General features: G+C 31.7%; 2 protein-coding genes and 1 long non-coding RNA gene across 5 annotated transcripts; 1 reads left to right on the plus strand and 2 right to left on the minus strand.

Annotated features, from left to right (window-relative positions):
- Positions 1 to 12,843: 12,843 nt before the first annotated feature.
- On the plus strand, positions 12,844 to 27,095 carry LOC114258066 (uncharacterized). Of its 2 annotated transcripts, XM_028197919.2 has the most exons (7): positions 12,889 to 13,083; positions 21,575 to 21,727; positions 22,717 to 22,779; positions 24,776 to 24,978; positions 25,188 to 25,428; positions 26,438 to 26,574; positions 26,658 to 27,095. In XM_028197919.2, the coding sequence occupies exons 2-7, from the start codon at positions 21,604 to 21,606 to the stop codon at positions 26,883 to 26,885; spliced, it is 996 nt and encodes a 331-aa protein (XP_028053720.2). In that variant the 5' UTR covers positions 12,889 to 13,083; positions 21,575 to 21,603; the 3' UTR covers positions 26,886 to 27,095. The 2 variants fall into 2 exon arrangements, with proteins under 2 accessions (XP_028053721.2, XP_028053720.2); XM_028197920.2 differs by lacking the exon at positions 22,717 to 22,779 and having other exon boundaries at positions 12,844 to 13,083.
- Positions 27,096 to 36,377: 9,282 nt separating this feature from the next.
- LOC114258065 (aquaporin PIP2-7) lies at positions 36,378 to 39,830 on the minus strand. The gene is made up of 4 exons (XM_082868209.1): positions 39,424 to 39,830; positions 37,683 to 37,978; positions 37,415 to 37,555; positions 36,378 to 36,707 (listed from the first exon to the last, which is right to left on the minus strand). The coding sequence occupies exons 1-4, from the start codon at positions 39,707 to 39,709 to the stop codon at positions 36,588 to 36,590; spliced, it is 843 nt and encodes a 280-aa protein (XP_082724335.1). The 5' UTR covers positions 39,710 to 39,830; the 3' UTR covers positions 36,378 to 36,587.
- Positions 39,831 to 47,108: 7,278 nt separating this feature from the next.
- LOC145790427 (uncharacterized) lies at positions 47,109 to 53,191 on the minus strand. Of its 2 annotated transcripts, XR_014329103.1 has the most exons (4): positions 52,983 to 53,191; positions 52,563 to 52,797; positions 51,267 to 51,353; positions 47,109 to 47,607 (listed from the first exon to the last, which is right to left on the minus strand). It is a non-coding gene; the product is annotated as an uncharacterized LOC145790427 (long non-coding RNA). The 2 variants fall into 2 exon arrangements; XR_014329102.1 differs by having other exon boundaries at positions 52,563 to 53,191.
- Positions 53,192 to 72,089: the final 18,898 nt, after the last annotated feature.

Here is a 72,089-nt window from a genome sequence, read left to right on the forward strand (position 1 = left end):
GTGTTACACACACGTATAAACTAATTTGCAAAAATTAGAACATTTGATTTCAAGTTTATTTTTGAAAATTGTTTCGAATATGTACCATTTGAAAAAGTGATCTCATATGCACATTATTCAAATTATTCCAATTCAAGCAATTAGCCTTCATCCACAGGCATTCAAGAGTTATATCATTTAAGCATTTAGGTTCATGGAAAACATGCTTGATATGGTAACATAGACATACAATGCGATATGCTAAAACACAAAATGCTCACTTAGTACTCCAAGCCAAAACAAAGCAAAATATTTAGAAAGCATGCATATCTCTAACTAATGCAAAATAACTAATGCGACACATACAAGATGCAATTAATGGGCTCGGCTACTAACATGGTATCTGAATCAATTTGATAGCATGCGGTCTAAGCAAGTATTCAAAGAATTTAAGCAACGATGAACCGAGCTTTTATGTATGCAAGACGAGTGGATGCTTTGGACATGGAAAATACTAAGGAAACATGACGCTCTATTCTACCATCATAAGTGGAGAAATAAAATGGAGAAAGAAATGGGGTTGAAAGACATACAAACTTATTACAATTTTGCCCTCATTCAAGAGGGTCCAAATAAATGTCTGAATTTAAGCTAGCTATTATAACACTAAATGAATAATGAATAACTAACTATTACAACAATGATTTTATAATAATTACAATAATTACAAGAATTCATAATTCACAAAGATCGCATGCGCACTGATAAAGACAATGTTCAGAAACTGCTCTGTCTGCCCAGACTACTCTATTCCACCCTCAGCCACTGCTCCTTGTTTCTGCCAAAAATGCATTGTTTACCAAACATTGGAGGCCGGCTGGCCTCTAATGAAGCCCGGTCGAGCCTAAATAGAGCCGGCCATGCCCTAATTTCATGTAAAACTTTGTTTTTGTGCTCTGAGGTGAAAATAGTGCTGACAGAATTTTCTGAGCTTTGTTTGTCCCTTCTGCTCTTCTCTGTCATAGAGAGGCTCAAGAGAAGAACGAAGTTGGTTCCAAAACCATCAATTAGCAAGTTGATCGCTTGATGATTTCAGAGACAATTGGACAAAAATCAATAAATAATGAACAACCACTACTCCTTCCTATCATGAAGTGAGGTCAAAGAAGTAGATAGAGACGTTTCAAGTTTCATCAACACATGAATTGGTACGTGACGACTCTTGACACTATGGATTTGGCATAACGTTCGGTCGAATCCAAGCAATCTTACTCATTTTCTTTATGTTGGTTGAGTTTCTTTTAAACCAATTTTATTAATCATTTTTTGACTTACCTTTCCATTACTTAATCATTTTGTCCAAATTGATAGTTACGTCCATTAAATGAGAAAAAATGCCAAACGAGAAATGATCCTTAACATGAAAGGGAGGCTATGCCTTGATGATGAACCTCCAAAGAGATTAAGCCATTGAGTATAAAGTGTCTTTCTCATGCCTCGAATAACAATCAATCGCTTGAAACAACTCTCAGACAAAGAAAAACAAGAAAGAGGGGAGGGCGCATAAATGATTATGCGAAGTTGATTATTAAAATGAAACTTTTCGCATGAAAACTAAATAATAAAGCTATCAACTCAAATGACTCAGTGTCTAAGGCCTAAACAACCGAAGCCATGAGGACTTACAACATAACAAGTATGGCATTCAAATCATAAACTATTTAAATGAATTAAACTGCCCATAACAACTCCTAAAATGTAAAAAATAGTAGCTAAAAGCAAGAGAAAGTAAGTAAAAAGGGTAAAGAAAAAGCTATGGAACAAAGCCTAAGGAGGGGTGGCTAACCCCTCCACTTTTTCCAATTTTAAATCACATGTTTCAGCCCCCAAAACAGTCCAAGAACAGTTCCAAAACAACCCAAAAACAGTGGCTAAAAGTGTGTTTAAAGAGCACAAAATGGTAGACAAAAGCAAAAGATATAAAGCTAGTAAGCAAAATCAAGGAGAGGTGGCTAACCCCTCCACTTTTAAGACTTTTAAACCATGTTTTTCAGCCTTTTTCAACTCTGAAAATCAGTGTAAAAATCAAAGAAAAAAGTGCAAAAACAAAGTGTATAAGCTATGGGATAAGGTGCAAGAAAGGGTGTTAAGCCTCTCTACTTTTGGTAGCTCTTCAACTCCAAGTTCCAACACTTGGAATGGATCCAAAACAGTAGGAAAAGACCAGAAAAAGATTAACATACCTCAGACAAAACTTCCGATCTTGCTTATCTCGGCCTTGGCTTAACACTTGAAAACATTGTAAAAAATATTTTCACAAGTGCTATATAAAGCCTGCCACTTTACTTTTACTTAGTAAGACTTCTATCTTCAAGTATCTTCCAAGTCTTGGCAATATGGTAATCTCAACAAGTACGTAGATACTTCTTTCAACATAATCTTAGCTTAACCTTAACTTGTAAATTTTTTCTTAAATTTTCAACAAGTATTAAACCATCCTTCCTTTACCATGGCCTCGGCTTAATTTCAACTTGTAAATTTTTTCTTAAAATTTCAACAAGTGTTAAACCAGTTTTTTGCTTGTAAATTCCAACTCCCAAGCATCATTCTTCCAGCCCTCTGCCCCCCTAATGTGAACTTAAGTTCCACTTGGGTTCTCATTAAGCATGTAGCTTTGACCTCGTCGCTGAGGTGAGATTCAAACAAAGACTGGCCGAGGTTACCAACCTTGGTCTCTCTGTTAATCTATATACTTAGTTTCAATCTGTGTTTGACTTTGCCGATATGGCAAGTCCAGGTTAATTTCAACTTAGTTCAACTCTATTATATGCAAGTAGAAAAACTCTGCCATATAATAAGTCTAAGTTATTCGCCATGTTTCAATCAGAAACATTGTCAACTTAGTTCAACTCTATTATATGCAAGTATAATTCAACTCTGCCATATAATAAATCTAAGTTATTCGTCATGTTTCAATCAGAAACATCGCCAACTTAGTTCAACTCTATTATATGCAAGTATAATTCAACTCTGCCATATAATAAGTCTAAGTTATTCATTATGTTTCAATCAGAAATATCACCAACTTAGTTCAATTCTATTATATGCAAGTATAATTCAACTCTGTCATATAACAAGTCTAAGTTATTCGTCATGTTTCAATCAGAAACATCGCCAACTTAGTTCAACTCTATTATATGCAAGTAGAAAAACTCGGCCATATATAATAAACCTAAGTTATTCGTCATGTTTCAATCAGAAACATCGCCAAGTGACTGCTCAGTCATACTACACAAGTTCAAAAATCAAGCTAAAACTTTATTATTACTTCGGCTAATAACAAGAAACTTAAAAAACAAAAAATCTAATGATAGAAAAACTTTAGATTGCAAGTATTCTAGGGCCTTGGCAACTCTTTGCCTTAACTGTCTTCAAACCGATATGCACCATTGCCCAGGACCAAATAATTTTATAAGGTCCTTTCCAATTTGGGCCAAGCTTGCTCTCTCTGGGATCCTTCTTGTTGCCGACGACCTTTCTTAGGACGAGGTCCCCAACTTGGAACTCTCGTGGGTTAACCTTCTTATTATAAGCCCTGGCAAGCTGCTGCTGGTATGCCCCCAACTGAAGTGTTGCTTGCTCTCTTCTTTCTTCTAGCAGATCCAGATCTCGGGCCAAGAATGCCTCATTGGTCCCATTTTCTACTCCCTGGGTTCTGATCCTAGGGATGCCGACCTCCAGTGGGATTACTGCCTCTGAACCAAAAGCCACGGCAAATGAGGATTCCCCAGTTGATCTTCTCGACGTAGTCCGATATGCCTAGAGTACATTGGGCAACTCTTTCACCCACATTCCCTTTGTTGCTTCCAACATCTTCTTGATCCCATCCAAGATAACCTTATTAGAGGCTTCTACTTGACCATTACTCTAAGGAAAGCTTGGAGTAGAGTAATAATTCTTGATTTTGTACTTTGCATAGAAGCTCTTGATTAGTTTACTGTCAAACTGTGAACCATTGTCTGCTATTATTGCTCTTGGGATTCTAAACCTGGTGATGATGTTCTTCCATATAAAGTTCTACACATCAACATCCCAAATTTTTGCAAGGGGTTCAGCTTCTACCCATTTGGTGAAGTAATCTGTTGCCACTAGCAGGAACTTCCTTTGTTCAGTTGCTTGAGGCAATTGTCCAACAAGATCCATGCCCCATTGGGCAAATGGCCAAGGGCTGGACACTGGGCCAAGGGCTGGACACTGGGTTCAAGTCTGCTGCTGGTTGATGTATCAAAGGTGCAAACCTCTGGCACTTCTCACACTTCTTGACATAAGCTTCAGCATCTTTCTGCATGTAAGGCCACCAGTACCCCTGAGTAATGGCCCTATGAGCAAGTGACCTGCCCCCAGCGTGGCTTCCACATACTTCTTCGTGTATTTCATACAGAAAGTCTTCAACTTGTAAAGGATGCACACATCTCAAAAGAGGTCTAATAAAAGATCTTTTGTAGAGGTGTCCCTCTGCTGTTCGACTGAACCTTGTTGACTTCAGCCTGATCTTGTGTGCCTCTTTGTGATCATCTGGCAGTTTCTCATCTCTAAGGAATACTATTATCGCATCCATCCAACTTGGTCTCATCTCTACACACATTGCTTCATGCTCTGTGTTCAGTGGTTCTATGCTTGGACTTGACAAGTAGTCAACCATTATCGTCCTTGCATCTCCAGCTTTCATTGCACTAGCCAGGTTGGCCAGAGCATCAGCATGACTGCTGTTATCTCGGCTAACCTACTGTAGTCGGCAATTCTGGAATAAGGCTACCAGTCTGCCCACCTCCTTTACATAGGCCGACATCCTTTCATCTCGGGCTGCGTATTCGCCTGTTGCTTGGTTGACGATAAACTGGGAGTCACAGAAGATTATTACCTCGTCAGCTTTCATTGCCACTGCCAGCTTTAATCCTATGATCAGTGCTTCATACTCTGCTTCATTGTTTGAGGCTTTAAACCCCAAACGAATGGATTGTTCCAGTATCTGCCCATCTGGCGATACTAGCACTACTCCTGCCCTTGCTCCTTGTCGGTTTGAACTCCTATCAACAAACAGCCGGAAGGAGTCGTCGATGTAAATACTGCATGGCCTGATTTTCTCTTCCTTCCTTTGTTCTGTTATCCCTAGCTGGGTTTCTCCTTGTTCACTTGGACATCGTATACTTCGGCTCAACGGAGCCCGATGTAGATGGCGCCTAGTGTGAACTCGGCCACGAAGTCGGCCAAAAGTTGGCCTTTGATTATTGTCCTAGGTCTGAATTCCAGGTCATATTGGCCCAACACCACTGCCCATCTGGCTATTCTGCCTGTCAAATCTCCTTGCTACAACAAGGACTTTAAGGGATGCTCAGTTTACACCACAATTTTGTGGGCTTGAAAGTAATGATTCACCTTCTTAGAAGCCATTACTAAAGCCAGTGTTAGCTTTTCCAAGGGTAGATATTTGGTCTCTATATCAGCTAGGGTTTTACTCACGTAGTAAACTGCCCTTTGCTCTCCATTTTCTTCTCTGATTACTACTGCACTCACCGCATGCTCTAAAACTGCTAAGTATAAGAACAACTCCTCTCTACATATTGGATTTGAGAGGACTAGAGCTGTGGTCAAATACTTCTTCAAGTCGGCCAAGGCGACTTCGCATTCTTCTGTCCATAGGAAGTCTGTGACTTTCTTCACTAAGTTGAAGAAAGGTTTACATTTGTCAAAGCTTTTGTTTATGAATCTATTCAGGGCTGCAGCCCTTCCAGTCAACATCTGCACTTGCTTTGCCGATATTGGGCTCTTTAATTCTAAGATGGCCTTGATCTGATCCGGACTAGCCTCAATGCCCCTTCTGGTAACCAAGTATCCTAAGAACTTACCAGACCCAACTCCAAATGCGCACTTCGATGCATTGAGTCGGAGCCGATATCTTCTAAGGATGTCAAAAACTGCCTTTAAGTCTTCCAGATGATCCTCAGGTTCCTTGGTCTTCACGACCATGTCATCTATGTATACCTCCACTATTCTACCTATTAGATGCCTAAACATCTTGGTCACTAGTCTCTAGTAAGTTGTTTCTACTTTTTTCAACCCGAAAGGCATCACTCTATAGCAATACAACCTTTTTGGGGTAATAAATGCAGTATTCTCCTCATCTGTGGGATACATAGCTATCTGATGGTACCCCCTGTAAGCATTCAGGAAGCTCATCATTCCATATCCTAAGGTGGCATCCACCAATTGGTCAATTTTGGGGAGTGGGAAACTGTCTTTGAGATAAGCCTTGTTCAGGCTGGTGAAGTCCACACAGATCCTTCACTTCCCATTCTTTTTCTTCACGACGACTGTGTTTGACAGCCATGTTGGGTAGTTCACCTCTCAAATGGCCCTGGCCTCTAGAAGTTTATCCACTTCCTCTTCTACTGCCTCAACATGTATCAACGTTGGCCTTCTTGCTCGCTGGATGATAGGTTTGGCCGACCTGTCCACATTCAGTCTATGGCAAGTGACCTCAGGGTCAATGCCAGACATCTCGTACGGCATCCAGGAAAACACCTCAACGTTTACTCTCAAGAACGCCTCTAGCTCTTTTTCTTCTTCCTCAGCCAAGCCCGAACCGAGAGGGAAGAAGCGCTCTTCATCCCCTTACTAGACAAGGATTTTCTTCAGGGCTTCCTCATTCTTCTCGGCTGGCTCTTTGCCAACGTCCTCTAAGACTTCCATGTCCTCATCTTCGAACTCTGCTGCTTTTGCTTCTCATATGTTGTAGGTGGATTTCATTGCTGCCATGGAGCAATTCTTCGCGTGCACCTAATCCTCTCTGACTTCCTCAATTCCCTGTTCTGTTGGGAATCGCAACAACTGGTGCAATGTTGAGGGAACAGCCTCCCATTGCATGCAGTTATGGCCTTCCTAGAATAGCACTGTACGGGGAGGGGGTGTCAATTATTGCGAATTTTGTTTTCACCTTTTTGGTGCCAGTCTGCACTTCTAAACTTATTGCTCCCACGGGCCATGTTAGCGTTCCGTTGAACCCAACCATTGGGCCATTGGACTGCTCCAGATCGTCTTGGTGAAGGCCAAGCTCCTTGTAACACCTGACATACATGATGTTACAAGAGCTGCCCTGGTCAATTAAGATGCGCTTCACTTGGCATTCTTCAATCTGGAGGGATATTACCAAGGCATCGTTGTCTGGATGCTGCACCATCTCTAGGTCATCTTCAGTAAAGGACACTACTGGTCCCTGGCACTCATCTGCCCTAGGTCTTTTCTGCCGGACTTGGTACACATGATGCAAGTGTTTTATCTTCTGAGTCTCCCCACGTATTTCGTTCTTATTGACCTTTGAGTGAATCACGTTAATCACTCGAGGTCCGCCTTTCTGCAGTGGTGGTGCTAGAGGAGGCGGTACTGCCGGTGCCTGAAGCAGTCTTGCTTGCTCTTCCCTTGTCTTGGCCTTATCTATAAGGTCCCTTAAATGACCTTGTCTTTCCAAGTTTTCCAGATATGCCTTCAGGGCTCTGCACCCCTGAGTTAAATGCCCATCTTTATTGTGGTAAACACAGTGCTTGCCAAGGCTTCTTCCCATAAATTTGCCCGGAACCCTTACTGGTGCTCTGTAATAGGGCTGGTTTCGGATTTTCTCCAAGACTCTGTAAACTGGGATTCAGAATACGGTTGTGACTGTCTACGTAGCCCTTAATCTTGTCTCTTGCTTGTTGTACCCAGTGTTACCTCGGCCTCGCTTCGGCGAGCCGTTTCCCTTCTCTTGTTTCGACGCCCTTATCCCTGGCGTGTTCTCCTCGGCCCTAGCATACTTTTCTATCCTGGCCATAAGTTCCTCCATACTTTTTTGTAGTGTCTTTGTCAATGATTTTCAAAGCAGGCAATCATCTTTTAGTCCGTTCTTAAAAGATACGACCGCCACCTCTTGGTTGCATTCTGGTATTCAGTTGAACACCTCATAATACCTTTTGGCATAGGCCCTAAGGCTTTCATCCTTGCCAATTCTCAGAGCCATCAGGGAGTCCACCCTCAATGGTTGTAGTTTGTTCATCACAAACCTAGCCACGAACATCTCGGCCAGGCCTTCTGAGGTTTTCACAGTTCCTTTCGACAACTTGTGAAACCAGTCCGATGCAATTTCACCGAAGGACAAGGGGAAAGCAACGACTCGTTCCCAGTGTATAGTGTCATCGAGTTTAGGTACAAGCCAATGTGAAAGTTGGAGTCCGACTTACCGTCGTATATCTGGAATCTCGGCATATAGAACCTTTTTGGGGCTTCGAATTTATCTAATTTTACCGAAAACGGCGTTGTCGGTTTGACCGGAGAAGTCACCTCGGCATCTTGTTGCTTCCTCTGGAGGTAATCCCTCAGATCCTTCTTGGTCCGTCCAGGAGCTCAACTATCTTCGGATTTCAGGCTTTCTGGTGCACTATTTCCAGTGTCGTTATGAGTCCTGTTGGACCTCCCTCCATTCGTCATGTCGAAACAGAGTTCCTTCCCTTGAACATCCCGATGTTCTTTGGTGCAGGCTTCTTTGGGTCGACGTGTCTTCTGTGATTCTCCTTTCATTGACTCTTCTCGCCTAATCTCCCTTGAAGGCCGGTGAGAGTGTTCCTTGGTCCTGGTGTGTTGGGAGACTGTAGGGACTGTTTTCTGCCCTCCTTTCTGGGCATTTTTTTTGACCGCTGGAATCGACGTGTTTTGTAACGAGAACGGTGGCTGCATGACGTTGTTCTGCATCATGAAATTGACGACCGATTGCAGGTCCGCCAATTTGTCCATCATTCTCTTCATCTCTCCGTCCCTCCGTAGACATCTATCTTTCCATACCTGGAGGTCGTTCTCGTTATAATACCCGCATCGGTCTGATTTCTTTGGTACGTCGCCCCCCTGGCCAATGTCTTTCTCTCCGGAATTCTGATCCCGAGTTTTCTCGTTGCAATTATCTTCCTCGACGTCAAGGTTAACATGTTTGCCACTTCCAGTAGAGATGTCGTTCCCAACCTTCTCTTTCTGTCCGTCGTTGGCCATCTATTCTATTTTCTTTCCCACAGACGGCGCCAAATTGTGCGTGTCAATTTCCGACCACACTGCCAAACAGGTACTCAACTAGAGAGCACCGACAAAATAGATTAAGCTCGAACAATCTGTCACAGAAAGATAAGATTCCGGCGGTGGTTCGTCCACCCGGGGACACTCCGACGTTTAAGTCAGTTATCTCTCAAAGATAGCAAAAATGCTTAAATCACTATTCATAATACAAAAAGCGTACCTTAGACCCACGAGGGTGCCTTTCTTTTATAGCCAACACTGATATAATCCCAATAGAAGCCTAGCTTTAAAGGACTCTAGCTCAATGCTAATCCTGGACTCCTAGTTAGATTAGGATAAACTCTCTAAAAATCTTATATTTATCCAAAGAAGCCTAGCTTTAATGGACTCTAGCTCAATTCTAATCCTGGACTCCCAGTTAGATTGGGATAAACTCTCTAAGAATCTTATATTTATCCGAACTGAAGTCATCTCTCATTCTAGGACTCTTGTCCCTTATCCGCTTATCCCGGATTCTGGTATCTTCGCAGATAACCGCAGCCTAGTCGAGATTTTCTCGATGTCATAATCAGGACACGTGGCACCTCGGCTGGCACTTCGATGCCACCTTGGCCACGTGTTGTTCATTCAAAATTTATGCCCCCACAATTTCATTTTTGTTTTTTAAATTATCACTATTTTTTATTGGGTAAATTATACTCATCTTTCTTGAATTTTGAAAAAATATATAATTAGTTCTATATTTTTGACATAATAACATTAATGTCGTTTAAGATTTTAATTTACATAACAGTTAGGTAATTTTTCATCAATTTAATCTTACAAAAGGGAGATTAGTATTATTATATCAAAAGTATGGAATTAATTGTATTTTTTTCAAATTTAGGGAGGTGATGTAATTTACCCTTTTTATTTTACCCCTAAAATTTATGATTTTTGTTCATACGGCCAATTATAGACAAATTGTGAAAATTTGTAACCGTTGAAACTTAATTTGATGAGCAAACAAATAATTTTATAATTTGGACAACTTAAATCATAGGGTGTAGTTTATTCAAGGGTAAATTACCAATAGATCATAATAATTAATTTAATTCTCATCAAATCCTATTAAAAATAAATTTTAGTAAAATCATCGCTAAAAATAAATTTTTATGGCTTTTTTTTTGGCATATAATTAGTGACTTTTTTTTTTGGTTATGATTTTTATAAATTATCGCTAAAACTTACAATTAGTGATTTTTTTTGTGACAAAATTTTGAAACTATCCTAAAAATTAAAAATTAGTGACTTTTTTGTGACATTTTTTTTTTAAATGTTGCCAAAATTTATAATTAGTGACGTTTTTTATGATAAAATTTTCAAACTGTCGTCAAAAATTAACAATTAGTGACTTTTTTAATAGTGTTTGATGAAAAATATCATTAATTATCATAAGACTTATTGGGCAATAAGTCTACTTATTAAGATCTACACGTAAGTCTCTATTTATTCAAAATAATTATGGTTCCGTTCAATCCGCCCAACCTGACCAAACCAACCTAACTCGATTGATTTCGGGCGGATATGTCTTTCGGTAGATGGATGCGGATAAAATATTTCAAAATTCATAGATACAATTTGAAAGGCGGATCAACTATCTTGCACCTGCATGCCCGTAGATGAAGTTCAAAAAAAAAAATTTGTTAACAAGTAACAACATAGAGTAAAAATAATAAAATATATATTTTTGTGAAAATGGAAATAATACTTTAAAAATATGCATGGGTGGTGCTATGACCTATTTTAGACGAATAATATATATTTTTTCAGATTACTAGTTATTGGAGATTGTAAAAGTTATGAATTATAATTTTAAAAAACTATTCAAAATTTGTAAAGTCCAAACTGTCAAATCGACCGCATCCATCCGTCAACTCACACGATTTGTTCAATTTGTATCTGCTAAACCGATGGACGGATGCGAACTAATTTTTTCTAATTCACCTAATTTTGGATGGATGGCGGATGGAATGCCACTCGACCCAACCTGATTTGCAATCATTCCTACAAAATAGTAAAAAAATGAGTGTTTTATTATATGATTTAACTTATTCAAATTCTGAACTAACATTTTTTTTAACTAAATTAGGCTTAGCAACTATTGATTCGTATAATTGTCTTTAATTGAATTACATACACAAATTTAAAACTATAGAGATTAATAGATAAAATTAATAATTTAAGCATTGAACAAAAACATGATGATAATTTAAGAGATAAAAGTAAAGGTTATTTACTTGAAGACTTTCTAAATTATTAGAAAGTATTATTTTGGTCTTAAATTATAAAAATGTATAAATGAATCCCTTAAACTATTAAGAAATATTATTTTGTCTCTTAAACTATAAAAGTGTAAAAATAGACCCAATAAACGATTGGCTTGTTTTATTTGGACCCATTCTGTTAGGGGATCCAATTTATATATTTTTTATAGTTTAAGGAGTTCATTTGTATAATTTTATAATTTTATAATTTAGGGAGCAAAATGATACTTTTCAATAGTTTAAGGGGTTCATTTTATATTTTTATAGTTTAGGGAATCAAAATAATACTCGGTGTGTTTGGTTTCAATTTTCTGGAAATTGAATTTTCTATTTTTTGTTTTCGTTTTTTTTTTGTTTTTAGTGAATATTTTTTTAATTTTAAGCATTTTTTTAACATTTTTAGATGTACCTTACTTAGATATATCTAAAAATTAAAATATTTGTAAAAAATTAATAAATACACAAAAATACGAAAGATATATTAAATTCTCATATTTTTTACTTATATTTTTGATATTTAGTAAATTTTCTAAAGATTTGTTTTTACAAACATTCTACTTTTTAAGTGTATTTATTTTAGATTATCTAAAAATTAAAAAATATATTTAAAATATTAAAAAAAAGGTAAAACACACAAAAAAAAAAAAAACACAGAAAATAAAAAATAATAATAATTTTATGAAAAGTGAATCCTAAAAATCCTAACCAAAATGTAGGGGTCTTTGTGTAAGGGATCAACTTATGTCCAATTAAGAAATCCAACTAGACCTTTCTGTTGGGCTTCTATGAGCCCATTATGGAACCCACATCGATAATATGAACCGTTTAATATGAAGAACTTGTCAAATATTTTGTTTTGTAAAAAATCATGTTGATCGAATATCGACAGCCACTTGATCAGACTACATTTGTGTTAACAGTAACTATGATTTTAAAAATAAATTGTTAATGTGATCTGATATGATCAAGTAACTATCGAGATCCGATCAACATGAATACTCAACAAATTTTATACATTGAACAATTTAAATTATCACTATAAATTTCATAATAAATTCATAAAATTTAACAATACATTCCAATTCGATTTCAAACCAGGAGCTTCTGGGTAAATAACCCTAAAAGTAAAATTTGGCGGCTAAACCTTTTGGCCCTGATTGTTTTGGGGTGTAGAGAGTGGGATGAGATTAAGATGGAGGTGGGGCTATTTAGTGTTGTGTTTGTTTGTAGAGTTAGGAAATAATAAGGACAGAATAGGGGATTAAGATGGAGGTTGAAAAAGAAATTAAAATGGAGGAGGTGGAGGAGATGGTGGAGGTGGTATTAAAAAAATAGTGAAAGGATTAGAAATTTTTTTATTTTTTATATATTAAGCATTTTTTTTTGAATATTAATATTTAATTTTTTTTTTTATTATTTTATATAAAAATAATTTAACAATTCTCGTCAACTCTAACAAAAAAAGCATATGGATCCTGTTAGCTATTTTAACTAATATTATCGTAATATTCTTACACCAATGGGCTAGTTAAAGGGCTTCCTATTTTTCCTCATCCTTTCTGCGCTGGCTACAATTGGAGAGTGATTGAAGGCTCTCCAAACTCTGCAGTGAAGTCTCTCCCGCGAAATCGATCCTCTACTTCAGCGCGAAATCGATCTTCGCCTTCAGCGTCGTCTGCAACTCCCTCCATCTGACATCTTCCTCAAGGTATGGATCCTTCTATCTCTTCGTCTTCCCCTTCTATGCAACTCATAAACCCTCTCTCTCTCTCTCTCTCTCTCTCTCTCTCTCAACTCTTCCCCTCCCATATCTGCAAACCCCTATCTGTGAATCCTTGTTTCCCTTTTGATTTTTAGTTCCCCTTCTATGAACCCCATTTTTACCCATCTTTGCGAAAGCCCCTTCCCAAACCTATCTTCGAACCCCCCATCCATTCTTGTTCGTCTATTATCTGTATGTTATTTTCTTTGTTTTTCACATGTATGTATCTAAGATTGGTAGTCTTGTATGCTGTTGCTACAGTTGTTTAGATTCATGTATGTGAAAATATTGCTGATTTTAATTGGTTGAAATCTTATTTTTTTTCTACATTCAATTATCGTAAGACGCCAATTTGATGGGTTTTGGGAAAGATCAAATTGGGTTTGTTTTACTTTTATCTAGTTCTTTGATTTGCAGGTTATGCTTTTGTGTTTTAATTGAGTTTTGAGTTTAATTTCTGTGAAATTTTGAGGTGGTGTTACCCTATTTCCTTCAATATAGATGATGTTTAGTTTGGTGGGGAGTGTGTAATAGATAGTTAGACAATTGTTATCTCTAATTGAAGAGTCTGTCCTAATTGGTGTGTTTTACTTTTAATGATCAATGTTAGTTTTTGATGTGTCCTTGATAACCGTGGAGAATATAGCCAGTCCTATGCAAATCTCTGCATAGTTTTTTGGCCTCCAAATCAGAGAGAGCAATGCCCTAGTAGGGAAGGTTGGACGACACATTGAACTGTTGGAGAATAAGGGCTCAGCCAGCACACGAATGTGCAGCCCCAATACAGTTTAAGCATTGACCTGTTCTTGATATTCTTGATAATCACTTCAGCATCCGACTCAATAATTACTTGTCAAAATTTCCATTCGAGGACAGAATGAAAACTGCAATCCTTGATGACTAGGAATAGCAAATATGGAGATCATTAAAATGCAGGGAAAGAATATGGACAATGCCTCACTCTCACTCCCTCTGTATGTGCAAAATAGGTTTCTCTCTATCAAAGTGGTGGAAAATAATCGCCCTAATATTACCTTTGGTTTTACTTTAAGCATGTTACGGTGCACCTCCGAAACATATGATTTGAGTAGTTTCTTGCTCTAATCAAATATCCTTCTCTTCTTTCTTTACAACAAGGATACTCTCTGTATCCTGGTAAGAGAGTAATGATTCTGAACTTTGATCTTATTGGTTATACCCCCTTGTAAAGATTGTTATATTATTAGATTATCATCAAGTAGGTCTACAACACCTTCAATTTTGTAACTTTGCATGATGTTGCCGTGCTTTTAATGACATAATATGTGTAGTGAATGAAATTTGAATAATTAGGGCTTTGACTCTTGCATATCTGTGTAGTGATTTGGTTTTGTTTCTGCATGGTTCTCAAATGCAGGAAAATTATTCTCTTATGAAACAATATTATTTTATTTTGCATAAAGCAATTAGAAATTGGTGTATCAGCTGAATTGGTCTATATTAATTTCACAAACCATACATTTTATAAATTAAAAAAAAAAATTAAATAACCAAACCAAACCAAACGAAGCCTTAAGTCCCATCAAATGGGGTCGGCTACATGAATCCTTCTTCTCCACGCGGCCCTATCAAAGGTCATTTCATTAGTCAAATTAAGTAGATTCATATCTCTATTTATAACGCTAGTCAACGTTAATCTAGGCCTACCCCGTCCCCTAACACTTCTATCTACCGTTACAGCATCGCATCTCTTCACTACTGCCTCTGTTGGTCTCCGTTGAATATGACCAAACCATCTCAAACGATTCTCTCTCAACTTATCTTCTATCGGTGCTACTCCTACCCATTCCCGAATACACTCATTCCTAATCCTGTCCTGTCTAGTCTTACCACACATCCACCTTAGCATCCTCATCTCAGCCACACTCATCTTATCTACATGTTGTTTCTTAGTTGCCCAACACTCCGTCCCATACAACATAGCTGGTCTAATAGCCGTTCTATAAAACTTACCTTTTAGTCTAGTGGGTATTCGTTTATCGCACAATACCCCAGACGCACTTCTCCACTTACACCATCCCGCCTTAATCCTATGGGCCACATCTGCATCAATCTCTCCCGCTGTTGTGATAATCGACCCTAAATAACGAAAATGTTCACTCTTAGGCAGTTCTTGGTTCTCAATCTTCACTTCTCCTCTGCTTTCATTGTTACTGTTACTAAATTTACACTCCATGTACTCTGTCTTAGTTCTGCTTATTCGAAACCCTTTAGATTCAAGAGCTTTTCTCCAGATCTCCAACTTTGTGTTAACTCCTTCTCTAGTCTCATCCACTAACACAATATCGTCTGCAAAAAGCATACACCATGGCACGTCATCCTGAATATTTATCGTCAACTCGTCCATAACTAAAGCAAAAAGATAAGGACTTAAGGTAGATCCTTGGTGTAACCCTACAGTGATAGGAAATTCATTTGTTTCTCCAGCTGGCGATCTAATAGTGGTCACCACCCCTTCATACATGTCCCTAATCACGTCAATGTAGCCTTTTGTCACCCCTTTCTTCTCTAACGCCCACCATATTATATCTCGGGGCACTCTGTCATATGCTTTCTCAAGGTCGATAAACACCATATGAATGTCTCTTTTCTTTTCTTTATACTTTTCTATTACTCTCCTCAAAAGATAGATCGCTTCCATTGTTGACCTACCAGGCATAAACCCAAATTGATTCTCTGACACCTCTGTTATGTCTCGCAATCGATGTTCCATCACCCTCTCCCACACTTTCATTATATGACACATTAGCTTAATTCCTCTATAGTTGTTACAATTCTGGACATCACCTTTATTCTTATAGATTGGTACTAAAATACTCTTCCTCCACTCATCTGGCATGTTCCTAGTCAACAAAATTTTGCTAAACAACCTAGTCAACCAAGCAACTCCCTTTTTACCCAAACACTTCCAAGCTTCAATAGGGATATCATCAGGTCCTAAAGCCTTATTTGATTTCATCTTCTTAAGTGCAATCTCCACTTCAAAATTTCTAATCCTGCGATAGAACCTATAGTCTTGGTTTATCGTATTACTGATTATTTCTTCCCCTATTGTCGTACTTCCATGTTCCTCATTTAACAGTTTCTCAAAATAATTCTTCCATCTTTCCTTAATCTCATCGTCCTTCACCAATACCTTAGAATCCTCACTCTTGATGCACTTTACTTGATTAAAATCTCTTGTTTTCCTCTCCCGTATCTTAGCAAGTTGGTATACCCTCTTCTCTCCCTCCTTACTATCTAGTCTAGTGTATAGGTCATCATAAACTTTCAACTTAATCTCTCTCACTACTTTCTTGACCTCCTTATTAGCCAATCTATAGCTCTTAAGGTTTTCCTCAGTTCTATCCTTCTGCCACTTTTTAAAGCACTCTTTTTTTGCCTTAACTACCGCTTGGACCTCTTCCCTCCACCACCAAGTTTCCCTAGAGCTGGGTCCCGTTCCTTTCGACTCTCCAAGCACTTCCCTTGAGATTCTCCTCATACAATTGGCCATCGAATTCCACATAGTGTTAGCATCACCTTCTAAATCCCAAGTACCTTCCTTATCCATTCGATTCTTAAATATTTCTAGTTTATCCCCTTTTAAGTCCCACCATCTCGTCCTACGACGCCCACCATCCTTCCTAGCTTGGTATTGCCCTCTAAAACATAAATCTAGTATCAAAATCCTATGTTGAGAGACCAGACTCTCTCCAGGAATCACCTTACAATCATTGCATTTTAGGCAGTCTACTTTTCTCACTAAGAAATAATCTATTTGGCTCTTAACTAATCCACTCTTAAAGGTTATCAAATGCTCCTCCCTCTTCTTATACATAGTATTGGCCACCACCAGGTTAGAAGCCAACGCAAAATCTAAGATTCTCTCTCCAGCCTCATTTTTGTCACCAAAACCGTATCCACCATGCACCATTTCATAACCTACTTTATCTATGCCCACATGGCCATTAAAATCTCCACCTATAACCAGGTTCTCTCCTATGGGTATCTCCTGTAAGATCTCATCCATGTGCTCCCAAAAATCCCTCTTAGTCTGATCATCTAACCCTACTTGAGGGGCATAAGCGCTAATAATGTTCACTATATTCCCTCCAATAACTAATTTAACTAGCATAATCCTATCTCCTTTCCTAATGACCGCCACCACACTTTCCACAAGACCCTTGGCAATTATGATTCCTACCCCATTCCTGCGTCTATCCTTACCACTATAATAAAGTTTAAAACCAGTATCCTCAATTTCCCTAGCTTTCTCTCCCGTCCACTTAGTTTCTTGTATGCAAGCTATACTAACTCTCCTCCTAATCATAACATCTACCAATTCCATCGTCTTACCAGTTAAGGTTCCTATGTTCCAAGTGGCTATCCTAAACCTATAGTCTTGGACTAGCTTCTTTACCCGCGCTCGTCCAGATAAACGCGGAAACCTTTGCCCATTTTTCACCGCACCCAGGCGTCGATGCGGCGCCCCTTGCTCACTTTTCGAAACACCCGGAGGCAGGCGCAACGCGTCACTTGAGGGGAACGACCTAGCATTTAAACGATTCAAAGTAGGATTCATTTTCATAAGGGATCCGAGCGGCTTTTTTTACGTGTTGGCTGTCGGCTACCTAACACACAACCCTCCTCCTTAACCCGGGCTTGGGACCGGCGGAGTTGTTAACAACCCCGGCGGAGTTAAAAAAAAAAAAAAAAAAAAAAAAAAAAATTAAATATTAGTTAAAAATTAATTTTTATAATATTTTTAAAACTAATATTAAAAAATATTATTTTTAAAAATATTATCGCAAATGTCACATTGACAACCATATTAGCATTTGGTGCTTATGTGGCATTTTATGAAAAATACAGTATATATATAGCATTTTTTATTCTGAAAATTGGTTAAGTTAGTTTGAATGACTCTTTAAAATAAAGAGTATGGTTGGAACACACAATAGTTAAACTAATTAGGTAAAATAAAGAGTGTGCTTTTTTTATACTTTAGCTAGTGAAAAATAAAGAGTGTGGTTGGAGTTGCTTTAACAACTATCATCAAAATAAATATAATTTTATTTAATTTCCTCACTATCAATCTCTTCACCAACAATCCTTTCACTATGAATCCTTTTTATTCTACCTCTGAAAAGAAACGGGACCTTTGGATCACGAAAAGAAAAATCTCCTTGAACCGTTTCGGTTTGAAAATTTGGCCGGTAAACTTTTTGGACCGTCAAAAAAAAAATTTATTGAACCGGAGTTCGGCGGGACCCAGTGGCAGTAGTAGTATTAGCGGCGTAACATTTCCGGATTGAACTGGACTACTTTATGTATGGAAATCGGTGGTGTTTCCTGCTAGGGTTGGGATTGGCGTTCAATCGTCTTCTCACTTATTTGAAGATCATGAACTTCTGATTTCGGAATAACTCTTCACTCTTCCTTCTTCCTTCTCCAGGTTTCTCTCTCACTCTCTCTCTCTCTCTCTTCAATTTGCGGGATGGGTTTAGGTTTAGTAAAATTTGTTATGTTTAAGAATTAGCCTTTGTTGCTTCCTTGTGATTTGTAGCTTGAGAAATACTGGAGGAGAAACTAGTTTGGTTATTTATGAACAAATTTAAGTATCCGGAGATGTGCTTGTTCTGTTTTTTTTTATGGATCTTGTACTTTTTTGTTTCTTTTTTGGTTATTTATGAACAATTTAAGAACTTTAGTGGGCTGATCAAAGATAAGTTTTAAGGAAAGGAAAGAAAGCAAGCAGGGATTAAAAAAACAAACAAAAAAAAACTCTTGGTTATGTTTTATTTATATAATTTTTTATAATTATATTCATGATATGGTTGTAAGCTTATGATGTTAGGTTATGAAGCATGGTTATTTTGACAAACACATCGTACCCATACCACCGTATACATTTCGTATGGTGTTTCTGTATACTGTATGCACCTGATACATAAAACAGTATTCAAATTTTTTCTTCTTAATTTTTGAGATAGTAGACGTATTAGTATATATACTCAAGCCGTACTGTACCTCAGTCGAAATAATATTTTCTTCTATTAGAGAGATAAAATTCCTTTTCACTAGCTTCTTTTTTATTTTTTAGTTTTATGCTTAGTATGATTTTAGAATTAAGCTATCGTTTCTAAGTTATTTAATATAATGACATTTAGGCTAAGAAGCATGGACACGGACACGTGACACGACACGAGTACGACACGGACACGCCGACACGTTAATTTTCAAAAAATGCAGGACACGACACGAGGAGGACACGCATGAAATATATAATTTTATATATTTATTATATGTTATATATATATGAATATATCATTCAAAGATAATAAAAAATGCAATATGACACTAATTCTTATAAATTTATATGGTTTTTATTTTATTATTGTATCTTAAGTTATTTTGTTCAAACTTATAATTAGTTTTACGTATGTCTAATCGTTAGACACGTGTGTTTAAACGATTGACACGTGTGTCCTTCAAGTGTCTAAAGAGTGTCCAAGTCTTTAAACAATAGGACACGTTTTGAAGAGTGTCGGACACGTGTCCTGAGAGTGTCCAAAGAGTGTCGGTGTCCGACACGTACCCGACACGGATACGGCATCTTCTTAGAAGTGTCCGTGCTTCTTAGCATTTAGGCCTCGTTTGGGAACAGGCTAATTTAGTAACTTTTTGGCTATTTAGCTAAAATATGAGCTAAAAAAAACTAGTATGTTTGGGATGACTTTTTGGCTTTTTACGAAAAGATGTGCAAAAAGTAGAGAGAAAAGAGAATTTTTGACTTTTTGGCATGGGTTGTTGGCTTTTGGCTAATTTAGTACTCCCTCCGCCCCAAAATATTAGTCCCTTATTCCATTTTTCATTGTCCCAAAATATTAGTCCCTCTTCAAAAATCAAGTACAAAAATAATGTAAATTTCCTATTTTGCCCTTCTTTTAAATTAATAAACAATATAAAAAGTACAATTATGACATTGATATTCCCAAAAAATGTACTATCAAAAGGATAATTTTGGAAAATTAACTTTTTTCAAATACAATAATTGTACTACCAAAAAAAGTTGGATTCCCCAAAAGGGACCATTATTTTGGGACGGAGGGAGTAACTTTTTGGCTTTTTGGCTGAAAAGGAGGGTTCCCAAACGATGCCTTAATTTTGGTTTATACTTTTACTTTTGGCATAAAATGTTAATTTTAGGTTGAATTTTAACAAATTAAACCATTTAGGCTTCGTTTGGGAAGTGGTTGACTTTTTGATTTTTTGGTTTTTTTTGGCTATTTTAGCCTAGGCTAAAAAGCTTGGTTTGGGAAGGGCTTTTTGGCTTTTTTTTTGTGAGAGAAGAGTGTAATAATTATGGGTTGGATGTGATGTTTTGTTTTTTGTGGCTAAAATAGCCTATTTTGTCTTTTGTGGCTAAAATAGTCAAAAAAGCCCCAAATCCATCTTCCCAAACGGAGCTTTAATCAATTTTTATATTACTTCAAATTAAAAATAAATATTTTGTAACAAACGTACCAAGTCATACCTGTACCATACTTTTTTTCAGATTTTACTGTATCGACGTATCCCGTATCTTACCAGTATCCATACCTGTAACTGTGCTTCATAGATGTTAGGATTTAATTTTTTTCTTATTAGACAGTTCAACCAGTGAGTGACCCTTAGTCAAGTTTCTTCTTTAATTTATATAATGGATGGTATTCTAAAACATCACTTGAAATAAATCATAGATCTTGAGAAACTGACCTTTAGATACTTGTAAGCTTCCGTGTGATATTGTTTTAACGAAACAAAAAATGGGCATGTCTAGACAAAATTTAAAGACTTTCTGGAGTTAATGATTTGGGATGGGATTGAATTGTTACTGTCATGATAATGCATCATCATAAATTCAAAATTTGATAAAAATTTGTCATTAGGATTAGTTGAATTGATAATAATTGTTATTAGGTGCATTTAATCTTCATTTGTAGCATTCTTTCATTGCTATGGACGCTACTGTTATCATTATTTATTTTAGAAGGGTAATTGTGTCCTAAATGTTTTACATCTCCAGAGACATGTTTTATAGAATGCATATAAATATGTAGAGATATAGATTATGGCTTTTAACTTGAGTAAATTTCAGATTGATTCTAGTAATTCTATCATTGAATTTGAAGTACAATGCTTTTTTTCAATTGATTTTTGTTTGCATATATACTTGTACAAAAGAACAAAAAATAAAAATAAATGATTTATATCAGATTAGCAAGCAAGTGCTTGTGCTGTTTGGAGCTTATAAGTACATATGAACATTTTCAATTATTTTCTAAAAAATAATCAATTGAACAAGTGGAAGACTTGACTAAGGAGTTCAAATCACAGTCTAAGCATATGCTCATATTTGAGTTACTTTCTTCAGGCAATCAAAGCAGTATAGGGGCATCGAATATGACTGAAGAAGGAAGAGTGCACCCTGATTGCAGAAATGCATCAAACCCTTATCATGAATGTAGTGATTATTGCTTTAGAATAATTGCTGAAACAAAGGCACAGATGGATAAAAATGATCAAGGTAAGCTTATTTTTTATTTTTTCTATTTTCTTTTATGCGTGTGTGTGTGGTTTTTTGTTTGTTGGATTCCTTGAAGCAATTTTCCAAGCAATAGAATTCAAAGCTACATAACTCTATTTGATATATATAATATTTATCAAAGTTTTATGTTCTGTCATTTATTTGTTCAAAGTGATTTCATATTGCATGTACTGTGGAGATGAATAACTCTTTCTATCTGTATTATAATTTATATGCACCCACCTTCTTTATCTTAACCCATACTCAACAGTCTGTGATCTCTGTTTTATTTAGGTTTAGGTGTTTCACAGTTTCTGGTGTTGGCTGAGGGAAAGATAACTCTCTACAGTATTACTCAAAAAAAGAAGTCATTCTAGGTTCCCTTAACTGAATTCAGCACTAACGCACTAGTGACTGTGACCTCCTCCTTGTTGGGAAAACAATACACTCATAGAGCCATTATCTAAGCAATAAAGATTGGTAGCTACCATACTTGTCCAAAAACATAAAGAAACTTTTAAAGACAATTATAAGACCCTTACTTTCCTACCCCCCCCCCCCCCCCCCCCCCCCCCAAAAAAAAAAAAAAAAAAAAAAAATTATAAGCCCCTTTCATGTCAATGTGGCATATTGAGTCACAACTTCCTTTAATTTTCTCCCATGAAAAATCAACATGGGTCATTGACAAGTACTTTGTGCACAACACTGGGTTAATTTAGTAGCCTCCAACACAATCATGAATTTTGACTGATATTATGTGGATAATACCAAATGAAAACTTGGATCTTTACAAGTTAGCTCTAGTTGTTGGGGGAAGGCTTTCTTTTGTGATACTCACCAAGCTATTGTAGGCTTTCTTGTATGATACTAACCAAGCTAATGCATTCTTAAGGTTTGCATACTTCGTTTCTGAACTTGGCAACTAATTTAGTGGAAGAGTTAATGCTCTGGAGTGGCTCTGTCTAATTTTTTTATCAATTTTTCTCTAGATGGTCATAGAGGTGGGTTTGGTCCATTGGAGGGGGACATGCTATCAAGGCTGGCTTCTCATGGTTTGGTCAATTGATGCACTTCTCTGAATTAATGTTAACTTTTTTCTTTGCTGTTTGTAATGCAAGCTAATAACTAGCGCTTTTGTTTCTCTTGTCTTCAGCCTTATTTTGCTTCCGTCTTCAACATGATTTTTCTTAGTTTAATTATGTTAAACTAATTTGGAAATATTTACATAGGATTAGGAGGAGATTGATAGATAATAATATAAAGTATCTTTCTTGCTATGTTGCAAAGATGCAACTTGTGAAATTTCAACTAAAATCCATAATAGAAAAAACCTTACTGCTATTTATGCCCCAATTTCAAGTACTTATATTTCACCTCAAAGCTGCAATAGTGATATAGCTTTATCTTTTACTATGAGCGGCATCAACATAATTTCTATTAATGCCCTCCAGGTGAACTGCGTTATGGTTTTTTCCCCAAAGTGCTACAAGTAGTGATATATGAGATATATTTGGCTACTTGAAAGGCTGCTTTCATGATCATAACTTGGAGACGAGAGTGTCCATTGGGTTTGCACTTGTATGATTCCTTTGTAGATGGGCAGCGCCTTGTTGTTATAATGACAAAGCACATTTTGATTTTGAAAGAAAATATATGTGAAGAGTATTTAATGTGATGTAGACAATGCAAAGCAGAAATGAGGAAAATTTGGGCTGTGTTTGGTTATGCTTTTGAAATGTGATTCTACATGCTAGTTTCAGCTCCATGTTTGGTAAGAGTTTTGGAATTAATTTTCCAAAACTCTGTCGAAAGCTCTGTCCATTCTGCGCGTTTCTTGTATTTTTTTTGGCCAGGGGAAGACCGCCCAGTCGTCCGTGGGGACTACCACCCGGACGTCCTTGGGGACATCCACCCGGATGTCCTCTGTTGTACAGAATTTTTTTTTTTTTTTTTGTTTCTTTTGCAATTGATTTATATAATTGGGAAAAATATTTTCTGAATTTTTTTTAAATTTTTAATGTGCTTTAAAATAATTTTGAGTTGTATGTTTAGTTAGGAGTTGTAAATTTTTGTATCACATATCAAATATCACATCAACAATTCCCCACTCAAATCAAACCTCTTTTCCAAAACTATTTTCAAAACTCTTTACCAAACAAATTTTCTACACTCAAATCATAATTCTACAACACACAAACTCAAAATACAACTCATACTCTCAAATCACATTTACAAAACACAACCAAACGCAACCTTGGAAATTTAGGGGGAGCTTGATAAGGGCATTGTATAATGAAATTTATCGTTAATTTGAGCTTGTATGTTTTACAGGTTTGGGCTGCTTTGTGTCTTTAGGTTTTAAGAGAGGGTTATTTCAGTATTTTTCAGATTTTCTGGACAAGGCTTGTATGGGTTACCCATGAGTTGTATTATGAGTCAAGTAAAGTTGTTTGAGTCTTATATGTGGTCTTTGTTAGGTTTACAATACTATAATTGATACGATGAGTCATAGCCTTAGTATATTAAGAGAAATCTTACAGCCTAGAAGTCTGCAATGTGATCCTACTTTGCAGCGGAGTTGGATAGCCTTACCTTATGGTGTAATTCATAAAAAGCTCTAGTATCATTCCTTGTGTCGTTCCCTTCTATTTTTTCTTCCTCTTCTTCAATTTCACAGAACAGTATTCTTGGATACTGTTCAGAGGCCCCAAACAATATGCCCTTTTAGCCCCAAAGCTCTAGCCAATTGACCACATTTTCCACGTCTATTTGGCCTTCAAATTAATACCAATATACCCTATATATCCAAAAATTGCTACTGTTCCAGACCCTCCAGCTGCCACAGTAGCCCTTTCTAATAGTTTTTAAATATCCTGTTCCGTGCTATATTTCTACAGTGACCAAATATGGGTAGCAAAATTTGGATGCCATCTGATGTGTTACGAATACATTGGGATTTAATCCCCCCACCTTAATCTGTCATTTAGTTGCCCATATCTTTGTTGTAATTTTTCATTGAATTACCTGACTTATTTTTTACACTGTCAGGAGTAATTCAAGCTATTGGTGGCAATGTTCAGCCCAGTTCAGTTGCTGTTCCTAATCAGGCTGAAGATGTGCATGATGAAATAGATGACCTTGAAGATCATCCGCATGGGGACAGTGACAATCTTGTTGAGGAGAATTTGGAGGTTGACTTCACAAAACTCACAGGGAGGCAGAAAAAATTGTTCGAGTTAAGGCTAAAGATGGTAAGGGTGAATCAAATAGTTGAAACAGAATTGTCTTAATCTATCCAAGTTTTGATGGCAAAAGCTAAGTTGTATGGCCATTAATTTATCAAAAAAAAAATTTGTATGGCCATTAAACTAATTTCTATCTCATTTGTAACATTATTTGCGTCTATCTTTTCCTTTCCATTTTCTAATCCCTAGTGGGGCTTATGGCTCTCTGCATGTAGAATGAGGCAAGAAAAGCTAATCAAACTGCCATGGTGACGGAGAAGAAACGAATGGAAGCTCCACCAGAGTCAAGGGGTGTTTCTAAAGAAAAGTGGATTGAGGAAAGGAAGAAAAAAATTGGCAAGCTTCTGGATGCAAATGGTTTGGATATGACCAAGGCATATATGCTAGATACCGAAGAGATGGCAGAGACAAAGTATAAGAAATGGGAAAAAGAGCCTGCTCCATTTGGTTGGGATGGTATGATTAGGTCATTTTGTTTATTAAACTAAATATTTTACTTTATGAGGCGTGCTTGATTCACTAACTTGAATATTTATGTGCATGTGTGTGTAGTTTTTGAATGCTATATCCTATCTGTTTGCATCTGGGAAAGAATATTCTTCATCCCAGAACTACATGAGCTTTGATTAACACATCATCTACTTGTGCAACCGCTATGGTGAACCATAACCTTTTGAAGAGAACTTTTCTATTGGGCATACAAAATGCAACAATATTTGTTGTTACACAGTCAAATAACAGCATATGGTGTTGAATTGTTGGCATATTATATAACACAGCCAATTATTGTATATCTGCACTCTTATGCACATGCATAATTCCAGAGCTTTCCCATATAATGTGCTTGGACTGCTGGAAAATATGTATGTTATTGAAATCAATTTTTTATATTCTTCATTATAAAGATAAGCTTTATTTACTTCTTCCCCCCCCTCCTTCTGGTTTTATTTGCTTGTGTGCATACACTCTTTCTTTTATCTTTGTCATTTTGTGCCCCTCCTTTCTAATACCATTTTATGCTAAGAAGCATGAACATGGATATGACATGGATACTCCGGCATGAAAATTTTCAAAAAATATAGGACAGGACGTGCGGGGACACATGCAAAATATATAATTTTGCAATGTGTGAGGATAAATAATTATTATGTTATATATATGAATATTTAAGTAAAAGATAATTTTTAAAATCTAAAGGAGAATATGTATAAATTACATTGATTTTGCGGATTCTAAGTTATTTTATTCACATTTGTAATGTGTTTCATGTGTGTCTTAAGTGTTGGGAAATGTTCAGTGAGTGTCGTGTCATGTTGGTGTCTGAGTTGGTGTTAGACACGACACGTCCATGCTTCTCAGATTTTATGATTATATGCCTATGAATTGATATTCAGGGTTTCAGAAATGACACGACGGAAGGTATAGTCTGATGGTAAAACTGATATAAGGTGTCTTTCTTCAACAGTTTTTAATCAGAAATCATTATACAATGCATACAAGAAACGGACGAAGAACATCGATGTTGACATTGAAGAGTACAATAAAATGAAAGAAGCTGATCCAGAATTCTATAGAGAAGCTTCAAGCCTCCAATATGGCAAGGTAAGCATTTTCATTGAGGAAATACGTCTTTCTGGATCCAGGGAAACTTGAGCAAAACTCACAAGTATACTTGTATTTGACAGGCACCAAAAGTTTCAGATGACAAGGTTGAAAGGATGGTGAAGGAGCTGAAGGATAGAGACGAGAAGCGCAAGTCATTCAGCAGGAGGAGGAGGTTCCATGATGAGAAAGATATTGACTCAATCAATGACCGTAATGAGCATTTCAATAAGAAGATTGAGCGAGCCTTTGGTAAATATACACTGGAGATCAAGAATAATCTTGAGAGAGGAACTGCTTTACCTGACTAAGGTACTTGAGGATTATATTACCCAGCATTTAACTCTGTTCTTTTAAAGCATGTTAGTCATCTGTTGTATTGGTGGCATGCTCGTTTGTTGTCTCTGCGATTCTACATATGTTTGTTGTGTGGGAGAGATGATATGTGGATCTTTCCTTAATTTGCAGTGTAATGAATTTATTGCCAGTGTTGATCGATAATGATTAGATTTTTGTGTATAGCTCATGAGATGCATTTAATTTTTGAGGATTTGTGCCTGAACCTGGAATTAAGTTTTATTGCCTGTGTCGATCGATAATGACTTGATCCTTGATTTCCTCTTAAATTGAATGCATTTCAAGAACCTGGATTTGTGGATTTTTGTGGATTTGTGTCTGAACCTGCATCCAGATGAAACTTCCATTTAATATATATGTGCAAATCTTGCTAGGGATTCATTTGTGATGTGGTTTGGATTGTCATGGTTACTAATGGAAGTTGTAAACTACTGATCCTAGTTTAAAGATTTGAATAATTTATCAGCCTTTATTACAGGTTTTTACTTCTTTAAGTGATGATTATATGTATTCAACAATGTTTAGGAGTTCTAATTTGAGAGCTCTAATAGGAGCTTTAATGATGGGGAGAGTGCCCATGTGATATGGGAGCCCACACTCCTCTCTCTGCAGCAATGATACATCCCCTTAATTTTAGAGTTCTATTTGAGTTCTAATGATGTGGAAAGTTTTAAAAAAAAAAAAAAAAATTAAGGCCAAAACATTACATCATTGGGTGTGGCTCACCCCCTAGAGCTTCCAAACATTTTTCCCTCCCCCTCTCTCTCTCTCTCTCTCTCTCTCTTCTCCCTTATTAGTACTCATATTAGAGTTATGTATCACTACTCTATATATATTCTATAATTTTGGGGTAAAAGCCACTTCTCTTTGGTCATGCATTAGAGTGGGGAAACCAATCGCTGGTATGTTAATTTGTAACCCAACTACATAGTTTGTGTCACTCGAAAGGGGTTGGGTTTGCATGACCTCATAGGACTGAGCTATAAACATTCATGACCTTTTGTAAGCTGTGACATTTTAAATGGTGAGAGCTCAAACCTGATGGAATACCTTCAGTTTCTGTGGCATATATGTTCTTTGAATTACTATCTCTTTGGCTTTAGCTGGATAAGCTGGGGCGTTACCCGGCCCTCACCCCCTTCCTCACACAATCATCATCTATTTAACACTGATCCTCTTTCCTAATACATTTCTAACCAAATCGTGTATCAAAATTCTCGTGTTTTAGAATTAAATAGGTTTTGAATACATTGATCCTTACTGTAGTATCGTTTAATTTAAGAGGAAATCAAGGATCAAGTCACTTCCTATATACAATTTGGACCAATGCCAACTATAAAAATCTTGAAATCAAACTAGTGAAATGTGGTTTGGTTTGGTTCGGATTGGAAATAGGGTAAAACCTGCCATCATTTGTTAACATGTTTATAAAATATTATTCACTAACTTATTCCAAAAAAAAAGACACTTAAAACGTTAGTATGCTATCATTTTTTCAAACAATTAAATGATTTTATTTAATTTTAAATTAAAATCATAATTATAAAATAATAGATTGAATCGGAACTACAATTCACTTATTTTGATAACTAGAATCAAATCATACACTGACATCTTGATTTCTGAAGAGTGGTATTCTGATCCACTATTTGGGTTTTTGGTGTAGATTATAGGGTGAGTATAGTTTATTTTAATTTGAGAATCTATATCAGAGTGTTTGGTACAATTTCTTTTTAGACAGAAATAGTTTAAATAAATTGAAAAAAATTGATTATTTAAAAATTGAAAAATATGTGCTTTTGATTTTTACTTTTTGATTATTAAATTTTAACTTGTAATAAATTATACCAAATCACACTTATCTTTCCTACTCTTTTTTTTTTATATTTATTTTAGTTTTTGCGGTCGTGCTTTTATTTTGAGGTCAAGTCCTATCACTGGGTTGTATTCTATCTGCTTGGTTCTATTTTTTTAAAAATATTTTTTAAAAAATTTACTTTTTTACTTTTTGTGTTTTTTTTGTTTTTATTGAATTTTTTTAATATTTTAAACATTTTTTTTACTTTTTAGACATACCTAATATAAATACACCTAAAAAGTAAAAAAATTGTAAAAAAAAAAACTTTTAAAAATTCACTAAATATCAAAATACAAAAAAAATACAAGAATTCAGTATATTTTTTGTATTTCTATGTGTTTATTAACTTTTTAAAATATTTTTTCACAAATTTTTTACTTTTTAGATGTATCTAAGTAAGATGCATCTAAAATAGTAAAAAAAAAATGTTTAAAAATTTAAAAATATTCACTAAAAACAAAAAAATACAAAAACCAAAAAATTCAATTTTTAAAAAACTTAATTCAAAAAATTCAAACCAAACACACTGCTTATAGTCCAAAAAGTGAACAGTCATTTGAAACAAAAAAAAAATGTAATCCAAAAAGTGGACAGTCATTTGAAAAAAAAAAAAAAAAAAAAAAAAAAAAGTGGACAGTCACACCTTCCAAAGGCCTTCTTTGTTGGAGTTTTTTTTAAGCTAAAAAGTTAATAATCATAAATAATGAAAGATTTAGGACTTATAAGTTAATAAGTTTATAAAGTTTTCTTATGTTACCTTTAGGTCAAGTTTGATAATTTTAAAAAAATTTAAAAAGTTAAAAAGTTATTCAAAAAGTTATTACTATTCATCAAAAAAAAATTAAAAAATTAATATATAAATATGAATACAAATCAAACATGCAGCCCAAATGATGATTGACGTGATGTTGTCCGTCGCTGACAGCATAAAAAAAAATTGTAGTAGAATATTAACTAAATTAGATGGTAAAGTTGGGCTCGTGGGGGCTCACCACGGATCCCGTTTTGATAATCTGAACCGTTCAATATATAGAACTCGTCCAATACTATATGGCTATAAAACATTACTTCTATCGGATATCGCTAACTACATGATCAAATCAGTTTTATATAAAAATAGATAGTGTTACTTAGGGCAGTTAACAAGAAAAACTAACACGATCAGATAACTATTGATATCCAATCAATGTGATTTTTTAGAAGCACATAGTATCCGACGAGTTCTATACATTGAACGGTTCCGATTAGAAAAATGGGACCCGTGGTGGGCCCTCACAAGCCAAACAACACCATCCAATCAAATACCACAAATTAGACAATATTTTCTCATCTACTCCCCCAGCCTGTCCACTGTCAATCCGTACCATCTCTTTATCCTATCTTCTCTTACACACTTATTAATATAATTTTTAAATACGCATTTTTTTCATAAAAAGTCAAAAAATTAATCCAAACATCTATATTTTTTCCCTCAACTTTTTAGTCCAAAAAGACAAAAAGTACACTTATTTAGGACACTCCAAACAACTTCTTAGTCCCATATATTTAGACTTATATTTTAAGTTTTTTTTTTAAAATTCCAAAAAATAATAATTTAGAGAATTGACTCACTTTTCAAACTATTTAGGAAACTAACATGCATTTTGAAATCACATTTTGAAAATGTGATTTTGAAATTAAAATTATATTTTCAACATGCCATTTCACCTTGAAATCAAATGTTGAAAATGCAATATATCTTAATGAAGTCCATGTCATCATAAATTGCATTTTCAACATGCGATTTCAAGGTGAAATTGCATGTTAAAAATGTAATTTCAATTTAAAAATGCATTGTCAAAATGCAATTTTTAAAAGTAGGTTAGTTTCTCAAATAGTTTGAAAATGATCAATTCTCTAATTTTTTTTTAAGAATATTTTTTAAAAAAAACTCCCCGTATCCCATGAGATCATTGTTTCTTTATTTATAATATTTTTAGGACTAATATACCATTTGTTCTATTTTTGATAATAAGTATTACACATAATTGTAATCTTCTTATTTCTTTTTTCTGTTTTGACTGTTTTGAAATTAGTGGAATGGGTTTCTTTAAAAACTAAATATATATTATTAAATTATAATATTGACAAGAAAACACGGTTAAAAAAGAATCTTGCAGCACAAAGAAACTTCCACTGATAGTCTCTCTCTCTCTCTCTCATGCTTGCTCTCATTCGCTCTCTTTTTAATTTGCCCGTTTGAGAATTGAAGAAAATCACAAAACAACAAAAACTCAGACAGATGAATTGGGTGATGATCATCAAAGAAAGAAGCAAAATATAAGAAACCCAGAAAGAAGCTCATCATCATCATTATCATCATCATCATCATCATTCTTCTATTGTTGCAGTTCGACACTCTGTGTTCTTCCATTGTTACAGTTCAAAACTTTGTGTTTTTCCATTGTTGCAATTCGAAACTCTATTTTCTTCCATTCATATATCATAGGGGCAAGGTTAGCACCGTTTTTGTTTTGTAATTACATATAGGTATGTGTTGGTAAAAATGTATGTTCAGAATTATTTAATAATTTATTAAAGTTAGATTTGACTTTTTGTTTTAAGATGGATTGATATGGTATTATATATCCGTGTATATGTATGCATATTAATTAGGTATTTTTGTGAATATGAACGTGCACATCCACTAAAGTCATTGTTATCGTAGATTATTAGATTTTAATGTTTTAAATTTGATAATGTGAACTTTAACATTAGAAACATGTGATGATTACATGATGTGCAATGTAAACTGATGATTGCAGATTGTTGCATAATGTGAATACATTCACATATTACTGATCATTGTATGAGTTTTCATGATTTTTACCTGATTATTATATGGTGTGAAAGTTTGCATTGGTGTTGTGATTATTATATCTTTAATCAATGTTAATATTTGCATTTAAAAATAGTCATATAAGATATTTTGGTCAGAACATATTGTGCATCTTAGTAATATAACATAGAGTTGTGAATGTTCATATCAACATTCCTGAATGGTTATATGCACACAATAACAAACAATTACCAATAATGTGAATGTCCATAGTGTCTCTATAATATCAAAATAACATGACAACATTAATCATGTATTACTCACAACAAATCACAATTAATATTAATATTTACATTAAAAAATAGTCCTACACTAGCATAAACAATGTGAATGTTCACAGTGTATGGTTCTATGAGAAAATATTATTTATCAGCATGCATTTATAATGTGAAAGTTTACATTAACATTTAGTGAGAGATTTTCAAAGAGTAATGATAGAGACCCCAAAAATTCTACCAAAAGTTTTACCAAATATCTCCCATGGGTGTGGGACCCACCCATGCGAGATATTTGGTAAAACTTTTGGTAGAATTTTTGAAGCCTCTAGCATTTTTGATTTTCAAAAGGTAGAAGATTTATGATTTTAGGAATGTGAGATTTTTTTGATGGAATAAATGAGATTTTCTCCACAGGAAATATTTTCTTTATGAAATAAGCGAAATATTTTATTCTTGAAATGTAAAGATTCTTCCTAGAATAAGGAGAGATTTTCTTCATGGAATGAGGGACGGTTGTAATTTTTTTTATTTTGTATTAATTTTAAAATAGAAACATGCACAAAAAGTTGGAAGGGTGATTTGATCATATTATTCTAAACAAGACCTAATGGAATATAAAAAAGATGGATTAAATGGAATATAACAATTAGGAAGAAGACAGTATTAATTTCAAAATAGAAACATGCACAAAAAATTGGAAGGGTGATTTGATCATATTATTCTAAACAGGACCTGATGGAATATTAAAAAAGAAGATGGATTAAATGGAATATAACAATTAAGAATAAGACTTTATGAAAAATCACCCTAAAATAAAAGTTAAAAGTATTTTTTTAATTTTTAAATAATTGTTTTTAAAATTAATTTAAGTTATTTCTATCTAATAAATTATAAATAAAAATTACATTAAACTATTTAATATAAAATTTTAAATTAAAGGGAAAATTATCAGAAAGTCTCATATGGGAATTAGTTACTCCAAATAGTCCCATGAATTTTCTCATACACTGCTAGGTCCTCTTTGTTTTGACAATCTTACCATAAGATCCTATTTTAAATTTTGGTATGATTTAGTGGACGTTTCTACCATTTCTCATTGAGGGACGCCATCTTAGGAAAGTTAGATCCAATTTTTGGATCACGTTTTCCATCACTCTAATGTAAGAGTGTCACACACTAAAAAACTCAGTGTACTTTTAAACAACGTAACACTACTTCAACGTTACACTAAAAGACTCCTCCAACACTATAACGTAACACATTAAAAGATCCCCTTAGTATATTTTTTTTTCCCCCTAAATGTTACACCCCAATAACGTAACACTTCAACACTCCAACGTAACAAACTAAAAAGCTCCTTAGTGTACTTTTCACAAACGTAACACTCCTCCAACATAATACACTGAAAAACTCTTCCAACGTAACACACTACACTAAAAAACTCCTTGTGTATTTTTTTTTCAAATGTAACACTCCTCCAACGTATCAGACTAAAAAACTTCGTAGTATACTTTTTCCAAGCATAACATTAGTGTACTTTCATAAAACGTAACACTCTAATATAATACTAATATACCAAAAAACTCCTTAATATATTTTTCACAAACGTAACACTCCTCCAACGTAACACATTGAAAAACTCCTCAAATGTAACACTATAACATTACACACTACACTAAAAAACTCCTTAGTGTATTTTTTTACAAACCTAAGACTCCTCCATCCTAACATACTAAAAAAATCCCCCAAACGTAACACTTTGATGTAACACACTAAAATAGTCCTTAGTGGTGTAACACACTAAACATACGTTTCGTAGTCATTTTGCTAATCTTCAATTGGCTACGCTGATGCCCCACGCCTCCGCCCACTTACGTTCACAACAAATTTACCTTCTTTGCTCAAACTAGGGTTTCACACAACCAAAAATCCATAAAAATCGAAACAATCTTTTCATAACCAATCCAATAGACATTCCTAAAATTTTCCCCCAATCTCGATTGTGGGACGCAATCACATGAATTTGAAATTTGAATTACGGGAAAACACAACCAATATGACCCAAGGATCCATCACTTCTGGAATGTTCCTTGTTCCCAAATTGAAGTTCACATGTTCCCAATTGTTGGATTAAACCCCACCTTAATATATTGTTATGTGGATCAGGTTGAAGCGCCTAATTTTTTGAAATGGGTTTAATTGAATGTGTTGGTTCCATATGTATATGGGCAAACGGGTCGATGTGGACCCATTACATGACTTCACACTTCACATATGGAACAAATCACATTGACCTGTCATGTTCACACACACCCATCTATTTCGTCCATAATTCGAAACACTAAAACAGTATTAGTATGCTTTTTTCGAAAACGTGAAACAGACGCACCCTAAAATAAAAGTTAAAAAGTATTTTTTAATATTTAAAAAATTATTTTTAAAATAAATTTAAATTATTTTTATCTAACAAATTATAAATAAAAATTACATTAAAATAAGTTGTAATCCTCTATAAAACCAGCGGCTACAAAGTGGCAGAAAAAATTTAGCGGCTTTGGGTTTTCCGGGCCTGGACGAGAGAGAGGTCAGAATTTTGAGGGGCCCAATAGAATTTGAAGGGCAGAGAGACATTTTGACCTGATCTGGTGGATTATCGGGCGTGGCATGGGCCCCACCCATGTTAGGTTCACATCAAACTCTCGTTTATTTACCAACGTGTCTCGTTTGTTTACCAACGTGTCTCCATAACGTTTAGGTATGGCCCCTTTGTTGTCTTTCACGTTTGGCGATTGGTTTGCGCCGGGTGGTGACTCTTATTTATTATTTATTTGAAATTAAGTAAATTGAGAAAAATTAATACTTATCTATTCATTTAGTTAATGGATGTAAATTAAACGGATTGTGCAAGTTAGCGAGTTAATACATATTAGTTTGGCGGTTTAAGATGTGTTTTGAGTCTTTTTTCAAATTATTTTTTAGTAATTCTTTATTATTTTGGATCCAAATTTTTTTATTGTTTATTTTTTATAATAAAAATAAATGTCCAATTTTCATATTTCATAAATCACAAATATAATTATTAAATAAAATGTCATTTTTTTAACACACAAATCATAAAAGCATAGCTTAATATTTTTAAGAGTGTTAGTGGATCAAATTGGATGGTCTTTTATCCGCCATTTATCCAAACTTAGGCGGATTAAGAAAAATATATCCACGTCCATCCACTCCGACTATTGAAATCATCTATTTTATGGCAGATTGATTCGAACCATTTGTTTTTGATGAATGAGGTGGATGCTTGCCCACTTCTACATAGATAGAGACACAAGCACTCTGATAAATATAGTAATTGTAAGTAAGGATGTGTGCGGTGCGATTTGGATGGTTTGAGAGTAAAATTAGAAACCAAATGGTGGATTGACAGATAATCAAATTGCGGTTTCGGGCGGATTAGCTTGAAGAATATTCTTAACCGATTATCAAGTATCTACATAATATATAATATTAATTTGCATAATATTTTTCATATATATAACACAAACTAATTTTGCATAATATTTTTCATATATATAACTATAATTTGTAATAAATTTCACATCTTAAATATTTCTCACACTCATTTTTACTTGGATATTACATTAAAGATTAAAAATAAATATATGTATTAACTATAGCAGACCGGAGTGATTTCAAAAGTATATTATAAATTTTAAAATTTGCGGATCGATAAAGTTTTAACCAATTTGACAGTATTTTACACAATTCTAATTGTAAGTCTTTATAATTTGAAAAATTAAAGTTGCGTAATTTAAACTAATTTAGCAAAGTGACATGATGGTAATATTTGTATTATATATAAATAAATATAAAATGTTTAAGACTCTTCAAATATCTTTTTCTAAATTTATTCTTAATGACTCGGATTCTTGACCAAGGCCTCATGTCTTATTGTTGTGAATACAGTTTTCAATCCCCCTATCTCTTTCATTCTCCCAAAAAAAAAAAAAAAAAAAAAGAAGAAGAAGACATTTGCATATCATTTGTTGATTAAATTAAAAATCTCATAGTTGTGAATACAGCATATCAACCAACTTAAAACCTAACTGTGCTATGAGTCAGTGAATGTGGATTAATAGAATGTTTTAATAGTCTCTAGCATCAACTCTTTTTTTGCAATTAAAATGTCATATTGTATTGAATACTTTATTTTAAAAAATGATAACTGTCAATACAATTATATTATATTCTATACAATTTTGTTTACTTTTTTTACTCTATTAAAAATATTATCACCACATTATTTTAATATAAAATTTTGTATAGTATTTTGTTTGGCAATAAGTTTCCGCCAAAAAAAACCAAAAGGTCTTTACTTGAAGAAGTAGGGGAAAGCAAGGAAGTGGATTAGAAAGGGGGAAGAGGAATTTTTAAGTGCACACAGACTAAACACTACTCTCAAGTCACAACAAATAAATACACAAATCAAAGCTAATAAGAAAAGATTAAAAATTATATGAAAAGATACAAAAGAAAAAAGACAGTTCTCATCACATCCTCTCATACACAGACAAAAACAAAAACAAATAGATAGAGCTGAGAGATGAAGAGATCAGGCAACTCTTTTTTTCTTTTTCTTTGGGGTTATTCTCTCTCTCTCTCTCTCTCTCTCTGGTTCTCTTTCTTTTGGGTTCTTCTCTTTTTAGTTGGTGGGGTTGCTGCGGAAAGATCCCAAAGCTTTAATGGCAGCAGCTCTCAAGATGTACTGATGGTATGCTGCAGCTGCCATGGCTCCCACAAATGGTCCAACCCAGAAGATCCACTGTCCTCACAACGACACAACCAACCAAAACACAAATTACAGCAGCTTATTTGTCTCTGTATAGATCTTCATGTGTATGTGTCACATTTAGATATAATAAAGATGAAAAAGACAAAGCAGAGAAACCGTTTCTGGCAGAGAAAACTATGGGGAGCCTAAGCGGTTTGCTTCGATTAGACTATGTTTGGATTCTTAGTAGAGAAAAGAAAGGAAAAGAAAAGAAATGATTTGTGAAGTTACAAACAAGTGACTAAGATTTAAGAGAGAGAGATTTCTTTTCTTTTCTTTCCAAGTCACTCATTTTCTCTCCAAATCACTCAATCCAAACGAGGTGTTAGGTTGACAGAAAATTTCCCCAACTCTAATATTCATTGGTCAATTGTAGTTTGTTTGAATTGAGTGATTTTGATGAAAATTTGATAAGAGATGATGTTGAAAAATGAGGAGAAAAAGGATTCTTATGCCATTTCTCACCAAGTGAGATTTGGTGCGAAACTAATTGATTGACTACGTATATCTCTAATAATATTAAAATTACCCATATCAAAATAAAAATAAAAAAGAAAAACACATTCCTATTTTCACATGTTTTGCATTCCTAACTATCTAAACAAGACATTCATTTCATTTATTTTGTTGCATAATAATTCAAAAAAAAAAGAAAAAAAAAAAAAAAGAGAGAGTGAGGATTCAGAAAATGAACTTACATGCTGACCCCAGACTTTTTTATTGTTGTAGATAACAGCAGCACCAAAGCTCCTAGCAGGGTTGATCCCAGTCCCAGTAATAGGAATAGTAGCCAAGTGAACCATAAACACTGCAAACCCAATTGGCAGAGGTGCCAAAACCTACACACACACACACACACACACACAAAAAAAACCAACACAAACCCATTCATCTTCAGATTTAGAACCCCCAAAACCTCACTATCTATATATAAGCATCAAAACACAGAAAAGGTGGTGTACTTACAGGGACATGAGAGTCGCGAGCACTCCTCTTGGGATCAGTGGCTGAGAAAACAGTGTAAACGAGCACGAAAGTGCCGATGATCTCAGCACCAAGAGCAGTGCCCTTGTTGTAGCCAGGAGCAATTAAGTTAGCACCACCACCCAGTGAATTGTAGTTGTGTTTCATGAATGCCTTTACTAACCCAACTCCACAAATTGCTCCCAAGCATTGCGCAATCATGTACGACACCGCTCTTATCAGCGACACCTTTCTCGCCAAGAACAGCCCGAACGTCACTGCCGGGTTTATGTGACCCCCTGTTCCATTGATTTACCAAAACAATAAGCCCAAAACAAGTGAGCAGATTGCGATTTTTTTACTTCAGTTTGAGAGAAAATTGATTACCAAACCACTAGTTACTATTTCATAAAATTTAGTAGTTACTATCTAATCATGAAAATTTTGAAACCACAGTTAGATTCCACTTGAAATCACAGTTTTTAGAAATATGCCATTATTCACAGCATGCTTAGGTAATTGTAATGTTTGGTACACAATTTATCTAAAGTGCTTATAATTTTGTTATTAAACAAAAACAACTTAAAATGCTATCCAAAAATTAAATTTACTTTTCAAACTCAACCATATATATTCTCTAATCATCAACCAATATACATCACTAAGCCTGAAAATGAAACTTATATATAGAATTTTCCTAATTTAAATAAATTGAAAAAAAAAAATTATTATTTACAACTTTGACCAATTTTTAACTTTCACTAAATTACACTAAATAAATCTAATCACCTTGTTTCGTTATCTCTGTTTCTTCCAAAAATCAAGCTTTTTTTCCGTCTTTTTTTTTTAAGTTAAAAAAATTTAACATTTTATACAAAATTTTTATTTTTTAAACATACCTAATCTAATATAGATCCACTTAAAAATATAATATTTGCAAAGAAAAAAAAAAACTTCAAAAAATTCATCAAATAAAAAAACGAAAATATTGTATTCAATGAGTTTTTTTTTAAAAAAAAAAATTGTATAAGTTTTATATTTTTTGAATATATCAAAATAAAAAAATACTAAAAATATAAATTAAAAACCTAGAAATTATTTGGGAAAATTTACTCATAAGTCCTAGTTTCTGAAAAGTTAAACCATTTAGTCCTAAAAGTTTTCTTATGCTCCATTTAGTCTCATTTGCACATCAATCTAATGTTTGAAACATTAATCTGATGTTCGAAATCTAATGTTCGAAACATTAATCTGATGTTTGAAATATAATGTTTGAAACATTAATCTGATGTTTGAAACATTGTAATGAGACCTTTCAGTCTATAAGAAAACTTTTAGGACTAAACAGTGTATAAATTATTAATTTGGAATTTATTGGTGCATCCCCCAATTATTTGACATAGTACACTTTTTATTTTTTATATATTTTTTATATCACATCACATTTAAATTTTTCTATAAAAGTTAAACGGAGACTTTTATTTAGATCATTCTAACAAGCTCTTAAAAAACTGTTTTTAAAAACTCGAAACTAACAAACAGATTACTCACAAATTTACTCAATCATCCAGTAATATGTCGCTTTTTTTAAATAAAACTTTTAGAACTAATTTGACTACTATATGCATCATCAACATACTTGCACACCCATTTTTCTTCAATTGAAATAATTTAAAAAAAGTCATACTCCTACGATTAAATGGTTGGATCGGAGGAGTAGATTATGGAGGGTATAACGGATTACCGGAGATGCCAGCGGTGCAGTAGACGAGGACGAAGATCATGCCGCCGAAGGACCATGCGATGCCGAGGATTCCGACGCCGTCGCATGGTCCGGTTTGCTTCTTGTGACCGATGACTGTGGCGACAGTGACGTAGAGGAAGAGGAGTGTGGCTATGAACTCTGCGATCACTGCTCTGTAGAATGACCACAGCTTCAGCTCCGCCATGTCCATCAGCGGTGCTGGTGGTGGATCCACGTAGTCCTTTCCATGCTGTGTTTGTCCTTCTTCGCTCACTTCTTTCGACATCTTCTCTCTCTCTCTATGCGCCTATCGTATGTGACTGGCTAAGCTGGGAATGGAATGAGGAGTGGGGGTCTGGTTTTAAGAAGCGGAGAGGAGGGGTTGGAAAATGGAGCATTTATGGATAAAGTTAAGGGCTTTTTTGGGAATTACTATTATATGGGTTTTATTTTTTTTTCTTCAAACAGGCATATTAGGAAGAATTGGGATCCTCCCCTTGAGCCCCCTCCTTCATTCTCTCCTTGCATGGGCCTTCGGGTCTACTTTGAGGCCCAGTTTTGATAATCCGAACCGTTCATATTTTTAGATTTATTCAGTATATCATACCTGTAAAAAATCAAGTTGATCGAATATCATAAAGTATGTGTTCGGAAAACTGTTTATTAAAAAATAGTTTGTAGTCCCAATTTTCTGAACGCATACTTTCTGATATCCGATCAACTTGATTTTTTACAGGTATACTATACTGAATAAATCTAAAAATATGAACGGTTCAGATTATCAAAACTGGGCCTCAAAGTGGACCCGAAGGCCCCTGCAAGGAGGGAATGAAGGAGGGGGCTCAAGGAGGGGATCTGGACTCTATTAGGAATCTCAAATAATTTATCAAACTTTTTATATAGGCGTGGGATCCACACATATGTGGGCTTGTGTGGGTCCTATACTTGTGACAAGTTTGGTAAAAAATTTAAAACATTATTGGGAATTCATAATATTTCTTTTTTCAAATTTTCATCTTAACAATAACTTATCAGTAGTGCTACATGCACCAATTAATGTACAAATTAGTATACCAACACTGGTTATAACATTTTTAGAGTAATGCTAGAGACACCAAATATTCTACTAAAAGTTTTACCAAATGTCTCATATGGGTGTGGGACCTACACAATGTGGGTCTCATGTGGGTCCCACACCCATGTGAGACATTTGGTAAAACTTTTGATAGAATTTTTGAGACCTCTAGCATTTTTGGATTAGAAAACTTGAAAGGGTATGATGAATTGTATTTATTAAGAGACATGATTACGTAGCAATTCTAGACCAACCAATCACTTTGTTTGGTTTTAGTTTTTAGAATTCTCTAATATATATATATATATATATATTTGTTTTCACGGATATTTTAAAAATATTTTAAGCAAGTTTTTTAAAAAATTTTAAACACATATAACATAAACACACTTAAAAAATATAATATTTATGAAAAAAATCTTTAAAAAAACTCATTAAATATCAAAAATACAAAAAAATATATATGAAAATTTTGTACTTTTTTTTCGTATTTTGGTGTATTTATTAATTCTTTAAAATATTTTTTCACAAATATTTTACTATTTAGATACATCTAAATAATGTGTATCTAAAAAAAAAAAAAATTGCTTAAAATTTTGAAAATTTCACTAAAAACAAAAAAATACGAAAAATAAAAAACTCAATTTGCAGAAAATTGAATTCAAAAAATAGAAACCAAACACACTGAATAATTTTTCCATCTCAAGTTGAGAAGAAATTTTGGACTTAGTAGACTCATTTTGGAATTAATTTTGGTGATCTGAATCGTTCATTTTTTAAAACTAGTTGAATACAATATATATGTAAAAAATTAATATAATTAGATTTTAGTAGATATATAGTTAAATTATATTTATATTTTAAAAAATGACGATAAATATAGGGCATTTTGGCAAACTAGTAAAAAGCCAACTTTTTGATTTTTTGACTTTTTTGGATCACATCATCTTTCTATTTTTTTATACAAAAAATCAAAATAGTCAAAAAAAAATCAAAAAGTCAACTTTTTATCATCTTCTTAAAACATCGCATAATTTTAAGAATAGTCATTCATTTTTTGTAATACAAATATTATTCAAATATATAGCCATCAATATCCAGTCATCTTAATTTTTTTGCATCAATATTCTACTCAACGAATCCTAAAAAATGAATAGTTTATATCATCAAAATCGATCCCAAAATGAGTTTATAAAGTCCAAATGACCAACTTGATAGAAATCCAAACCCTTATAATATAATGTAATCTATATATAGATTAGAGAGTATTGTTTGAGCTTGTGAGGCTTATTATATGTTTTATTTCGATAATTTGAACGGTTTATTTTATCAAATTCTTCATATACTTCTTTCACACAAAAAATTAGATTAATCTGATAGTCAATATTTAATTCATTATGTTTGTTGCAAAAAAAAAAAAAAAATCTTTTTTATAAGAAATATAATTATCAACTTTTTTTTAACAAACTTAATAAATTAAATAAATTATGATAATTATATATATAGAATTTTTTTATATAAATAAAATATACAAAATAACTTGTCGAAATAAAAAATAATGATTGAGACCTCCACCCCTATAAGACCCTCATAAGACCACTACAAATCTGAATCACTAATAATGTGAACCTCATACATATATGAATAGGCACCACATATACATAGAGGGTTAGAATTATTTGGGAATATGGGAACATCTCCAAAAAAATCCCAAACATTTTCCTAAAATAAATAATTCAAATCATTCAAACCAAACCTATAAAATGTTCTAGGGGTCCAACATCACGTTTCAACATAGATTTTGGAATTTAGCAATATCATAAATATAAAAAATAAATATAAAATGGGACACAACTCTTATAAGCAGCGATTATTGTGAATCTCACCCGCTCTAAAACGATTGTATCTCACTTTATGATTAATTTTATTTGTACATAAACTTACTCTTTGGACTGCACATAGAGAGGTCTTGTTTAGAAAATTGACTATTTTAATTAATTATTTAATTATTTTAACCTAACAAAAATGGTTATGTTTGAAAAATTCGTTAACTTTTTTTAAAAATGATTTGATAATTATAAAAAAAAAATTATGAATTAAATATCATATTTTATTTTATTTTATTTTTTAATAAGTTATTTTGAGGGAGGGGTGGTTTGTTTTAGAGAGAGAATGGTGAGTGGGACACGAGAGATACACAGAGACCATGTGATGGCTAATCATGTGTGTGTGTTTTTTTGGGGTGGGGGATACTTTTGATGTTAGTTAGGCCTGAGCCTGAATCGTCAGCCTGGCATCCAACCAACCAAAACCCACCCCCTACAACGGTTACTTTTATTTTACTTTCTCTCTCTCTCTCATTAGGAGCATCTATTAGAGTTGATCACATAATATAAAACAATTAAGGAGCAAAACAATTATTAATCTCATTAGTTATGGTGAATTAAATAAACCCCAAATATTATACTCAATTTTTAAATCTAATTATGTGAGAGTCTATTAACTCTCTAATATATTATTTAATTATTAATTAATCATCTTACTTATAAGCGGATATAAAAAACAGGCTTATATATCATTTTTCTTAGATAAATATTACATTTCTTATTTGGTGATCAAACACTAATATCATGTTGTGAATGAAGAGGGAAGTAAGGTAGATTATTAAAAGGTCATTTATGTGTAATAAAAACAATAATAAAAAAAAAATAGGAGCATCTCTTGAAATGATTTGTCTAAAAATAATTCATAAAAAAAGAATCAAGAATATCAAAAGTTATTTAAATTATATGCTTTGGCTCAAAGCAAATGCTTATATCATCTGTCGAAGAGATTTGTTTGGTTTATTTTTGGGAGAGTTATTTTTGAAAAAAATTTGAAAGAATTGTTTTAGAAATTTTTTTGATTTGTTTAGTTGTATATTTTGAAAGTAGTTTTGGAGTCTGAGAGTTTGAGATGATTTGATATTTTGTTATAATTGAGTAGATGTGTGTGAGAGAAAAAGTGATTGAGAATGAGAGAGGAGAAAGAAAAAGTGATTGATTGATGTGTAAGAGAGAGACAATAATTTTTGAAATTTTTTCAGAAAAATCTCAAACCAAACAATTTTTAAATTTTTTTTTTTTAAAACTCATCTCTAAAACTCAAACCAAACATACCCGTTATTTCTTAGATTTCTAATATTTATAGTTAATTTAATAATTAATTCTTTGTCAGTAAATTTATTGTTTAAACTAACAATTTAGTTATCCCAATGAATTTAACTTTAAAATATTTGACACATGTTCTTCGGTGAAATTGACTACTGTTAGTGAGAATTGGACCAACGCTTCACCCCAAGAAAAAAAAAATATTAATAATAGTAAGAATGCACTCCTAACATTCTTAGTAGTAGTTTTTAATTTTTAATTTTTAATTTTTAATTTTTAATTACAAGTATTTTGCTATTACTTATCTGTGGAAACACTTTGCCCTTTATCAAGTAGTGGAATTATTGATAAAGGTGTCTTTTAGTCTGTCCATTGTATAGTCCATTCAAAGGCAGTTTGTCCTTATCGGTTATGGTACTATTTTAATAAGAAGTCCCAAATCAAATTGAATGGACAAATGCAAGGGACATGGAAGAGAATGCGTGGTCTATAAGAACATCTTCAATGTTGAGTTAAATTTTTTATTAAGGGTTAGTTTGAAATGTCTTAAAAATATATATATTTTGTCTTTTTATAAAAAGATGTACAGAAAAGTAGAAAGTTGATGTGATGAAAAAAAGATAAAAAGATAGATTATATAGTTCATGCCAAACCAACCCTAAATTTGAATAAAAAAAGTCAATTTTCTCAATCTGATACCATTTATTCTAACTGTGTATCAAAAGGGAAGTGGTCGATCGGTTGGTTGACCGGCCGGTCGACCGATAAAGCAAATAATTTTATTTTTTTTTACTTGTTTGAACCTTTTTGACCGGTTTGAACCTACCTATTTAAAAGGAAACTGGTTGACCGGTTGGTCTACCAGCTGGTTGACTGGTTGGTCTCCTCTAACGGTCACGCACAGTAATTTGGTAAAACATGTATTCTGTTCTCAATTTGATGATTTTTTTGTTCAATTCTCATTTTGATACCAGTTTGGTGAAACCGTTAGAGCTCCAAAAAGTATATTTTTCACCAAATTTCAAATCTAATGCCAAGTTTACTAAACCGTTGGAGATTGTTTAAACCCATTAATTATTTAATTTCATTTTAAAAATTAAATTAATTACATGTGCATTTCACAATGTTAGTTGTCATCTTCCATCCCAAGTTTTTATTTTATGAATTGTGTTTTCGTCATTTGTCTCATCAATTATAAGATATGATTTTTTTAAAATTAAAAACAATTAATTCTACTATTATAAATACTTTTTTTTTAAAACTCAATTGAAAATTATGATTATAAATACTTAATATAGAAGGAAATAGTTTTTGAGATAGATTTATCTTTCACTACAAGGAAAATATTATAAACCCCAAATAATTTATTAAATTTTTTATCAATCCTCTCATATGAGTGTGAGACTTACACAAATCTACATGTGTAGGTCTCATGCCCATGTAAAAAATTTAGTAAAAAAATTAATAAATTATTTGAGATCTTTAATATAACTCTCAGTACAATTTTCCAATCGTCTTTCACTTATTTAAAACAGCCGTGATCCATACACCCAGTGGGGGTCGCGCCCCCAGTGACGTGGCGCGCCCCCACTGGCTGAAAACTTAAAAAAAAAAAAAAAAAAAAACATTTTTTTTTTTAGACCAATCCGAGGCCGACACCTCACTGGGGGTCGACCCCAGTGGGGTATGAAGCTTTTTTTCTATTTAAAATTCATTCCATTATTCCTAATATGCATTTAGCAATATAATCATTTTCAAAATTGTAATATTTTTTTTATATTTATTGTTTTATGTACTTGATGTTCAAACAAAATGAGCTCTTAGCCTCCGTTTGGATACTTGTTTCGCTAAAATAACCATATAAGATAAAATAGATTATCTTAGTCATATAAGATAAAATATTATATTTAAATCATAATTATTTTTTTTTTCTCTCACAAAAATTAAAAAATTCAAAAAATCTATACCAAAAGAGACCTCTTAGCCTCAAACTAAAATAATTAAAAAATCAACTCACATCCTAAACTAGCAATGTGTTTTTGTACTAGTTGGTAATTTAATTTGAGGCCTCGTTTGGAAACAGGCTAATTTAGTAACTTTTTGACTATTTGGTTAAAATATGTGCTAAAAAAAATTAGTATGTTTGGGATGAATTTTTGAATTTTTACGAAAAGATATGTAAAAAGTAGAGAGAAAATAGAATTTTTAACTTTTTAATATGAATTATTGACTTTTTGACTATTTTAATAACTTTTTGATTTTTCGACTAAATCAACTTGTTACCAAACCAGACCTGACTATCCGAACAAACCCAATGCTAATACCAATGTGTACGGTATTGTAGTTATATATTGTACAAACTACGTAACTAATTATCAAACAACCAATAGTTCAATCAGCTTTATTGGAAAGAGAGAAGAAATGCATTTACAATTTTGTTTTGCGCCATGAAGAATGTGACTTTCATTTGCCCTCTTTATCTTTGGTTAATTTTTTTTTTCTTTAAATTTTTTTTTTTTTCAGTTTAACCTTTTATATTTTAAGTGTTTTTTAGTTTATTCTTAAGATTAATTTCTATTAAAAATTAGACAAAAAATAACATATTAACAATAATATGATATAAAAATATTTTACTATATATAACTCACATATCTGACATAAACTCAAATCACAATATAATAATTTATTTTTATATTATATGACAATTATCATGACATTTTTTATCTAATTTTAAGCAGAAATTAACCTTAGGAATAACTGGAAAAAAAAAATTGAAACTTGAAGAGCTAAAGTGAGAAAAAAAATTTTAAAGATCAAAGAGAAAAAGTGATCAAACATAAAAGGGGTAACGTGTAATTTATCCTAACTTGAATTTAGTAAAGTGAGAAAAAATAAATTTTAAAAATCAAAATAAAAAAATGACCAAATATAAAAATGGCAACATGTAATTTACCCTAACTTGAATTTGGTAAGTTTGATCCTTTAAAGCAAACTGAAAAAAGGGGAAATTGTGTGTTTGGTTTGTGTTTTGAAATATGTTTTTTGAAGAAAATTTCTAAAAATATGTTTGATTAATAATTTTCTTAAAAAAATTCTAAAATTACTTATCTTTCTATTACACATTAATCAATCATTTTTTCTCTCTTCTCTTTTATTCTCAATCACTTTTTCTCTCTTACATATATCTACTCAACTACAACAAAATATCAAATTATTCTAAACTCCTAAACTCCAAAACTATTTTTAAAATATACAACCAAACAAACTAAAAAAATTTCTAAACTCTCCTCAAATTTTTTTTTTTTTAATTTATCTCAAAACATAAACCAAACACACCCTCCATCTCCGTAAGGTAAATAAAAAAATATTACACAGGCATAGTTACATAGAGAATTACACTCTCACACCTTTTTTTTTTTTAATATTCAAAAGAGAAATTAAACAACAAGTGCAGTGTTACAACACAAACAGAGAGGGCAAATGACTAATCCCTCACCGAATTCGCAGATACCAAATCTGCTACAAGAAAGGAAGTTACATTGCTTAGAGGTTCCTCGAGAAAGATTAGGTGCTTGTTTTTTACACCAATGTTGGCTAGTGTATCAGCACATTGATTGGCTTATCTTAGCACATACTGAACGGTGCATCTACATTTTTTCAGTATAAAATTTCCATATTTAATCAGTGCTTTGTAAGGATGAGTTCCTTCCGCTCCATCACTGATTAGTTTCATTGCAGTTTGGGAGTCAGTTTCTATCTGTATGTCATTAAGCCCCTTTTGCATGATAATGGTTAGGCCTCTATATAGTCTCCATAGCTCAGTTTCTAGGTTGGTGTAGTTACCTAGGTATCCATAATACACCCATATACAGCTTCCAGCTTCGTTTCTAAGCAGACCTCTATATCCTAATTGTCCAGGATCACCCTTGGAATATCCATTAGTATTTAGCTTGAGTTTACCTGCAAGAGGAAGAAGTCAAGTAGTTAGTCTAGGTTCCAAATAGTTTGGGCTGAGTATGTTATTGAAGGCAGGTTAAGTTTCTTAGGCCCGCTTCAGGATTGAACAAATGGTGATGTGAGAGGGGGAATTAAGGTTATCAAACACTTTTTCATTCCTCTTTTTCCAAATAGTCCATAATGCTGTCAAGAATATGGTAGGCCATTTAGCTTCTGCCAGTTGGTCATTGATTTTCATGTTGGTTTTGATCTATTCTGCTAAAGTTTTGTTGTTCCCATAGTGCCACCAGTTAGTGTCTTTAAGCTTTATCCAAATGGCTTTTACTTTAGAGCATCCTCTAAGTAGGTGGTCTATGTCTTCCATAGTTCTAAATATCGGCCGATACGCTACGTATCGGCCGATACGTATCGGAAAAATGGTGTGCCGCGACGGATACAGGCCGATATACCACTGAGATTAAAAATCGCAGGAGTATCGGCCGAGTCCCGGTACGTATCGGCCTGTAAGTGTTACACAAGCCGTTACACAAGCCGCGACGGGCCGATACTCACCGGTTCGGACCGGTACGGGAAAGAAAAAGTTGAAAAACCTTTAAAATGATTTTTAAAATTTCACCACCGCGACACCCGATTCCCGATATGTACCGATCGTTACTACCGATACCGATACTCCGCGATCGATACCGTTACGTTACCCGATACCGCGATTTAGAACCTTGATCTTCCCTTGCTGTCTTACATCTGAGGCAGGTATCTGTATCAGATAGGTTCCTGATGAGCCGAATTTGGTTTGTTAATAATATGCCATGCATTACCAACCAGTGGAAACTTTTTAGTCTTTGAGGAACTTTAATTTTCCAAATACATTGCCAATCCTGCCCATTGTCTTCTTGTTCAGAAATAACCTTGTAAGTTGCTGAAGTTGATTAATTACCATCAGAAGAACCCTGCCATATAGGAGTATCCATGAAGGTTACAAACCTGGGTCTGTATGTATTCAGAATAGTGTCCTTGTCCTGTTGGGAGATCAGGTCTTGCATTGGTGTAAGGTCCCAACCTCCTTCATTATCAAGGATGGAGCTGACCCGTGTTGTATCATTGATGTGAGGTCCATGACGGTTATGGCAAAGGAGATGCGAACCACATCACCAATCAGTCCAGAGTGAAATGTTTTCTCCATTACCTACACTCCATTTGATATTCTTTTCTAGCACATAACGATTCCGGTTTGACCCGACCTTTGTTGTATTCCGGACTCGGGTCTCATGGTTTAATATTGTTATTATGTTTTTTTCCTCCTTTCACCCTTTGAGTTTGAGTTTTGGAATGTCTTGGATGTGTTTGGAATGCCAAGGGCTTTAAATGTACTGAGCTAGGCTCACTTTTGTGTAACCAAGAAATGACTTGGAAAGATGTATGCTTATAAGGCATATGAGTATATGTTTAGTTTTAATTCTCTTAACATTTCAACACATGCTATAAATTCATGATGAATATTTGTGAATATATAATGCATGTGTTAATTTTTGTAAACGAACTATAATGAATGAATGTACCTTGTTTCTATTATTCCTCCACTTGTGAGTTGGATTTATTATATTATTTTAGAGGCGTTACATCTCTGTTCCTTATGATGTTTTTCCATGTGTGAGATGCTTTTCTTTTGTTAGGCCAACTGGACATGGTGTGCTTTGTGAGGTATTTTGATTTAAGGATTAAGCACCAAAGATCTACAGAATTGCTTACAACTTTCCATCCCAGCTTAGTAATTAGGGTAGAATTGTGTTCTCTTGCCTTTCTAATGCCTAGGCCCCCTTGTTTCTTACTTTTGTAGACATTTTTCCGGTTGACTAAATGAACTTTCTTAGCATTTTTCAGTGCTTCCCCAGATGAAATTCCTGTTAAGCCTATCAATTTTGTCATAGATATTCCTAGGAAGTTCCATAGTCTACATCAAGTGGTTAGGAATGGCAAATGTGACAAATTTAATAAGGGTGGTTCTTCTTGCAAGGGATAAGTTCTTGGTTTTCCATTCAGACAACTCACTTGACATCCTTTCTATGATATCTTTGGTGTGGAGATTGGTAATTCTGCCATGTAGGAGGGGGGGTTTCCAAGGTATTTGCCCAAGTCATTGGTTAAGGGCATGCCACATTTGTAGTTTAGCGGAAGAGCTTCTCTTCTGGAGATTTTGGGGGGAGACATACATTTTTGACTTCTGGAAGTTGATTTTTTGTCCAGATATTTCACAAAATTCAGAGAGAACTTCCATGATACAATCACAATTATTTCTGTTAGCCTAGAATTAAGTGATCTACAAAGAAAAGATGGGAGATAGGTGTGCTATTTTTGGATGCTTTGAGGTTTGTCCAGTCACCACTAGTAGTTCTGAGATTGATCATGTTAGATAAGTTTTCCATACAAAGAGCAAAGAGATATGGAGATAGAGGATCTCTTTGTCTAAGTCCCCTCCCCACAAGGATGTTAGGGAGGGTCTATTCATTCTAAATAATAGAAGAACTGACGTTAGAAATACAATTCATAATAATAGTAATCCAATTAGGCTCAAGTTTAAACTCCCTGAGCGTGTGAAGAATAAAATTCCAAGGAATGCGATCATAAGCTTTTTCAAGATCTATACCACCATTGGTGCCTTTTTTATTTCTAAGAGTGTGAATAATCTCTTGGGTTATGATGATGTTATCAGTGGTAGTTTGACTAGTAATGAAACTGTTCTGATTAGAACTAATGAGGTCAGGGAAGAAGGTCTGATGCGATTGACAATGATTTTAGTGATGGTTTTGTAGAGGACATTGCACAGGCTTATAGGTCGAAATTGTTTGATGGATTCAAGGTTCTTGAGCTTGGGGATAAGGACAATCAGAGTTTCATTGATCTCCTAAGGGATGTTTTTAGTATGGAAGCAATGTTTAATGAAATTTCCAACAGAAGGGCCAACAGTGTTCCAGAGCTTGTGATAAAAGACAACTTGGAGACCATCTTTACCTGGGGTTTTGTAGGCTTTTATGTTTTTAATGGCATTTCAAATCTCAAGGTTGCTAATAGGGGTGCTAAATCTATCGTTGTCTTCTCTAGTAAAGGTAACCTTAGCAATGTTAATTCAATTTTCCAGTCTGAGAGTTTCCTCATGCTTGAACATGTCGGTGAAATGGTCAATGGTATGAGTTTAAAGGTTATCAGTGTTAGTTATCCAATTACGTCCCTCATCTTTGAGAACGTTGATTTTTAATTTCCTGCATTTGTTAAGGGTGGATATATGAAAAAATCTAGTGTTTCTATTCTCCAAAGCAAGCCACTTCACTCTAGATTTTTGAAACCAAAGCAGTTCTTCTTGAAAGAGGGTTGCATTATATTGAGTTATGAGATCTTTCTCAAGTAAGAAAAGGTCATGAGAGTAAAATTGGGCTTGGGATTTTTGAAGTCCTTCAATGCAGGTAAGTAAATTTCTCTTTCTTTTAAAAATGTTCCCAAAGGTTTCTTTATTCCAAGTTTTCACATTATGAGTGAAGTCATTAATCACATTAATAAGGTTTGATCCATATTCCACCAAGATTTTTGAACAACATCAATAAAGTTGGGATGACATAGCCAAGTTGCTTCAAATCTAAAAGGTCTATTTAGAGGGTTGAGAGGATGCATACCTTGACACTCTCACACCTTTTGAGTTGCATTTCACTATAAGAAGTTGCATCCTCTATGTTTTACAATTTTTTTTTTGGATATTTTACCTGCATTGTTATTTTCCAATAAAATAGGACAAATAATATATTAGTGTCTGACAAAAATAATAATTAAAAAAATGATAAATATTAATAATTATAATTATAATATTTTTATTAACGTGTAATAATTTTTAAACATTATCACTGAATGGTAATTTTAAGCTACAAGCTTAGTTTGACCAAAATGTTTATGAGACAATGGGTCTACAAATTCAAAAAATAAAATAAAAAATTTGCACAGAAATTCAAATATAAGGCTAAGATTTGTTTGTTTATGGTGTGATCTCACCACAAAAAAAAAAAAAAAAAAAAAGAAGAAGAAGAAGATTAACAGAGGTCATTGATATAAAATTATGATTTTTTTTCTTTTTCTTTTTTAGACTAGATTATACCTTTATGAGAAGGTTGAGATGTAAATTTTTCTTTCTCGTTACTTATTTATATATTTTACATAGAAGAAACTACTCGACATGATTCTCGCCTTTTTGTAAAAATGTGATTCATTTTTCACTAATTTGTAGTTCTTCCAATAAAATAAAAATATCATGATCTTATTTTTTAAAGATTTTGTTAATTTGTGTTGTTAGAATGCATCTTAAGAAATTTGAAATACTTATACATTTTGGGGTGTTTTGGCAACACACTAAAAAAAGCTAAAAGTCAACTTTTAATCCATTTTGAATTATATCACCTCTCAAATAAAATAGTGAAAAAAGCTAAAAAAAAGTCAAAAAACTAATTTTTAACCATCTTCCTAAAACACCCCTTTGTATAACAATAATGTGCAAACTCTTTTTGTTTTTTAACATGTGCCCATACAACACACATTAATAAGATTTAATTTTTTATGATAAATGTTAACAAGTGTCTCCTATATGTATTGTTTAATGTTGGGAAGTGTGTAAAAAATATCTTAAAAATATGTAAAAAAAATTAAAAAGTGTATTGATTTCAGTAAAAGTACATTAAATTTAATGAAAAGTATCTTATACTCTTCAATTTTTTTGTTATTCACTTGTGCCTTGAAGGCATTGTTAGCAAGACTTTTTTTTTTTTTTAAATCTTGTTAATAAAATGCTTAAAGCATTATACATTCTTTTTTACACTTACTTGGATATGGAATGTATAATATTTTTAATTTTTTTAATATCTCTTTTATAGAAACATATTAACCAAATTCTTAATAGTAAACATTATAACAATTATATAACCAACCTCGTTACGTAGTTTGAAATGCTCGTGGCTCGATTGGCCCGAAAATCAAAACGACATCATTTTGATTTTTTTTTTTTTCTCATTTGTCTGAAGATCTAAAGATTGAAGAAGAAGAAGAATAAGCTGGTCGCTGGTGAACACAGAGACAACATCTTTATCAACATCATCTTCATCAACACATCATCATCAGCCAACAATTTTTTTTTTCCCCCTTTCACCTTCAGATCTGGATATACTAGAAAAAAAAAAAAATCAAGAACAAAATCTTCATCAACACATCATCATCATCAACAACAACAACATTTTCATCAACATCATCATCATCAACACATCATCTTCATCTTCAGAGCCCAAAAAAAAAAAAAAAAAAAAAAAAAGAAAAACACAGAGTCTGAAAGTGGCGCCATCACCGTTGCTCACCATCGCAAATCCTCCATCACCGTCGCCCGCCATCGCCGTCGCATCCTTCATCACCATCACCCCGCCATCACCGTCGCCTCTCTCTCTCTCTCTCAGTTTCCGTCTCTCTTCTCTCTTCCTTTGTCTTTCTTCCTCTCTCTTTCTCTTGCCCTCCCCTTTTATTTCAGATATAAAACGAAAAAAAAAAATTTTGCCAAAACGACGTCGTTTTGGCATTCGGGGCATTCGAGCCGTTCAATTTCGAACTCTCACGCATTTCTCTTATACAAATAAATAAAAAAATTGTGAAAACCCACTTTTCGATGCCCATTAAGCTTTATAGAATTCAAAGTTTTGAATCAACAAAAATAAAAAATAAAAAAATTCAAAGTTAAATTTTCCCTTTTTTCAAGATATAAGTCAAAATCAAAATAAAAAATGGACAAAATTTTGCACCTTCTTGTAAGTTTTGTACAATTTTGTCAATGTACTAATGAAATTGCTTGAGTTACACCTCACATCTCTTGAGTTGCATTTCACTACACAAGAAGTGGCATATGTTTTACAATAGGATTGAGATAAACTCCTTAAGAGTTTTATCTTTACCCAAACTGAAGTCATCTCTCATTGTAGGACTTTTGTCCCTTATCCGCTTATCCCGGATTCCGGTATCTTCGCAGATATCCTCGGCCTTGCCGAGATTATCTCGGCGTCATATCCAAGACACATGACACCTCGACTGGCACTCCGATACCACCTCAGCCACCTGTTGTCGTTCAAAAATTATGTCCCCACAGCTTGAGTTACACCTCACATCTCTTGAGTTGCATTTCACTACACAAGAAGTTGCATATGTTTTACAATATATATATATATATATATATTTATTGGTCTTTTACTTGTATGAGACAATGGGTTTACAAATTCAAAAAATAAAATAAGAAATTTGCACAGAAATTCAAATATATGGTTAAGATTTGTTTGTTTATGATGTGATCACACAAAAAAATAGATTAACACGTGCTATTGATATATTTTTTTACATAGAAAATACTTACACTCGACATGATTCTCACCCTTTTGTAATAATGTAATTTATTTTTCACTCATTTGTAATTCTTTCAACAAAATAAAAATATCGTGATCATATTTTTTAAAGATTTTGTTAATGTGTGTTATTAGAATGCATCTTAAGAATTTTGAAATACTTATACATTTTGTATAAAACAATGTACAAACTCTTTTAGTTTTTTAACATGTGCCTATACAACACACATTAACAAGACTTAATTTTTTATGGTAAATGTTAACAAGTGCTTTCTATCCATTGTTTAATGTTGAGAAGTGTGTAAAAAATGTTTTTAAAATATGTAAAAGAGTTAAAAAGTGTATTGATTCAGTAAAAATGCATTGAATTTAATGACAAGTGTTTTGTATTCTTCAAATTTTTTGTCATCTACGTGTGTTTTGGAAGTACTTGTTAGCCGGACTCATTTTTTATAGAGATATTGTTAACATGTAATTTTAAGGCATCTATTAAAAATGCTTTAAAATTTTGTATATTCTTTTTTGCTCTTACTTGGATTTGGAATGTATCATATTTTAAAATTTTTTAATATCTCTTTTATGGAAGCATATTAACCAAATTCTTAATATTAAACATTATAACAATTATATAAAAAAAAATGCAAAACCCACTCTTAGATGCCCATTAAGCTTTATTGAATTCAAAGTTAAATTTTCCCTTTTTTCAAGATATAAGTCAAAATCAAAATAAAAAATGGACAAATTTTTGCACCTTCTTGTAAGTTGTGTACAATTTTGTCTATGAACTAATTTTTTTTTTTTTATTTTATGGGGGAAATTGCTTGTACTTGAATTTGAAGACAGTTTTTTTTATTTAAAAAACAACTAATTATTAAGTTTATTTAATCTTAACTTTTGATTATATTGCAAGAGACATTTTTCAAGAAATAATTTGTTTTGTTTAGGGGAAATTGTGAATCAGTTGGAAGATCAAATAACAATAATAATAATAATAATAATGTGATGGAAAAATTTATAATTTCAATTATTAAAGTTGATAAACTTTTCATTGATTTAAAATTTATTTTGAAAATATGGACTGAATTGTAATTTTTTCTTTTATTTATTATATATGCCTACGTTTGGGAAGAAAATTTTGGGGCTTTTTTGGCTATTTTAGCCACACAAGACCAAATAGACTATTTTAGTCACAAAAAACAAAACATCACATCCAACCCATAATCATTACACTCTTCTCTCATAAAAAAATTCAAAAAAGTACCTTCCCAAACCAAGCTTTTTAGCCCAGACTAAAATAGCCAAAAAAACTAAAAAACCAAAAAGACAACCCACTTCCCAAACGTAGGCATAGACTAGTAACTTATTTCATCACAATTACCCTAACAATTACAGTACATAAAATTATTTTATATCATATTATAATTATCATTTGATGTGACAGTGCCACGTAAGGGGTTGGACTCATTACATCAAAATTATGCTGAGACATGCGATTATTAAATTGGAATAAAACCAAGGTGTAGTATTATTATTATTTATCATATTTTGATTATAACAATTCTATATAAATTAATAAACTTTGTAAATACTGTAACTCACTACAATAACGTAATAAGTTATCACATTATTAAGATTAAAAAAAAAGAAAAGCGAAAATTCTACTATACATATCTCCTATTATATGCATTCTTAAATTATATCATTTTCTCCTTTAGTTATGATTATATTTTAATTATGACCCATAAAATCTTTGGTTATGTTTCATGTGTTGTTTGATTATGACTTTTTTTTTTTTTTTAAGTTATGACTGAGAAAGTATGAAATTATGTAATTTTCTTTTTTAATTATAAGATGCATACGGTATACACCCCATAATCTTTTCCTAAAAAAACATAAATGTGTTAAATTGTATAATATTATTATTTTATTTATCATCTTATATATTATTATTGTATTGATAATAGATATATGTAATTTTTTTTTTAAAAAATTTACTCTTAGTATAAATTAATGAGAAAGTTATGTAGTGTTTTTAAGATAAATACACGTGTATCCCATTTGATTTCTAATAGTTTGGATTGTTAATTTTTAGGGTAAATTACAAATATTTAATATTTGGTTAAAATAGGAATTATTTTTTATAATTTAGAAAATTATAAATACTCTTTTATTAAATTTTTTTTATTTAACAGAATCATTTGAAAAAATGAAATTTTTAACCACTCTCCTATTCAACGATAAAATTACTTTAATTATTAATTGAAATAAGTTTTTGACATTATTAAAAATTATTAATTAACTTGATGATTATTAATAAAATGGTTATTTGTTATAAAAAGCGGGATATAATTTTTAAAATTATAGAGGACAAATCGTATTTAAAATAAATTTTAAAAAATGTATTTATAATTTACTCAAATTTTTAAGAGATAATTGAGCAAGTGTTATAATATAATAATAATGATTGAGACTCCTAGTTTTTGGATACGTCACAATCTTTTTAGATCTCCACTATTGATAGTGTGAGCCCTACACATACATAAGTAAGTCCCATAAATACATAAATGATAAAAATCTAAAAAAGATTGTGGAGTCTTCAAAAAAAAATGAGTGTCTGAAACATTTTTCGTAATCCAAATAGTGAGCAACATTGTTTAGCTTCTTAAAAAAATAATGAAGTGTCATGATGATAGGACAAGAGGGCCTACATGGTTTGAGAGTGTGAAAACCCATCTTTTAATTATTCTTTAAAGAAAATTTATTAATTAATTTTGTCTACAGTCTATCTGAATTATACATTAGTGTAAAAGTTAATTTTAAATTGACTCAATTCAATCACTAACAAGACATTATTAAGAATAATAATTTTGTGGGTGTTCAATATTTGTTGTTTATAAATTATTTTAATTATGATTCAATATAATAACTATTCTTACTAAATACCTTAGTTAAAAATCTTAGTGTGTCAATTTTCAGAAACCCACACAAAAAAATAAATAAATAAATAATACAAACAAACAAACCATGGGCAAACAACCCATAGTTCCTACCAAACCCACCATCTCTTAGAAATTAGGAAACCATAAAATTTAGGGAAAGCTCATTCTTAGAACTTGGAGAAAGGGAATGGAATGTTTTTGAGAAAATAAAATAATGGAAAGAATGAGAGAGAGAGAGATGTCTTCAATATTTATATGCATGCAAGCCTTCCTTGTGCATGCAAGCATCCGGTGAGAAAGAAAAAAAAGAAAAAGAAAAAAGAGAGAAATCCCCAAAGCCACCAAGCTTGGTGTTAGGAGAGGAAGAAGAGTAGGAGATTAAAGAAGCCAAAATTCTCAACCATTTTGTCACTCTATTACTAAGTAAGAAAACCCTCTCAACCCTCTCATTTTGTTTTTATATAATTGAAATTTTTCAGATTACGTACATTTGATACATTGTCTGAAACTGTGTTGAGAATAATCTGTCTTGAATCTGCCAGCATGTTACCCGAATTTTTAGACAATTTTATACTCAGAATTTCGAGATGATTTCTTCTATAAAGTTGTTGATAATGATGTCTAGTTTATCTAGAAATTTTTGGAAATAATTTTTGAGCTTTCTACGAATTTATAAAATTTTTTAACTAAATCTGAAACTGTGTTGAGAATAATCTGTCTTGAATCTGCCAGCATGTTACCCGAATTTTTAGACAATTTTATACTCAAAATTTCGAGATGATTTCTTCTACAAAGCTGTTGATAATGATGTCTAGTTTATCCAAAAAATTTTGGAAATAATTTTTGAGCTTTTTACGAATTTATACAAATTTTTAACTAAATCTAAAACTGTGTTGAGAATAATCTGTCTTGAATCTGCCAGCATGTTACCCGAATTTTTAGATAATTTTATACTCAAAATTTCGAGATGATTTCTTCTACAAAGCTGTTGATAATGATGTCTAGTTTATCCAGAAATATTTGGAAATAATTTTTGAGCTTTCTACGAATTTATACAAATTTTTAACTAAATCTGAAACTGTGTTGAGAATAATCTGTCTTGAATCTGCCAGCATGTTACCCGAATTTTTAGACAATTGTATACTCAAAATTTCGAGATGATTTCTTCTACAAAGCTGTTGATAATGATGTCTAGTTTATCCAGAAATTTTTGGAAATAATTTTTGAGCTTTCTACGAATTTATACAAATTTTTAACTAAATCTGAAACTGTGTTGAGAATAATCTGTTTTGAATCTGCCAGCATGTTACCTGAATTTTTAGACAATTTTATACTCAAAATTTCGAAATGATTTCTTCTACAAAGCTGTTGATAATGATGTCTAGTTTATCCAAAAAAATTTGGAAACAATTTTTGAGCTTTCTACGAATTTATACAAATTTTTAACTAAATCTGAAACTGTGTTGAGAATAATATGTCTTGAATCTGCCGGCATGTTACCCGAATTTTTAGACAATTTTATACTCAGAATTTCGAGATGATTTATTCTATAAAGTTGTTGATAATAATGTCTAGTTTATCTAGAAATTTTTGGAAACAATTTTTGGGGCTTTCTATGAATTTATACAAATTTCTAACTGAATCTGAAACTGTGAGACAGATTTTACCATGTATTTGAAAATTTATTTAAAATTCTATACTAAGCCAAATCTGTTAATTTCTGACTAGAAGATGAAATTTGAGAAGTCTAGTTTCATAATAAATCCTTAGATTATGGGTTTGATCTATAAATTTAAGCATGGAATTAAAATAAGGAAATGTGACAAATCTGCGTCATAAACACCCTTGGAATTTGTTTAGAATTATTTATAAGTTATTTTTGGAAAAAGCTTTTTGAAAAATAACCATAACATGTTTATTGAGTATCCTGTTGATTGATATGAATTTTAGAGTTGTATAAGTAATGTATTTATAATTTTAATTGCAAGATATATACTTTGAAATTTTTTCTTGACAGAATAAAATCACCACTTTAATATTATGCTAGTCTAATTTTGTAAATCAAAAATTTGTGCATGTGTGTGTTTAGGGTTTAATTCTTGTATCTAAGTTATTATTTCATACCATGATTTAAATAAATTGTTTATTTAAATTCTGTACTTTTATTTAGTATTGTGTGACACATGCAATATTTTATGATTGAGAATTTTAATGAGTTGGTATAACATTACTTGTGATTAAAAATTTGGAGTTATTTGTTATTAATATCAAAATTAACTGAAATGATTAACGACATATACCAAGTTAACAATTGACGGTTAATACCAGTTGTTCGGGGTGAGTCTTGGTTTAAAGACTTTACGGAATTAAAGGCTGACGGTTAACACCGGTTGTTCAGGGTGAGCCCTGGTTTTGAGAATTCTCACGTAAATTGTGTTGCGAAACTCTAAGATGGCACGGGACTTATTTGAACCCTTTTCGGTATTCGGTTTTGGAATAAGGGTGGATGTGCAGGTGGCACACAGGGAGGTTGCTTACCTCTGGCAGACCGTTTCCTTGGGGCAGACCACGGATGCCACTACTTGGGTATATAACTCCGGACGTGGGCATCCTTGGTAGTTACGGTTGGTAACACTTAAATATTTGACCAAGGGAGGGTTTCAAATTAACCGTTGCCATGCTTAGTGGTTGGTGAGTTAAATCTCTTTGGTGAGATTTCGAGTGTCACCTAAATTATTAAAATTACTGAAACTATTCTAATGGTTGTAATTTCTGTGTATAATTATATTGTTATCTCATGTTTAGAATATTATTATTTGTCTCTTAAAAAGAATGGTAGGTTGGTTACGTTTTCTTACTGTGTTGCAAAACTCATGGCATATATTTTGTTGCCCTGGCGTTTCATGCCAGATTATGTTGAAGAAGGGACTGAGGCTGAAATTGGAGCTGCTGCCAATATCGAACCTTGGCTGACTTAGAGTCAATGTTTTGTCAGAATAAAATCCTGTTATCCCTTATATTAGGATTAAACTATGTTGTGACGTTGTGTGTGAACTTGTAGTTTTATTCTGTCGTTGGACTTTGGCTTTGTAAGAACTTAAAAGTTCCTAACTAGTAGTTAAAATTTTATCTAGCAAGTTATTGTTATTTAAAATCTTATGACGTTGTCACAGAGACGGTTCTTTTTCGGGGTTATTTGGAATGATTTAAATAAGTATATTTTTTGAATTTTTATGAAATATGAGTTAGATTTGAAGTGATGTGTTAGAGATGTGATGCGACTTAAATAAGATGATGTGAAGTTTCAAAAAAGCTAAAAGTCAAAAAATTACTATCCTATTTAAGTCACATCATCTTATTTAAGTCATATCACCTCTCTAACACATCACTTCAAACCCAACCCAAATCCAATCCATATTTTATAAAAAGTCAAAAAGTGCACTTATTTATATCATTTCAAACAACCCCTTACCAAACCAGTAGTAAAAAAAATTATTAATAATTAAAATTTTAAGTTTTTCAATAGTTTTTGTAAAACATTTTTCTCGTGAAAAATGCTATAAATCTCAAATAATGTATCAAATTTTATACTAAACTTCTCACATAGGTATGAAACCTACACAAATCTATATGTGTGGGTCTCACGCTCATACAAAAAATTTAATAAATTATTTGAAATATTTAGCATAACTCTTTTTCTTGCAGGGCATTGAGTTGCATTTTCCACTTCTTTTTAACCGTTGGAGAATTGGAAAAGATAGGAGAAACATTTTCCCCTTCTTTTGAACCGTTGGAGAATTGGAAAAGATGGGATAATAAAGTATAATTTTCTTTTTTGATATTTTTTATTTTTGTTGGATAAGTAACGGTCGTATTTTTCGTCAACCCTAACGTTTCTAACGGTCAGTTTGGAAAGTGAACCATCCATTAAAATTGTGTTTACCCCATAAATTTGGAGAAAGGTTTAAAAAGAAAAAGTAAAAAGTGAGTGAATTTAGATAAAATACAAGTATATTTTATTCATATTTTATCTAATTTTATTTTTATTTTTCTTTCTAAATCTCTTTTCAAATTTATAGACTAAATATAGTCTAAAGAGAAAGAGAAATTACATTTCAGTTTTGCAATGAAGAAAGTATTTTGATTTTTTATTTTTTATGATAGTATAAGTTTTTTGTGTGCATGATGCAAGTTCATTATGTGTTAGAAAGAAAAAAAAAAAAGAAAGAAAGTTGCATCACAATTTTTTTTTACTTATATTATAATTATTCTTTCACTGTCTTATTTATAATTTTTCCTAAGAAGAATGGGATCGTAAAATGGTGTTTCAAATTTAGGATGAAAATTAATAATAATGTTGTAATAATAATAATAGAAAAATGTGGTTATTCAGCTTGTTTGGTTTCGTTTTTCTGAAAACAGTTTTCAGAAAATTCTATTTTCTTATTTTCCGTATTATTTTGTTTTTAATGAATTTTTTTAATATTTTAAGTAATTTTTAGATATATCTAACATACATATACCTAAAAAGTAAAAAAATTGTGAAAAAAACTTTTTAAAAATTTACTAAATACCAAAAATACAAAAAGAATACGAATTCAGTACATTTTTTTATATTTTTATGTATTTAATAATTTTTTAAAATATTTTTTCACAAATTTTTTTACTTTTTAGATACATCTAAGTAAGGTGCATCTAAAAAACTAAAAAAAAATGTTTAAAATTTTAAAATATTCATTAAAAACAAAAAAATACGAAAAACAAAAAACTTAATTTTTAAAAAATTTAATTCAAAAAACTCAAACTAAACACACAATGTTTTAAAAATATGTGCACCGAAAAAAACTATTTTTAGGATGTAAGTCTCATTAATGATTGCCCATCGAGCCTTTGTTAAAATCAAATTAGTTTAAAGAAGTTAAAATTTAAATAGACATATTGACATATTTTTATATTAGTGGTAAGATGTGCTATGCACGGAATTTTATAAATTTTTTAAAAGAAATTATTATAAATATATTGAAGTAATTGAATATTTTATCTTATGGTATACATGAAATTTATAAATTAATTTTTATGTTTATAACTTTTTAAATTATTTGCTTAAAAAAATAATATATATATAAATTTATTTAGTACAATTTTGATGAATTGTAATCAAAGAAAAGTTAAACCTGATTAAATAGATTACACGAGTTGTGATATATCTCTTCTTGTTATGAAAATATACAAATTTAAAAGTTATAATTAAGATAAATATATAATTTTATTATTAAATATTAAGTGAAGTGATATTTAACAATAATTGATATAATGTTTCTGTTATTAATCCAATAATTTAAGTTACATTTCTTTTGATTTTAATTTCATAACTAAAAAATATAATATGAATATAATACACACACGGATTTCTAATCTTTAAGAATAAGAAGGTTTTAGAATATTTTCAACCTTTCATTATTTTCTTTTAATTTTTTTTATCTAATTTAATTTTAAATTTGAATAAAAAAATTGATTTGATATGAATTACTTTAACTTTTTCATTAAATTTTTATCATTTTTTAAAAGAACTTTCATTCTTATCCTGTTTTTTTTTTTCATCAATTTTGATGGAAAAAAAACAACAATTTCTAACACTTCATCTTTTTAAATTTTTACCAAATTATAAAAAAAATATTAAGGGTTGAAGATTATTTTAATTGAAATTATAGTGAAATAAAATCTTGAAATAGTGAAAGTTTGAGTATGTGGTTGGTTGAAATGTATAATTTGATTAATTCTCTTCTCATATTTGTATAAAAATTGACACTTATGACTACATCATTATTGGTCAGATTATGGAAGAAATTTTGAGGTGTCAAACATTTTTCATTTGTAAATATCTTACCTATTAAAAAAAAGAAATAAAAGAAAAAGAAAAAAAATATGTAGTTTTGGATATGTGTTTATCAATTTTGTTTTGTGAACATATGTGTTTATAATTTGATTATGAGGTGTCAAACTTTTTTTTATTTATAAATATCCTATCTGTTAAAAAAAAGAAATAAAGAAAAAGAAAAAAAATGTGTAACTTTTGGATATGTATTTATCAATTTTGTTTTGTAGACATAAACAATTGATATTTCAATTTAAAAAAATTAAAAATATAGATTGGATATTTTTAGGATAAAAGAAGCCATCTAACTCGTCTATGTAATATTTTAAGATGGACTATTTTAATCACATAAAAAAATAGAAATTATATTTGGAGATTATCCATATATGTTATGTTATTATATACAAATATAGCAGTAACAAATTTATTAATATATATGAAAAGTTATACTAAGCTTTCATTTTCAATTAATTGAATTATGATTAACAAACTAACAAATAAAAGTAATGGTATAATAAGATAGAAAGGGGATAAAAATAAAAAACACTATTTAAAAGTTTTAAATTTACCTAGTTATACAAAAATCTAATGTTATAGTATAATCTTGAATTCCCAGTAAATTTTCACATTTTCTATAAAATAAAATGATAATAAAAAATAAGAAATTTGATACCCATTTTTTACTTCAATTTTACGATTTTCATTAAAAAAATAAAATCCGATCAAAATCCTTAGTACAGAATGGGCTAGATACTTTGATAGCAACCATCATCACTAATAATTCCTCTCCACCATGTCAACCTGCAAACAAACACATAAATCTCAGTAAAACTGAAACCGAAACCAAAATCAAACCAACAACAGAGAAAGTGAATCACACAGGAAAAAAAATAAAATTAAAAAATAAATAAATTTATGGAATAATAGGATATTATCCCCCAACAACTTAGATCTCGTCCCGCCTAATCCGTCAGCTCCTTTATCAGTGCCTGTGAAGTCTAGGAGTTGGGGTGACTAATCAGACTATTCTTTAAATAAAACTTAAAAATTAATTAATTTGTCTCATTAAATGATTTAAAATTTTGATAGATATATATCAAAAAAATAGATAATTATATTATTAAATCATAATTCAAATTTAGATATTGTCATATCTTTTTGAAATCTATATCTAAATTCTTGTCTTCTTTATTTTTGTGTGGTTTCTATCTTTTTTTTTTAATTTATTTAAGATGGAGTTGTGGATTTCTATTTTTTTAATTTAATATATCTATGGTTTCTATTTGTTTTTAATTATCATTATTTAGGTAAGTTATGATGCAAGTTAGATATGTGAGTTTTATTGATTTAAAGCCTTTGTTTGGGATGTGGATTGGCTTTTTAGCTTTTTGGCTATTTTAGCCTGTGGTTAAAAAGTCTCGTTTGAGATAAGTTTTTTGGCATTTTTGACTTTTGTGAGAAAAAAATAAAATGATTATGATTTGGATGCGATGTTTTATCTTATTGGGCTAAAAAACTTATTTTATCTTTTTGTGGCTATTTTAGCCCAAAAAGAGGATGCCAAACATATGATGGTGTGAGATATTTTTAAATTAGATTTGTTTAGATAGACTTTAAAGATTTTTAAAATTTAAAATTGGATATTGAGAGACAAAAGAAATATTTTAACTAAATAAAAAAATTATATTTATTAATTTTATCTATTTGTGTATCTGATTTTTAATTTTTTTTGGTGGTTATATTATAATATAATATATAAGATATAGATAGATATTCAATTCTCATGAAAAATATTATCTGATTTTTTGAGGGAGAGAAAATGAAAGCAAGTTTTAATATTTTTCTTTTGGAAATCGATGAGATAAATTAGAATAGAGAGAGTATGAAATATTGATTTTTTTTTTTCCATTTGAAATCCATAAATTAAGGAATAATTATTATTTCAAAAATAATTAAATAGGTATGTGAGAAGTTGAAAATGGAGAATAATTATTATTTTCAAAATAATTAAATAAGTATGGGAGAAGTTGAAGAGAGTGTGTATGAGAGAAGTCAAAAAGGCTTGGGAGAAGTCAATAAGTGTTGAGATTTTTTTTTTAAATCAAAAAATTAGAAAATTACGATTGAGATATTGGAGCACCCACAAAACTTGTGAATTAGAAATCCTCTTTTTCTTATATGATATACTAGCCTATCACCCGTGCTATGCAAGAGATAATTATAGATATTTATATTTGTTTTAGATTTTTTTAATATATAAATTATGTTTTTTAAGATTTTTTATAAAAATAATTTAACAATCTTATCACTAACCATAATGTATGGAAGAAGTTGAAAAAGGTACTGCAATAACTATACACGGATTGCATCTATAATTATTTGTTTAAGGGGATTTTAAATGTTGATCAGGAGATTTTGACCAAATCAATAAATGCAGGCATGTAGAAAGACATGTGGATTGAAAAAAGTTAATAAATGCTGATTAAGGGATTTTGACCAAATCAATAAATGCTGAGTTTTTTTTTTTAAATAAAAAATTTTATAAGTTCAGATTGGGATATTGAAGCTCCTATAAGCCTTGGGGGTTAAAAACACAATTTTGCTTAATATATAGTATAGATATAGATAGATAGATAGATAGATAGATAGATAGATATATCTTTTTATTTTTATTTTTATTTTTGTATGGTTTCTATGAGGTTTTTTTTTTTCAATTTATTTAAGGTGGAGTTGTGGGTATCTTTTTTTTTAATTTAATTTATTTATGGTTTCTTTTTGTTTTTAATTATTATTATTTAGGTAAGTTATGATGTGAGTTAGATATGTGATAGACATGTGAGTTTTATTGATTTAAAGTTTATTTAGATAAAAACTTTAAAGATTTTTTTTTTAGTTTTACAGTTTTTTTTTGTTATGTTATAATATAATATATAAAATATAGGTAGATATCTACAACTTTAATAAAAAATATTATCTGATTTTTTGGGGAAGAGAAAATAAATGCAAGTTTTAATATTTTTTTTTGAAAATTTGTGAGAGAGATTAGGAGGGAGAGATTATGAAATATTTTTGTTATTAAATAAATAAATCAGTCAATAGTTTTTTTAATCTATTTTGTAAATTAAAAATCAATAATTTTGAAAATTTGATTAATTTTTCTCATTAAGTGATTTAAAATTTTGATAGATACATAAAAAAAAAATACTTAATTATATTATTAAATCACAATTCAAATTTAGATGTTATATCTTTTTGAGATCTATAGCTAAATTTTTTTTTTTTTTTTTTTTTTGTGTAACTATAGTGTATGAGAGAAATTGAAAAGGGTGTTGCAATATTTATGAGAGAAGTCAAAAGAGATTGTGGATTGGGAGAAGTCAATAAATATTGAGGTTAGGTTGGGAGAAGTCAATAAATGCTGAGATTTTTTTTTAAATCAAAAAATTAAAAAATTAGGATTAGGAGATTGGAGCTCCTACAGACCTTGGAGTTAAAAACCTCCTTTTGCTTAATATATAGTACAAATATAGATAGATAGATAGGATAAATTACACTTTGTCTAGTTTATATTTGGTTATTTTTTTTTTATTTTTTTTCACTTTTTTTTCAATTGACTCTTAAAACTAGCTTCTATTCAAAATTAGCCAGAAAATGCTCTAGGGTAGTTGTCAAATAATATAAAAATATATTATTATATTGAGATTTAAGTTGTGTCAAATGTGTGATTTATATATAATAAAATATTTATATGTCACGTGACTATCAATATTTTATTTTTTTGTTTAATTTTGAACATAAATTTTGCTTTTAAAGTAAATTAAAATAAATTTAAAATACGAATAATCAAAGTAGGAGAAAAAAAACTTTAAAAGCTAAATTAATATAACGTCAAATATAAAAAGGGAAAGTGTAATTTACCTTTTTATATATTTATTTTTTACATATATATATCAATATTAAGTACATAGTCAATTTTATTTTGCTTTTATTTTAAATTAATGATATTAGCCTAATAGTTTTGTAGAGGTTACGAAATCAAATCATATGAACAGAAATTTGACACTTTTTGCGATATTTCCCTATCAACAACTACCAATCGATCCTATTAATGTAAATTGTGTGGGACAAAATAAAAATAAAAAAATAAATAATAGATAGGTAGATATGAGTGGAGGGGTAGCATCTCCTTATCACCATCTTCTATACTTTTCTATACTCTAATTTATGGGTTTGGCTCACAATGATAATTTAAATTATTTATTTTATAAATTTCACAATATTTTTTGTACAAAAAATAAGTTTCATCAAATATTATTAGATACGGGAATAAATTATATATATTTTTAAAATTGACAATAACTATGAATTTAAATTGAAACAACTCATTTTATAAAATAAAATATAATTTTTTCTATCTATTTATTGATATTTGATGACATTGATTTTTTGTACAAACAATTTTTAGTATGAAAATTACAAGATAAACGGTTTAAATTATCTTAATGGGCTCAGAATGAAACTCGCAAAATAAAATATATCAAAATATAGAAAATAATTGTACGGAGAGAAGTAATTCCATAAGTGGTACCCATACATTATTAATCATACAGGAAAATAATGTAATAATTAATGGAACTTACATGGAAATAGTAAGGCCAGGCTTTTTGCTTGATGTCATCTGAAAGACGGTAGAAAATGATACAGCTGGAATTAAAATCCTCCCATGTGACCTCAAAACGCCCCGATTTTCTTTTCTTCTACCGATAATGTGCTATTCATCACATGATTTCACCGGAGTGTTGTACCCACATAATTATTTGCACTTATGGGGAATTTGAGAGTAAGCCCTCGTTTAGTTTTTTTGGTTAGTCTAGGTTAAAAAATCTAGTTTAGAATGTAGTTTTTTAATGAAAAAATAAAATAATTATAATTTGAATGTGACATTTTATTTTATTATATTTTAAATTTATTTTATTTTTTGGTAGATAAAATAGTCCCAACCTCACATGCCGAACAAAACCTAAATAGAACAACTCTCAAACTAGAAAATATATAAAAAATTGTCTAGGGTGTGAGATTTATAATTCATATTGAAAGTATTTGTTATGAACCAATATCATGAATCCATCTGGACAATTGATGGTCAATTTTGAATATATTTTTTAATTATATTTTCTAGATATGTATACTTACACTGAGTAAATATTTACTAATGACAAACTTTAGTAACATGGTAAATTACTCAAAATATGAAGAGACTACTAAATTTTAGAATCACTCAAAATATGGTACACAGTATAATCTTTTATCATTTTGCTACACTTCTAGGCAAATAAGGCAAAGCATATTGTATACAAAATAAGTCAATGATATACTTTCAGTTTGTTATTTCCTTGTCATAATTTCGGCATCTTATCTTATCCCTAATGCTTGCTACAATTGGCAAATTAAAAAAAAAAAAAAAAAATTGTTTAATAATGCTACACTTTTTTCCTTTTTTTTTCCCGACTTATTCTGAGACTAACTTAGACATATTTCAGTAATTTAAACCGTTTATCTTATATAGTCAGCTAAGAAAATTATTCATGCAAAAAAGTTCGGTTGATCCAATATCAATTGTCATACCATAAAATCATTGTTATCTATATATATATATATATATATGATTTGATCATGTAAAAACTAATGCCTAATCAACTTAATTTTTTACATGCACGTTCTTTTTTAAATTATCATATAAAATGAACAATTTCAGATCATTAAGACAGGTACAAACTAGTCCCACTATATGCAAACTTCACCTATGAAATTACAATATTCAATTTTAGTGAATCCGATCTCAGTGCAAATAATCTTATTTCTAAGCTCGTTTGGTGGATGTTTATGGTTATTGTATTTTTGAATTTTGTGTCAGCGTGTCTAGTCTAATTTTTGCTTAAAGCTCAAGAGATAAAAAAAAAAAAAATAACTTCAATGAATTTTTTTTTAAAAAAAGAATTGATTATAAAAAAATTTAGAACTAAATGCTTTCTTAAATTTTCAATTTTAAACTTGTTGAAACTACAACAAAACATGATCTCTTTCAATCTTTCTCTTTGATTAGAGCTAGCTAATTAAAACAAAGCCTCTACTGGTCGTTTCACATCTTTGCGGTATCTTCGAGATTGGGGAGCTTCTAAACATACCCACTTAATTTCAAACTGTGCCCATTATACCTATATTGCAAACTTCATATCTCAAAAACAAAGAAAAATTTAAAAAAATATTTATGTGAATATAGAAAGAAAATTGATGGGTGTATTCAAAAGTTCCCTCTGAGATGTGTATTGTTATTGACCTTGTGGTGAGACACTTATCCAAAACTTTTCCAAAATAAAGGTGTTGTATGCAGAATAATTGATGAAGTAAACAAACTAAACGTGTACTTGTTCTGAAAACAATGTTTACAAATTGGCATTAATGATTGGGTTTAATTTCATGAATGATGATTGCAAATCAAACCATGTGTTATTGTAATTCAGATTGAATTTTTTTCGCTGTCTTACTCTGATCCCTAATTTCTTTTTTAAGGGCTTGTTTAGTTGTGTTTCATTTTGTTCATTTTTTGTTTTTCATAGTTTAGAAATGAAAATAATAAAAAGTTCAAAAACATCTATCATGCTATTGGTAGAAAAATAAAACCATACATGAGCTTGGAATATCTTTTTGTCATCATGGTTGTTAAAATCGAATCATAAATAAGATAATTTCTGTTCACGAATCAAATGAGGCCTAAAGGGATAAGGTCTCATTTGGTGGTGTGGTAGCTTTTAATCAAATTTTCAAATAGGTTTGGCACTGTTTGGTGTTTTTAAGCAAAAGCACCTTTGGCTACTGTTTTATTAAAAAAGAAAGTATTTTGCAGATCATTATGAAAAATACTATGAAACTAAACACACACCAGCACTAAATCAGGCCTTATACTAGTAAGATGCCACATAAACTTGTAAAAGAGGCTTCTAGATTTTGTTTGTTTTAGTGAAAATGGCCTTTTTCATACAGATGTGCACTTTGGTTAAAAAATAACCGAGTGGAATTAACAGTTTATTGAGTTTTATAATGTATCTAAATTTGATTTATTTGTATTTTGAATCAGTTTTAAACCAGCTTTAACTGAGCTGAGTTCAAGTAATTTATGTTTTTTATAGTGCTTATAAACTTATCAAGTTGAATAAGATCTTTAACATGTGTTCAAGTTTAGTTTATTTATATAACAGAGTCAATATAAGTCTCAAACTCTAGTAATTAGTTCATTTTACATCACCAAAGTTATATTTGAATAACATGAATCTTAAAGGGAAATGAAAATGGCATCGATAGTAATGAGATTATGGTGTCAATGTTATTCAAGCAATTGATTTCGTTAAGAATTTTTCATGAAAAAATGATAAAATTTTAATATTACGAGCCTAATTATTTTTTATTCAAAAATAGTTAATATTTCTCTAGGACTCTGAGATTCTCAAAAGAAAGTGAGGGAATCAAATTCATACTTTGCTTAATAATGTGATTACCGCTGAAATCCATAATAAAAAATCACTTTCCTATTTCAATCTGTTCCAAACACTGGAATCATGGGATTCAAAATCACATTCAATTAGGTGAGATTCTCATAGGAAAGTCGGGAGAATCGTATTCCTACTTAGCTCAGTAATGTGATTCCTACTAAAACAGATAATAATGAATCACTTTTTCATTTTAATTCCTTCCAAACGATCAAATCAAGAATCATAATCAGGTTTGATTCGATTCCAAACTAAAATGTGAACCCATGTCCCATATGATTTACAGGCTATATTGATTACAACAACATACAGCATATATGAATTTACAAAGCAAAGACAAAGGGCAAAGAGTATCAAAGTGCAACCCTTCATCTCAACTAGGTTGTCACCAAGAGAAATACCCTATTATATGTTAGCTCAAACCAAGGGGTTGGTCAGAAAACAACACCCAAAATAAAGCAAAACACAAGAAGCCTCATCAGGCACCAAAACAATAATACAGCAGCCGAAACAAAATAACAAAAACGCTAGCTGCAACCCAGGGACCGTGCAAACCCCTTCATAAAAATCTAAACTGCTAAGGCATCACACCTCCACCAAAGCACATTCTGATACAGGCTGCAGCAGCAAAGCTAGCACTCCTACAAGGCTTAACTCAGAGGCAACTGTTCTTAATGGCAGCTCTGATATGAAACAGATTAAAACAAAATCCTGCATAGAGTAGAAAACCCCACTTGAATTGCTTTTCACCCAAATAGCCAACTGTTATTAAATCAGTGAGGTCCACCAGGTTAGGCTGCAGCTCCTTAAATTTGCACTCATTCCTGTGTATCCAAATTGACCACAAAGCAGCAAGCAAGACAGCTTTCCAAGTCTTAGCTTCCAGCTTTTTATAATTGAAACCAGACCACCAATCAAACAATCCTCCAAGTGATCCTGGCATGGCCCACTGAACTCCCCACCAATCAATCAATTCAGCCCATAGCTTCCAAATTAAAGGACACAACATTAGAGCATGATCTACTGTTTCTACCTCTGAATAGCAAAAAATACACAGACCTATTGTGTTTTATTATTATTTGGGAAAGTTACCATTCAAGGGGAGTTTTTAAAAATTGTTACATATTAGTAAAAAAAAATTATGATTTTAATTATTAATATTTATAATATTTATTATTTTTTTGCAAATATTTTTTTGACAATCACTTATTTGTATTTTTCCCTTATTATTTTGGTAAGGAAAATACTAACAAGTGTCCCTTATGTATTGTTTAATATTGGAAAGTGTGTATAAAATATCTTAAAAATATATAAAATTATTAAAAGTATATTGATTTCAATAAAAATGTATTAAATTTAGTAAAAATATATCTTATACTCTTTAAATTTTTTGTCTTTTACTTGTACACTAAAAGCACATGTCAACAAAACCCTTTTCATAATACATGTCAGAATATTTAATAAAATAAAAATTGAAAGAATACTGCTTTCTTTCTATTAGGCTAAAAAAAAAAAATTTATACTTCGCTTTGTTTGGCAAATGTTAAAATTTGACTTTTTAAGTTAAAATTTACAAAAAGATAAAATAGGCTAAAATAATTAATAAGACAAAATGTCACATTAAACCCTTAATTATTTCACATTTTTTCTCACAACATTACATCCAACTATAGAAAAATCTAACAATCTTCCTAAATACAAAAACTTTAACCTACTAAAATAA

Source organism: Camellia sinensis, chromosome 5 (assembly GCF_055761805.1).
Source record: "Camellia sinensis isolate YWXY chromosome 5, ASM5576180v1, whole genome shotgun sequence".
NCBI lineage: Eukaryota > Viridiplantae > Streptophyta > Magnoliopsida > Ericales > Theaceae > Camellia > Camellia sinensis.

What these genes read in the sequence shown, in the direction of transcription:
- LOC114258065 (XM_082868209.1), bottom strand. Translation starts at nt 39,709, where the DNA reads ATGTCGAAAGAAGTGAGCGAAGAAGGACAAACACAGCATGGAAAGGAC. An exon ending in CTGCACCGCTGGCATCTCCG is followed by an intron (nt 37,979 to 39,423) that starts GTAATCCGTTAT and finishes TCAATGGAACAG; the next exon opens with GGGGTCACATAAACCCGGCA. An exon ending in AAAAAGTCTGGGGTCAGCAT is followed by an intron (nt 36,708 to 37,414) that starts GTAAGTTCATTT and finishes TTGTGAGGACAG; the next exon opens with TGGATCTTCTGGGTTGGACC.
- LOC114258066 (XM_028197919.2), top strand. Translation starts at nt 21,604, where the DNA reads ATGACTGAAGAAGGAAGAGTGCACCCTGATTGCAGAAATGCATCAAAC. An exon ending in GATGGATAAAAATGATCAAG is followed by an intron (nt 21,728 to 22,716) that starts GTAAGCTTATTT and finishes ATTTTTCTCTAG; the next exon opens with ATGGTCATAGAGGTGGGTTT. An exon ending in TGCTCCATTTGGTTGGGATG is followed by an intron (nt 25,429 to 26,437) that starts GTATGATTAGGT and finishes TTTCTTCAACAG; the next exon opens with TTTTTAATCAGAAATCATTA.